At 36.7% G+C, this 72089-nt stretch overlaps 1 long non-coding RNA gene across 1 annotated transcript; it reads left to right on the forward strand.

Moving 5' to 3' along the window:
* Positions 1–4626: 4626 nt before the first annotated feature.
* On the forward strand, positions 4627–38069 carry LOC129058538 (uncharacterized). The gene is made up of 6 exons (XR_010139164.1): positions 4627–4744; positions 23224–23302; positions 24694–24744; positions 31001–31090; positions 34415–34525; positions 37840–38069. It is a non-coding gene; the product is annotated as an uncharacterized LOC129058538 (long non-coding RNA).
* The last annotated feature ends 34020 nt before the right edge of the window (positions 38070–72089 follow it).

The raw sequence follows: 72089 nt of genomic DNA on the forward strand, positions 1-72089 counted from the left end.
AAATCTTCTGCTGACTTCCCGATTTTGAAGACCCATTAAGATTCTTTCAAAATGAGAAACCTTTCTGAAAAGTTCCTTGACATTGATCAGATTTGAAAAACTACATCTTCAGTGGAAACAGGCTTTGCTAATAAGAATACTACCTATTTTCTGTCTACAACATAGACAAATACTAAGAAAAAAATTATGATCAGGGTTTGCATTTCACTTCTAAGCCAGGACTTTATTACATGTGCATAAGAATTTAACAAGTGGTGCGTCAAGACATGAATGTGCCTAAATGAAACCAAAATTGCAAATCTCATCATTAATTTGGAGAGACTTCTGCTTCATAGAAGGTAGAGCGGTTCATGGTATAGAGTGCCTTGAAAACAAGTGTAGTCTCTCTATTGTGAATGAACAAGATAGTACAGAGACTTATTATCTGAGGCCCTGAGCACCTTCAACTCAGAAGGGGTGTATAGTCTTCTTATGTTGATATCACAATTGGTCAGGGCCCAAAGGGAAGGCAGGGTAAATGATTACCATCCTCTATCCTCTGGGAAAATGCTACACATCAAGTCAATATCTCTATCTTACTAGTCAGCAAATAGATCAACAAACCAAGTTTTTATTTGGCCCAGATAATTAGAGTAAAAGCAAGACAAGAAAATTAGGTTGTGGTTCAAGTTATAAAACTCTGTTATTTTTTAATCACATATCTTAACAAGAGCATTTTGAATTTATATTAGGCAATTATTGCATTGCTGTAAAGAAATACCTGAGACTGGGTAATTTACAAGAAAAGAGATTTAATTGGTTAATGATTCTGCAGGCTGTGCAAGAAGCACAGTGGCATCTGCTTCAGAAGAGGCCTCAGGATGCTTCCAATCATGGCAGAAGGTGAAGGGGGAGCAGGCACATTACACAGCAAAAGCAGGAGCAAGTGAGGGGGGTGAGGTGTCACACTTTTAAACAGCCAGATCTTGTGAGAAGTCACTCACTATGGCGAGGACAGCATCAAGGGAATGATGTTAAACCATTCATGAAAAATCTATCCCCATGATTCAACTACCTCCCATCAGGATCCATCTCCAACATTGAGGATTGCACTTCAACATGAAATTTGGTTGTGGCAAATATCTAAACCATATTATTCCACCCCTGGGCACCCCCCCACCAAATCTCATGTCCTTCTCATATTCAAAATACAATCATCCCTGCCTAATCATCCCCACAAAGTCTTAACTCATTCCAGCATTAATTCAAAAGTCTCCAGTCCAAGTCCAAAGTCTCTTCTGAGACTCATCTCCTACCTATGAGCCTGTAAAATCAAAGCAAGTTATTTATTTCCAAGATCCAATGGAAGTATAGGCATTAGGTAAACACCGCCATTCCAAAAGGCAGGAATCAGCCAAAGGAAATGGGCTACAGGTCTCATGCAAGTTCAAAACCCAGCAGGGCAGTCATTAAATTTTGAAGCTCCAAAATGATCTCCTTTGACTCCATGTCCCATATCCAGAGAACACTGCTGTGAGGGGTAAACTCCCAAGGCCTTGAGCAGCTCCACCTCTGTGTTTTTGCAGTGCTCATGCCCCATAGCTGCTCTCACAGGTTGGGCTTGCATGCTTGTGACTTTTCCATGTGCAGGTTATAAGCTGCCAGTGGCTTTACCTTTCTGGAGTGTGGAGGTTAGTGGTCCCTTTCTCACAGCTCCACTAAGAAGAGCCCTTGCAGAGACTGTGTGGGGGCTGCTACCCCACATCCCCCCTCCCACACAGCCCTAGTAGAGTTTCTCTGCCAGGGATCCATCTCTGCAGCACCCTTCTGCCTGGACATCCAGGCTTTTCCATACATCCTCTGAAATCTAGGCAGAGGCTCCCAAGCCTCAACTCTTGCATTCTGTGCACCCACAGGCTTAAAACCACATGAAAGACACCAAGGCTTATGGCTTGCACCCTCTGGAACTGCAGCCCAAGTTGTACCCAGGTCCCTTTAAGCTAGGCTGGAGCGAGAGAGGCCGGATGGAGAGCAGTGTTCCAAGGATGCACAGGGCAATGGTATCCTGGGTATGGCCCATGAAATAATTCTTTCCTCCTAGGCCTCCTGGCCTGTGTGGGAAGGGCTTCCCTGAAGGTCTCTGAAATGCCTTTGAGGCCTTTTTCCTACTGTCTTGGCTATCAGCCCTTGCCTTCTCTTTAGTTACACGAATTTATCTAGCAAATGGCTGCTCAGCACCCTGCCTAACTTCTCCGAAAAATGGGCTTTTAATTTCTACCACATGGCCAGCCTGCAAATTTTCTAGACATTTATGCTCTGCTTTCCTTTGAAACATAAATTCCAACTTTAAGTCATTTATTTGCTCCTATGTCTGAGCGTAGGTTGCTAGAAGCAGCCAGCCCACATCTTGAATGCTTTATTGCTTATAAATGTCTTTCACCAGATACCCTAAATTATCACTCTGAGGCTCAAACCTCCACAGATTCCTACAGTAGGGGCACAATGCAACCAAACTCTGCTAAGACATATGTGTGACCTTTGCTCCAGTTCTCAAAAAGTTTTGTTCACAACCATTCAACCAGTTTCCCTTATATTCCTGTCTTCTTCTCAGCCCTCCAAACTCTTCCAACCTCTGCCTGTTGCTGAGTTCCAAAGCTGCCTCGACATTTTCAGGTACCTTTATAGGAATGCCCCACTCCTTGACACCAATTTTCTGTATTAGGCAGTTCTTGCATTGCTATAAAGAAATACTTGAGACTAGATATTTTATAAGAGACTTAATAAGCTCATGGTTCTGCAGTCTGTACAGAAAGCATAGCAGCAGCTGCTTCTGAGGAGACCTCAGGAAGCTTCCAATTGTGGTGGAAGGCAAAGAGGGAGCAGGCATACATAACAAAAGCAGGAGAAAAGTACAGGGTGAGGTGCCACACACTTTTAAACAGCCAGATCTTGTGAGAAGTCACTCATTATGGCAAGGATATCATCAAGGGGAGAGTGCTAAACCATTTATGAGAAATCCACTGCCATGATCCGGTCACCTCCCACAAGGCTCCACCACCAACATTGGGGATTACATTTCAACATGAGATTTTGGCTGAGCAAATATCCAAACTATACCAGAATCACAAAAATTGCCCCTATGAGATATTGATCAGAAATTAAAACCATGAAACTTCGTCTGTATCAGCTTCCTAGCCTCCACTGATATGAAGCTTCTGATTTCATGTTTTGAGAAAGAATGTTCTTGAATTTTAATTACTGTTATTTATTGTTTAGTCCAAAGTTTTTGTAGATGTAGGTCTGAGCAACAAGAAGAGGTTGTTTTTATTCTTGTCTTCCTTCTGTTCTTTTCTTTCCTCATTCTTTCTTCCTTCCTTCCACCAAGACCATAAGAACTCTTAAGTAATGATTACCTCAACTGAATTTTTTTCATTCGCCATGAGAAAATCTGTACTTGAAATCATATACATTTATATGTAATTTAATTATCAAGTTGGATTTACTTTAGGCTTCCTGTTTTTTGTTTAAGAAGATAAGTTTGTTTTAGAGTATTTCACGCAGGAAAATTATGAAACTACAAAATTCTTCACTAAATAAAATCAAAGTCATCTGACGAGTCTCTTGGGCCATCTGTGTTTGTCCGGAAAGTTTAGTTTACTGAGCATCTTCTCTTTGACAATGTACTAAGAGCTGAGCAATAAATTCTGCTGTATTCACTCATCACAGCAAAGGTATACATTTATTCCAGAGTTACAAATGCCATCATACTTCTTTCTGGTCCATGTTACCTCTAATCTTAACATAAGTATACTTTTATATTTATTATTTTAATCTCTCTAACAGTCTTAAATCTCTTTAATAATTTTTAATCTCTTTAGCAATTACACTATCTAAAGCAATAATGAGAGTCTCTTCCTGAAAGAACACGAAAAACAAACTTCTTTAACTTTTCTCTTCTCAAATAATGAAGGCTCATAATGAAGGCTGTAGTGCATGTGCACAGGAGTTCAAAAAGATGTCATAACATGTGAGAAGATGAGGTCAAAAAGATGGACGTGTTAAAAGGAAACTTTTGTGAATGAGAGATTAGACTTTTCAACTTTAATAGAGATGGCTGATCTAAGACTGATGGGTACAGAAATAGACATTAGCTCAATCGAAGAAAGAGCATTCTCACAATTAAAGCAATAAATAAAAGGGAATGTGACTTCTCATGAAGTGTTTGTCTCTGGAGTTATCAGGGAGAGACCAGGTAACCACTTAATGAGTACATTCAACTGAAAGAACAGGGAATAGGATTGATTTAAATTGCTGTTTACCAAAGTGTGAGACTTTTAGGCGGTAGTTGTTAAGTAAGTGGCATCTCTTGCTTGTTACCAGGAGTGGATGTTTGAGCACTTCTGCCCACTGTATCTTGTTATCAGAGTCACCAAGGAAGACACAACTTAGTCAAACACTGAATGGAACAACATTTTATTCACATAGAGAAGCGACAGAGCAAGATTGGCTTCAGGAGTGTGCACCGGTCCCTATGGCCAGTGGATCCCTTCTGGCAGCCAATGCAAGGCAATTAGTCAGCACTCCTCTTGTGTCACAATAGAGGACCTTGTTCCGTCTACACGGGGAACAGATATAGCAGTTGGGTTGGCCAGATGCTGCACGGTGCACATGCTTAAGCAGAACAGAGAAGTGAAGACTGAGTCTGAAATGGGAAAGACATCCCCACACAAGTCCAGCACAGGCTGTTAGAACTCTATATCTCTTGGTAAGGAAGTGCTCCAGGTCCAGGGCACATCCTTAGGGGGACAACAGGGAGTTGAAAGATTGTATGTGTGAGACTGCCTTTCCCCAAACTAGCATGTTACCTTAACTAAACAGGAAAGTTTGCCTTCAGTCTTCCTAAATCCCATTAAGAGAAAGACTGAGTTCAGAACTAGTAGAACTTTAACACTTAGTAATCTTCTCTTTAACCAGGTGAAGGAAGGCCCCAGGCCTGGAATGTTTAATGGGAACAGTCATTCAGTGGAACTTACATTGTTTTTTTATATTCATATTCATTTTTATTATTACCTTTTATTTATGACAAATGAGTCTGGATTTTTTTCACTTAAGATAATAAGACAAAGTTTACTCTTTAAGTAAATGTGTAAAATGTGATTTCACTTTAAAATACAGTAGTTGTCCCTTATCTGCTGTTTCACTTTGCAGGGTTTCTGTTACCTGGGGTTCACTGTGATCCAAAAATATTAAATGGAAAATTCCTGAAATAAAATTCCTTCATAAGTTGAAATTGTGTGCTATTCTGAGTAGCGTGATGAAATCTCATGCTGGCCAGTGTTAGCCCACCCAGGATGTGAACGCTCCCTTTGTCCATGGTATCCACACTATAGACGCTACCCATCTCTTGGATCACAGGAAGGTTAAGTACAGTAAAATAAGATATTTTGAGACACACAGAGAGAAAGAGACCACATTTACATAACTTTTATTATATTGTTATAATTACTTTATTATTATTAGTTATTGTTAATCTCTTACTGTGCCTATTTTATAAATTAAAATTTATTATAAGTATGTATTTATAGAAAAAGCATAGTATCTACAGAATTCAGTACTACCTGAGTTTCAGGCATCCACTGAGGGTCTTGGAACATATCCCAGGATAAGAGAAAACTACTGTATTAAGTAAATTAGAGTATAGGTAGCAATGTTTATGTCAAAAATTGTAAAGTAATATGCAAATAGTGAAGTTTGGAAAATGCTAAATGAGCTTATAAATGAAGTAACTTAATTCTGAAATTTTGTGGCACAAATTGCATTTCATTTTACTATTAGGTATTAGGGAGGGTGAAAAATATTGCTATTGGTCTTAACCCTTAAACATTTAACTTAGTGATATGGTTTCACTGTGTCCCCACCAAAATCTCATCTTGAGTTTCCATGTGTTGTGGGAGGGACCTGGTGGGAGAAAATTGAATTATGGGGGCAAGTCTTTCCCATGCTATTTTTGGGATAGTGAATAAGTCTCACGAGATATAATGGTTTTAAAAAGAGGAGTTTCTCTGCACAAGCTCTCTCTCTTTGCCTATTGCCATCCATATAAGATGTGACTTACTCTTCCTTGCCTTCCACCACAATTGTGAGGCTTCCCCAGCCACATGAAACTGTAAATCCAATCAAGTCCTTTCTCCCGTATAAATTACCCAGTCTCAGGTATGTCTTTATCATCAATGTGAAAACAGAGTAATACGGCCGGGCGTGGTGGCTCACACCTGTAATCCCAGGACTTTGGGAGGCCGAGGCAAGTGGATCATGAAGTCAAGAGATCGAGACCATCCTGGCCAACATGATGAAACTCCATTTCTACTAAAAATACAAAAATTAGCTGGGTGTCGTGGTGTGCACCTGTAGTCCCAGCTACTTAGGAGGATGAGGCAGGAGAATCACTTGAACCCGGGAGGTGGAGGTTGCAGTGAACTGAGATCGTGCCACTGTGCTCCAGCCTGGCAGCAGAGCAAGACTCTGTCTCAAAAAAAAAAAAAAAGAAAAAAAAAAAAGAAGAAAGAAAAGAAAACAGACGAATACACTAAACCTATACCAGTAGAGTGGGGGTGCTGCTGAAAAGATACCCAAAAATGTGGAAGTGATTTGGAACTGCGTAAAAGGCAGAGGTTGGAACAGTTTGGAGGGCTCAGAAGAAGACAGAAATATTTGGGAAAATTTGGAACTTTCTAGAGACTCATAGAATGGCTTTGACAAAAATGCTAATAGTGGTATGAACAATAAGGTTCAGGCTGAGGTGGTCTCAGATGGAGATGAGGAACTTGTTGGGAACTGGAGCAAAGGTGACTCTTGTTATATTTTAGCAAAAATACTGGCAGAATTTTGCCACTGCCCTAGAGATTTTTGGAATTTGAACTTGAGAGAGATGATTTAGGATATCTGGTAGAAGGAATTTCTAAGCATCAAGGCATTCAATAAGTGACTTGGGTGCTTTTAAAGGCATTCAGTTTTAAAAGGGAAACAGAGCATAAAAGTTCAAAAATTTTGCAGCCTGGCAATGTGATAGAAGAGAAAATCCTATTTTCTGAGAAGAAATTCAAGCTGGATACAGAAATTTGCATAAGTAATGAGGAGCCAAATGTTAATCCCCAAGACAAAGGGGACAATGTCTCCAGGACATGTCAGAGGTCTTCACTCGTGACAGCCCCTCCCATCACAGGCATGGAGGCCTAGGAGAAAATGGTTTTCTGGGCCAGGCCCAGGGTCCCTGCGCTGTGTGCAGTCTAGGGTCTTGATGCCCTGTGTACCAGCCACTCCAGCTATGACTAAAAGGGGCTTGGGCTGTTGCTTCAGAGGGTGGAAACTTCAAGCTCTTACAGCTTCCACATGGTATTGAGCCTGAGGGTACACAGAAGTCAAGAATTGAGGTTTGGGAACCACCTCCTAGATTTCAGAAGATGTATGGAAACACCTGGATGTCCAGGCAGAAGTTTGATGCAGGGGCAGTGTGGAAAACCTCTGCTAGGGCAGTGTGGAAGGGAAATGTGGGGTCAGAAGCACTATACAGAGTCCCTACTGGGGCACAGCCTAGTTGAGCTGTGAGAAGAGGGCCACCATCCTCCAGACCCCAGAATGGTAGATGTACTGATAGTGTCTACTGTTCTCCTGGAAAAGCTGCATATACTCAATGCCAGCCTGTGAAAACAGCCGGGAGGGAGGCTGTATCCTGCAAAGCTGCAGTGGGATGGAGCTGCCCAAGACCATGGGAACCCACTTCTTGCATCAGCATGATCTGGATGTGAGACATACAGTCAAAGGAGATAATTTTGGAGCTGTAGTATGACTTCCCTGCAGGATTTAGGACTTGCATGGGGCCTGTAGCCTCTTTGTTTTGGCCAATTTCTCCCATTGGGACGGGCTATATTTACCCAATGCCTGTACCTGCATTGTATCTAAGATGTAACTAACTTGCTTTTGATTTTATAGGCTCATAGGCAGAAGTGACTTGCCTTGTTTTGGATGAGACATTGGACTGTGGACTTTTGAGTTAATTCTGAAATGAGTTGAGACTCTGAGGGATTCTTGGGAAGGCATAATTGATTTTGAAATGTGAAGATATGAGATTCAGGAGGGACCAGGGGTGGAGTGATATGGTTTGGCTGTGTTCCTACCAAAATTTCATTTTGAATTCCCACGTGTTGTGGGAGGGACCTGGCGGGAGGTAATTGAATCATGGTGGCAAATCTTTCTCATGCTGTTCCCATGATAGTGAATAAGTCTCATGAGATCTGATGGCTTTTAAAAGAGGAGTTCCCCTGCACAAGCTCTCTCTCTTTGCCTGCTGCCATCCATGTAAGACGTAACTTGCTCTTCCTTGCCTTCCACCATGATTGTGAGGCTTCCCCAGCCACATGGAACTCAAGCCCAATTAAACCCTTTCTTGTATAAATTACCCAGTCTTGGGTATGTCTTTATTAGCAATGTGAAAACAGATTGATACATTTAGATATACATAGAACACAATTCTATTAGCAACAAAATAGTTGTGAAAAATCGTTTATAAGCTAGCTTCAACTATACAGACAAAATGTGCAAAATATTTATATTTTGAATGAGGGAGTGATATTTTCTACACCTGGTTCCATTTGTAGCCTTTCATTAAAAGTAACCATTTGTGCTTATTACAGAAATGATAAGACTTAAAACTTGGTAGAAATATACCATCTGTAAATATAATCATATTAATTATATTTGACAAATTAGTCAAACGATACCTTGAAGAAGTTGAAATAAGCTAGCTAAATAAAAAATATTGTGTAGACCCAACATTTGTCAGAGTTCTTCAGAGAAGCAGAATCAAGTGTTTGTGTGTGTGTGTGTGTGTGTGTGTATGTTTGTGTGTATGTGTGTACTAAAAGTTTTTTTTCTTTAAGAAATTGTGTAATGCCATTATGGGAGCTAGCAAATCTGAAATTCACAGGCCAGATAATAAGGCTAGAAACTCAGACAGTGGTTTTGTAATGTGAAATAGTGTGAAATTTGTAGGGCAGGCCAGCAGGCTAGAAACTCTGAGAATTTAAATGTTACAATCTTGAAGCAGAATTCCTTTTTCTCTAGGACATCTCAGTTTTCGTTCTTAAGGTCTTCAAACAGGTCAGACGAGGCATCCTGTTTTAATTAAAGACAACTAATTATATATGTTAACCACATACACAGAATACCTTCACAACAAAATCTAAACTAGTGTTTGACTAAGCAACTAGGTACCACAGCCTAGCCTACTTGACACATAAGATTTAAGCAATATGGAGTCTAAGGATGGCATTGCCATTTGTTTTTTTGAAAGGAGAAGAGTTTGGAGCTGGGGAAAACACTAACTTCCAACTACTCTTTTCAACTTGCAGGTTTATATAACCTTGAAACAATTACTTACCACCCTTAAAAACCTGTTTACTCATCTGAAAATGAGAATATACTACTGTCTATTTTACATGGTTGATGAAAGAGTAGATGGAAGAATTCTTATATAATGTGCATAGCCCTTAGTAAATGCTCAATAATAGTGAAAATAAAGAAATATGTAGACATTACTTTCAACTTGACAAGAGCTATTTTGACATCTATGCAATCAACATTACTCTGAATTGAAGAAAAATGTGTTCTGAAATTTATTAGTATTTCTCCCATAAGCAAAAGCCTGGGTTACTAACAAAGTACTAGTCCAGTTTCTAATTTAGTAAAATATTATTTCAATCCACTACTGGAATACATTTGCTTACTGTAACATACAATGTATCAACTCAACTGCAGAATTTTAAAACTCTTGTATTACTTGGAGTGAGTTATATTGTGAATTTTCTATTTATTTCTCTTATTTTATCTACATCTAACCTAGTTTATAATCCACTCAGGTTTGAGAGTTATTTTTTCATATTATATGTGAAATATATATAATGTATATTTTATTAATTAAGGAAAGAGTTCATAATAATTTTGAATTGATATTTTCAATCTTTAAAATATTTATCCATATAGTTTGAAATCACTCAATTTTTAAAAAGAGGGTTTTTTGATAAAAACGCTAAAATAAAAATCATATTGGTTAAAAATTCAGGCAATATGTAACAATCCAAAAAAGTTAGAGAAAGGCAAAAACTAAATTTCACCACAAGACAGCTTATTAACATTTGTCTACATCATTTTAGATCTTGCTTATGCAAATATGCAAATAAATCTTTTTGTATATTGCAGTTCTTATGGAGAAATGAATGAATAAATGAATGGGTGGTGGAGAGAGAGTAATAAAGATAACATAAATAAGTGATGAGAGAGAAACACAAAGAGATAATCAGATAAAAATGGGATCATTCTACAATGATTTTGAAAGTTTCATGGTAAATTTAGTTTAACTTAAATTTAACAATTAAGATATTGTAGAGAGGATGAAGTAATTGCTAATTGTAAATGTTCTTTACCACAAGAGAAAATGTTCTTAAAGTAACCCTCTAAAGTTAATAAAGATGTGATTTAAAACAGCAAGAGGTAGTCTTATTTTCACTAATACTACATGATTCATGATTGGACCTTTCCTGTTTACCAGTGAGACACATTGCTGATTTCGGCAAGAAACATGAAAATACTGAAGATCAGACATTGAGATGCTTACCTGTGTCTCAGGTCCATGCTTTGTTCTGCCTGGCACATAAGAGGTGTTGTAAGAATTTCTTAGCATTAATCAGTGAATGAACTTCTGGAGAGTGGAGGGAGGAAACTATTGTAAGCTCTACATAGTTTTGTTAAACAGAACTTTTTACACTTCAACTGGCCTCTAGAGCTTACTTACCTGAAGAGGAATATTGTTATCATTACTTGCTAACATGATATGGTAGGCAAATGAACTTAGAATCTAGGATTTTTATCTTCTTTGTGCTATTTTATACACATTTGACCTTGGGTCAATCAACTTGTCAGGTGAAAATGTCCCCAGCTTCAAAATCAGGATTATTGGGAGGACTAAATTATATAATTGACTCTAGATCAATGTCTGGAATATAAAAATATTCAATAACTCATTTTAAGAGACTGGTAAGGATAATATAAACAAGCATATATCTTTATTTTTTAATCTGTGAAATTCTTTAAGATAAAGTTCTATTATATCTGAAACTGTAAGCTCCATTCTCAGTGGAGTTTGAATTATGAACTAGGTGAGCATCATGAATAATGCCAACTGAAATTGATTCATTTCTCTCTCCATATCGAGGATCCAAACAGTTAGGCAAAACCTTGGGATCCTACAACTAGTAAAGTAATTATGTTTTAGAGTAGCTTAATACAAGGAATTCATTATTTGAACATTGTGTGGAACAGTTATAGACAAATTCCTTCTGGCTATACTGGCATCTTTCAAATATATTGGGAAATGTCAGCAATTTGCATGTTAGAAATATCTTCTTTGATTTAGAATTTCAAGTAGTTTGGTTATGAAATTACACTCCCCACGTTCTGCAGAGACTTGGCATGAATGGTTTTGAATATGATTTACAGATAATCTAGGCAAAGCTTATATTTTCTGATCAAAGAAGCTGTGGATATGTAAACACAAGGCACATGTGAATGTAAGTAGAAGGTGTCAAGAGATTCTGTTTGCCCTGGAAGCATAGTTTCTAAGTATCATCACTATGCTCTATCAAACCTCCCTATAAATCCAAAGGAGTCCAGTGCTTGTTGTCACAAGAGGAGAGAGGACTAAGTAGTGCAATGGGTCACAAGATAGAAGAAGAAAGAAACTGAAAGTTACTAAGTAGCTAGGGTATATCAGGGCTTGGCTCTCCACCTTCATGATCTTGAGTAATCTTCATCAAAATACTATAAATTCCTCTAGAATGCACACAAGGAAAGAGAGCCTTTGAAAAATTAATAACTTTCCCAGAAACAAGAAACAAGTTGTTCCTGTGCTTGAATTAGCACTCAAGTCTTTTGACTCATAATCCTAATTTTGCCTGAAATGTAAATTGTGTATATTTCATTAATGCAGAAAAAATTTCATAATCATTCTGAATTTATTTTGTCTTTAAAACATTTATTATGTAGTGTAGACCCATTACATTAAAACATTTTAATTGCTTTTTTCAAAACAATAAAATAAGAAATTATAATCATTTAAAATTGAGACAATACATAAAAATGTTCTTCCTACTATACTGTTCTGACTCTTAAAAAATGCTTCTAAAATGTTCTTTGCCTATCTCTTATGATAAACAATTAAGAAAATAAGCAACCAAATGTATTTTACCATAGTCAATAATTTATGAAATCAGAATTCAATTTTGAATATAGCTGATTGTAAAGTTCATTTTATGCTACTTATCTGCCCTTCCTTTTAGAGTTAAATACTGTATATTAACCCCATAAAACTAAGGAATGTATTCCTGGGTTCTTCTTTGTTATATTCTTCTTCGTTTTATCTCCAGTACCTAGTTCAGTGTTCGACATGCAGTTGTTGTTCAGGCAAATGTATATTAAATTGAGGTAAACCATTGAAGATATGGTGTCCATGAATCCCATCTGGGAATTCTGGGATTTCTCCCTCTCCCTCTCTCTCTCTGTCTCTCTCTCTTGCTCTCTAATTCCATTGTATTCTATCCCATTGCCTACCTTCCCACAAGCTCTAATTGGTTAAGAATATGGAGAGCAGAAGGAGTGATATTTAGGCTGTCCCCAGAATCCAAACCCAAATGAAACAATGAGCAACAGGAAGAAGGAGCCTATCGTAAAAACAGAAACTTGAATACTTGTAATGCTGGAATTGAGAATGCACCTTAGAGCAATGGCTGTAGTTGGCCTTGCTAACTTTTCTTTATCTTCAAATCCAGAATGCTGGGGTTCCTCTCTAGGGAAGTAGGTCTGAAGGCTCTTGAAAGATTTTCACTGCCTCAATTAGTGGGAAAAGAGATGAGATTATCTGATGCAGTAGGCTTGAAAAGACAAATAAGCAATCCCCTTAATTTAAACTAAGTGTGGTGAACAGGTTTTTAAGTGTAAAAATTTGGACTTCTGGGTAGGCCAACACAATGAAAGACAGAAAGAAAGAGATAAGATGACAGCAGCTGGAAAAGACAGTCTAGAAACATATCTCTGTCAAAATAGCCTAAAAACAGTGAAATAATATTCTTAGGGGAGGTGATGCCTGAGACAGGATTCAAGATGATTCAGAAATGAGTAATTAAATAGCAATCAATTTAGATGATTAGTATAGAATTAGCTGGTAAAAAGAAAATTTATGTATTACATTGTATTATTTAGAAGTTTTTTTCCATAATAAGTTATTGATATGGTTTTGCTCTGTGTCCCCATCCAAATCTCATGTTGAATTCTGATCCTGAGTGTTGGAGGTAGGGCCTGGTGGGAGGTGATTGGATCATGGGGGTGGTTTCTAATGGTTTAGCACCATCCCCTTAGTGCTATCTCATGAAGAAGTTGTCACAGGATCTGGTGGTTTAAAAGTGAGAAGCATTTCCCCCTTCATTCTCTCTCTCTCTTCCTCCTGCTCCACCTTGTGAAAATGTGCCAGCTTCCTCTTCACCTTTCAGCATGATTGTAAGTTTCCTGAAGCTTCCCCCAGCCATGCTTCCTGTACAGCCTGCAGAACCATGAGCTAATTAAAGTTCTTTTATTTATAAGTTACCCAGTTTTAGGTAGTTCTTTATAGCAAAGTGAGAATGAAATAATACAGAAAATTAGTACTAGAGAAGTGGGGCATTGCTACAAAAATATCTGAAAATATGAAAGCAACTTTGGAACTGGGTAATGGGCAGAGGTTGGAACAGTTTGGAGGGTTCAGAGGAAGACAGGAAGATGAGAGAAGGTTTGGAACTTCATAGAGACTTGTTAAATGGTTTCGACCAAAATGCAGATAGTGATGTGGACAATGAAGTTCAGGATGAGGTGGTCTCAGATGGAGATGAGGAACTTATTGGGAACTGGAGTAAAGGCCACTCTTGCTACGCATTAGCAAAGAGACTGGCAGCATTTTGCCCCTGCCATAGAGACCTGTGGAACTTTGAACACGAGAGAGATGATTTGGGGTATCTGGTGGAAGAAATGTCTAATCAGCAAAACATTAAAGATGTGACCTTGCTGCTTCTAACAGCATCCACTCGTATGAATGAATGAAGATTAACTGAAACTGGAACTTATATTTAAAAGGGAAGCAGAGCATAAAAGTTAGGAAAATTTGCAGGCTGACCATGTGGTAGAAAAAAAAATTCCATTGTCTGGAGAGAAATTCATGCAGCTGCAGAAATTTGGATAAGTAAAGAGGAGCCAAATGTTAATAGCCAAGACTAACAGAAAAATGCCTCTAAGGTATTTCAGACCTATGCAGCAGCCCCTCCCATGACATGCCCAGAGATCTAAGAGGGAAAGGTTGTTTTGTGGGTTAGGCCTAGAGATCTGTTGCTCTGTGCAGCCTTGGGACATGGCACCCTGCATCCCAGCCACTCAAGCCTGAACCATAGCTAAAATACACAAAAGTACAGCTTGGCCCATTTCTTTAGAGGGTACAAGCCCAAGTCTTGGTGGCTTCCACATGGTGCTGGGCCTGTGGGTCCAAAGAAGGCAAGAGTTGAGGCTTGAAAGCCTCCACCTAGATTTCAGAGGATGTATGGGACTGCCTGCATGTCTAGGCAGAAGTCTGCTTCAGGAGTGGAGCCCTCATGGAGAACCTCTACTAGGGCAGTGTGGAGGGAAAATGTGGGGTTGAAGCTGCCACACAGAGTCCCCACTGGGTCACTTCCTAGTGGAGCTGGGAAAACAGGGCCACCATCCTCCACACCCTGGAATGGTAGATCCACCAACAACTTGCACTGTGTGCCTGGAAAATCTGCAGGCACTCCACACCAGCCTATGAAAGCAGCTGCAGGGGCTGTACCCTGCAGGGCCACAGAAGCAGAGCAGCCCAAGGCCTTGGAAGCACGCCCCTTGCATCAATGTGGCCAGGATGTGAAGCATGGAGTCAAAGAAGATTATTTTGGAACTTTAAGATTTAATGACTACCCTGCTAGTTTTGGGACTTGCATGGGTCCTATAGATCCTTTGTTTTGGCAGATTTCTCTCTCTTGGAATGAGTCTATTAATCTAATCCCTGTACGTCATTCATATCTTGAAAGTAACTAGCTTGTTTTTTTATTTTACAGGCTCATAGGCAGAAAGAACTTGTCTTGTCTCAGATGAGACTTTGGACTTGGACTTTTCAGTTAATGCTGGAATGAGTTAAGACTTTGGGGGATTGTTGGGAAGGCATGATTGTGTTTTGAAATGTGAGAAGGGCATGAGATTTGGGAGGGGCCAGGGATGGAATGATACAGATTGGCTCTGTATCCTCATTCAAGTATCATGTTGGATTGTGATCCTGAGTGTTGGAGATGGGGCCTGATGAGAGGTGATTGGATTATGGGGGTGGTTTCTAATGGTTTAGCACCATCCCCTTAGTGCTGTCCTTTGAGTAAGCTATCATGAGATCTGATTGTTTAAAAGTGTGTAGCACTTCCTCCTCACTCTCTCTTTCTCCTATTCCACCATGTGAAGTTGCACTGGCTTCTCCTTCACCTGCCACCATGATTGTAAATTTCCTGAGGCCTCCCCAAGGCATGCTTCCTGTACAGGCTGGGGAACCATGAGCCAATTAAACCTCTTTTATTTGTAAGTTACCCAGTCTCAGGTAGTTCTTTATAGCAATGTGACAGTGAAATAATGCACTACTTTATTGTTCAATTATATTTCTGTTCTGGTATTTTAACAGATTTATTTTATGCCTAAGACTTAACATATCATTGGTAAATAAAGTCTAAGGTCCTCCAACCAGAATTTCTCTCTCCCTTATTTCTCTGTGCCCAAGGTGCTGAGTTGGAGTCTGTAATGACACTACTCTGTGTGAGAATCCTGGAAAGAAGGACAAAGATTTTGAAAAGGATAGTAATAAGAATAGTGATTGAAAAAAGGGACTGATTTGAGAGATTTCAAAGAAAGAATTAAGAAGACATGATGCGGGGGGCAATGGAATTTGGGGGGATGTGAATAGGTGTAGAGAGGGAGAAGAAATATTCCATAATAATGGCCAGGTTTGGCTTGAAAAGACTATTTTAAAGGAGCTAAACTATTAGCTCCCCTAAAACAAAGTCACCTAAACTATAATATTTGGCACAAACCTTGTCAAACAAAAGTGCTCAATTGGTTAAACTGTTTTAAATAGGGTATACTAGTGCCAATGATGAACACGTGATTAAAAGCATGTTTTAGTGAGAGGTCATAAATTCAGTTTTGCATATGACAAATTTGAAGTTCTTAGGAGAACACTAAGTGAGGATGTCCCATTGTGTTTGGAAAATGTAAGTTTAGGGCAGATGGGAAATGCAGTTTGCATATGTAGACATGGTGATAATGAACATATAAATGGTTACAGAAAGCAATACAGTAGAAGGAGTACATATAACCTGAAAAGAGAAGAAATTACTGGATAGATGACATAGGAAAATCGATGTTTACTGAAGCAATAGGTACCCATAATGAAGACAGAAGATAAATAGGCAGAGATGTAGGAGAAGGATAGGGCAATGTGTTTTTTTGTGGAATTCGTGAGGGAATAGAAGTACTTCATAAAGAGGAGAGGACTCATCTATGCAAGGGCTTTTGAAAGTTTTAAGACAAAAAGTGAAAATGGCAATAGGATTTAGACACAGTTACTTGGTGAGAGAGATTTCAGTGAGGTATAGAGAGACAAAGTCAAATTTCAAGCCTAGATTTGCTAAGGAAGTGGGAAAATGCAGGTGGCTATGAAAGGAAACTACAGAATATCATTTGGTGGGAGGGGCTATGATGTCAGGGCAACTCTGCTGGTGAGTTGGTTGCTTGGTTAAAACAGAGCAGACCTAAACGTGTTTAAATGCTGATAAATGCAGTCAGGATTGAAAAAGAAGTTGAAAACAAAGTTGAAAAAACATGAAAAACAGAATAGGCCTGCCTCTGAGGAAGTGGGAATAAACAGAATTTCTTAAATAAAAAACCCAAGTTCTAACCCTATGTCAAAGAGGAGAAAAAACTTCCTTTACTTAAAAAAAAAAAAAAAGTATAGATTCATGGTCCTGTGGCTATATTTACAAAGTTGGTGTCAGAATTTGAAGGCTTTGCTTTCTACTTATTTGTGAAATGAGAGATGAAGACACTTTGATGGTAAATAGGTAAGATGTAGGAACTGAAATTTGTTGATAAAGTAAATGCATCAAGTCATTAGGAAGTATATATGCTTGTAATGTTGTTCCATACTATCTTGTAATGTTGTTCTAGAAGCTTTATCTGAATTACTTAATTTTAGCCTCAAATAATTCCATGAAATAGGTACTTTATTATTTTCCTTTTACAGGTGATAAAACTGAGAAGACTTGAGAGAGCTTTAATTAGCCACTGTAGAGAATGGAACAAATAACTAAGAAGGCACCTAGAGTAGGCAGGGCAGTACTGAGGAGTCAGTTGCACTGACGATGATAAAATACTACTAATATCATCTTCACAGCTGTGTCATATTCTCCAGTAGCATTCAGGGTTCCAGAGCAAGGTCCAGAGAAATCTGGAAACTAGACCATGCCCAGGGTTTACCCAATTGAGTTTAACAGAATCCCAATGAGGCTAAAGCAACAGGCAAAGGTAATGATGAGCCCTGGAGAGGACGTTGGGTGGGGAGAGAGAAAAAACAGATGGGGAGCAGTAGAGAGAAACCACAGCAGTCAAGGGCTGGATGTCTTTGGGAGATTGTGTATGCTATGGGGAGCTACCAAATGACAGAGTTGGAAGAATAAAACACTGTGGACAGATGGTGAGTTGTCTGAATCATGGCTTAGAGATGGTTCTACTTGATGGTTTGATCATAGCAGTGAGGTGTGAGTGGGGATTAAAAGTAAAGAGAAGGTGACATTTATGTTAGTCGAGGAACTGAGAAGCTTGTGCAGGAAAGCACCATGAGTTTATAAAGAAGATGGCACAGCTTTGAATAAAGAGGAAAACAGATTTTAAACTTCAGAAAAAAAAAAAAAAAAAAGAAAGCCCCAGAAGTTGTCTATTGCTGTCTGACAACTAAGTTAGGATGTCCCATCGTGTTTGGAAATAAGGTGACAAATAAGGGCTGAAAATAATCTAGCATGAGTCTAAAGGGGACATTGAAGAGTTAAGAAGATGCCACTTGTACCATCCAACCCTAAGAATGTCTAGTGTAGTGTAACAAACAGTAAATACCCAATTCCAAGGGCTACAAAGGAAAAAGAGTACTCCAGAGAAACCCAGCATTAGGTCAGTACAAAACAGGGTTTTGAGTCTGGGAGTTAGTTCTCAGGGAAGGTCAGTTAAGAGGACACCATGGAGAAGATGGGGAGTGTAGGAGAATAGGTCATAAGAAAGAAAACAGCTCCATGAAAATGAGTGTGGGAAAATGAGATGCCCCAAAGAACTGTCATTAGCTGGCCTACCATAACTGGGAATGTAAGGGTGGCAGATTTTGCAGACAAATTTTCGAACTAAAATTGATCCAAGAGGAAAACGGCTCAGGTCACCAAAAGGAGAATAGATAAACTGTCGGATATTTACACAATGAAATACAACTTCAGCAATAAAAGAATCTACACATGCAATGACATGGAGAGGTCTAAAAAGCAGTATGCTAAGAGGCTAGGCATTAAAGGTTGTTTACTTATAAATCTGTGATATTAAAAATAAAATAAAGTAAAACCCTATTTAAATAAAGTAAATAAATACAGTAAAATAAAGTAAAACTATAGTTACAGAAAGCAGATCCACAACTGAGTCTTCATGTGGTGGGTAGGTCTGACTGTGAGGGGACAGAAGAAATTTTCTGTGAGGATAGGGATGTGGGTTGCATGTGTTTTAGCATCTGTCAAAATTGAATGAACTACATATCTAAGACCCATGCATCTCAAATAGATACCAAATATATATCAATTTTAAAAATAGCTCTGGCCGAGTGCAGTAGCTCACGTCTGTAATCCCAGCACTTTGGGAGGCTGAGGCGGGCAGATCATCTGAGGTCAGGAGTTCAAGACCAGCCTGGCCAACATGGCGAAACTCCATCTTTACTAACAATGCAAAAATTAGCTGGGTGTGGTGGCGGGCACCTGCAATCCCAGCTACTTGGGAGGTTGAGGCAGGAGAATCATTTGAACTCGGGAGGCGGAGGTTGCAGTGAGCTGAAATTGCACCATTGCATTCCAGCCTGGGCAACAGAATGAAACTCTGTCTCAAAATAAATAAATAAATGAATAGCTCCGAAGCCCTTTAATAATCTATTTTGATCTAGGTTATTTTGCTTCTAATGACTTGTTACCTCAGTGATATGTTGAAAATTGGTGTGTTGGGGGTTGACTGCTGACAACTGCCCCCAAAATTGGAAACACCGATACCCTACAGTGGTTGCATAGATCTCTGAGATTTATGGATGTGATTGTTTGTTTGGTGGGTTTATATAGTAGATGCTCAACAAAAGTGAGTTGCAATAAGTTGACTCTTCTTCAGTCACAAGAAAACAAGTGCTTTGTGTGATACTCTTAGGACAAATATCTAATATTAACTCACTGGCAATCCTTGGATTATGCTGGTAAGAGAGTCAAGAGGGTTTGCTTGAAATACTGATATGTGCTACTATCATTGTTTTTTAGATCTGTGGCATTTTGAGGTTGACAAGATTAGCATCTTTGCTCTCCCTTCTCTGTAATTTATGTGTTCTGACAAGAAGATTGCATGCCAAGAGTTACAATTAGGTCTGAGTTTATGATCAGTTATTTCTTTTGTTATAGTATTTACTTTCTTAAACAGCCAACAAGTACATTTTTGCCCTAATAAAGAAAATATAATTTTGCATTTGCAACTAAACATAATTTATTGAAGTTGTGTTTCTAGGAAAAAATGGCTGCATTCCTAGTTGACAAAATTGACCATATTGGGAAGCATAAACACTTTTATATTGGTAGCTACATTACCTCACTGTTTTACTTATTTTACTGGAGAAAAAGGAAAATCCTGTCTGTCAGTTAAAGGAAGCTAAGTAAGAAAAAGTTATTTTAAAAGTAATAAAAATATATATGATAAGAAAAAATAGAGGTTGAGAGGCATCCAGGAATTTCAGAGCTTTCTTAAGGTACATTAAAGCATGGTGGAAAGCAAGCTAGACTCTAGGTGGAGTTCTGTCACCTACTCTACCCGTGCTTTTGGAAAACACACAAACTCTACATACTTCACAGGATGCTGTCAGCACCAAACAAGATAACATATCTAAAAGTGTCCTGTGTACTCCCCAAATTGTTGTTAATTTAGTTATTTAGATAGCATGGAAACAAGTAGATAAATCAAGCACCAAAAGAATTCTGTTTTATTTATTTGTTTTTCTGATCAGGTTCTGTACTATGATCCAATACATCATTTAACCTCCAACTGTTCTTGTTCACTTTAGAATATGATAAGTACTTTAGTTCAAAACCAAATCATTTTTCTTTAAATATAATAACTCAAATATTTTGTAACTTAAAAAGCTTGGACTGGAATATTTATGTAGACTTTAATTCTAGCCGTTGGTGCTGACATCCAAAATGAAGGTAAGCATGTCATCAGTTTGGTTCCTCATTTATACCATAGCTAGCAAATGGCTGACTATGTAATAGAGATTTGAAGCTTAATGGCATAAATTAATGGGTAAATGAATGAACAACTGAATGAATGGCACGCAGAAGTTATAGCACGTGGAGGCAATGAATACATTAGGCAATTATTAGGAATCATCAGGTTGTTTGAATTGGCCACCTCCTATTTCATTATCTGGCCACCTCCTACTCATTTTGAAGGCCCAATACAAAAATATCTTCCACTAGAAAGCTTCACCTACCCCAGGTAGAAAGGACTCACTTACTCAGAACTGTGTCTACCCCACTGTAAGAACACCTATCCCATTGCGTGACAATTAGCACCAGCAGTCAGCCCTGATAACCCTAGTCTTCCTGGGGCGGGGGCTGTGCTTTGCGAACACACAGACCCTGGGACAATGCTTGATACAGAAGGACTTAATGAAAACTTAAAGAGTCAGTTTAATAGAAGAGTGCTTTACGTTTTATTTGAATTCCTTTTTAAAGAGAAAAAGAGAACCTGTCAATCAAGTCATAAGCTCAGTAGACTTGGCAAGGAGAAATAGTTAAACAGACAGTCTTAGGATAGCTGAAAAGCTGCCTCGACCTTTTTTATTTTCCTCCTACATTTCAAACATTTGGGGCTGCAATCACTCAAAAACTTAGTACAAACATCTTCATTTTTATAACAGGAAAAGCCTGTTTGTGTTTTCATTCTGTAATTCTTGACTTACATTAAGATTATAAAGAGAGCCCATTCAATGGCTCTCCCTTTTCTTCCCAAAGCTACAAAGACTCCCAATTACCTTTTGGTCATTTTCCCGAGGACGTGCAGACTAGTTTAAAAGAAAGTGAGCCCCTCCTCTTTCCCTTAGAATATAAATTTTTTGAGGGCAGTGTTTTCTTGTCTGTTTTGTTCACTGTTCTTCCTCAGCACTTAGAATTATGCCTGGCGCAGAGCAGATACTGTTGTTTGAATGAATAAATATTTGATAAAAGCTGAAAGTTTTCTCATTTGAAAAAAATCTTTGTGTTCCATTCTAAGTATTAAAATGATACCTAAATGGAACTGCAGAAAATTAATTAACAGAAATCCTAAAAAGATATGTATTAAATTTCTTGTCATATGTTTCATTGATTCTTCTTATGATCATTTAAACTTGAAAATCCTATCAAGCAGTTTGAGTTGTCCTAAATAAACTCAAGAAAATAAAGACAGTGTCTTCAGCTTTATTAGTTTTACAATCCGTGTGCAACTTGATTAAATTTGTTTAAAGAACTTTTTATTGAACGGGAAGGTTTAAGCGTATTTCTTAATACTTCTATTGTGTAGCTTAAGTGTTTTTATTTTTTCTTGTAAACATATAAAATGCAAATACGCAGTGAATCCACAAATGATCTGTCCTCTCAGTTTACTTAGCCTTTCCACCAATTGTGTTTCCTCTAGCATACATTCAAAGCAAGGTTGATCAATACAAAAGTCATGAACCTAGCTACATGGCTCCTGCAGTTTATGGAAATGAATTCCAGGTGAAACTTTACAACCTGTTGTTATAATTGGAGATATTAAATATAGGATCATCTGTCCTGTTGTTGCTATACATTGCACAGAACTGCTAAGTTAATACATTGCAAAAATAACTGCAATGGCAAATTTAAATTTTCTAACCATTTGGAATATTCCAAATATACCAAAAGTTATCTAGGGAAAAAAGTAATGTATATTCATATACCCACTACATAGCTTCAGTTTGCCATATTTGCTTCACATTTTTCTTAAAGGACTTGATATTTACAGATACAGCTGAAGCTTTCTGTGAACTGCACAATCAATCACATTTCTCCCCCCCTCAACATCCCTTCCTGGAGGCCTACTCTCCTGAATTTTGTGTGTATTGTTCTTATGTATATTTTCATTCTTTTACAAAGTGATTTCTCTCTGAAGGATATAAAACAACATTTTGCCTGTTTCTTTAAGCTTTATATATATATATACCATATTTACATTATGCTCAGCACAGAATAAGGACCCAGTAAATGTTACTCTATTTGATATGCCACATGCTTTATTTCCTCTTAACATTGCATCTGAGACTTAGCCAAGTTGATACACGTAGTTCCAAATAATTTGCTTCAGCTGTGTTCTTGGGCTCTATTGTGTGAGTATGCCACAAAGCCAATCAAATATTTCCTATCTGAAAGTGCCCTTTTCTTTTTCCCTTTTCTTTCCTTTTTTTTAGGGAGAGGGAGACAGGGTCTCACTGTGTCATCCAGGCTGGAGTGCAGTGATACTATCACAGCTCACTGCAGTTTCAAACTCCCAGGCTTAAGCGATTCTCCCACTTCAGCCTCCCAGGTAGCTGAGAATACAGTTGACACCATGCCTGGCTATTTTTTTTTTTTTTTTTTTTTTTTTTGTAGAGATTAAGTCTCACTAGGTTGCCCAGGCTGGTTTCAAACTCTGGAGCTCAAATGATCCTCCTGCCTCAGCCTCCTGAGTAGCTGGAATTACAGGTGTGAGCCATTGTACCCAGCTTGAAAGTGCCCTTTTATTTCTTTCCTGCAGTGACCCCTGACACCCAGCCATCACCTAGAGGCTGTTCCTCTACTGCCACCCCCTGCAGCCTGCCTACTGGTTTTATAAGGTACTGGGTTGGTGTAAAGTGATGTTTTTCTCTTGTAATAGGAGAAAATTGTTGGTTCTACTTAATAGACATAATGTTAGAGATCTTAAAGTGATTAAGTATGCAGACTATGTAAATCAAATAAGTAAGTATATGAAAGAACAAGTAAAAGAAAGACCTTCTAATAAGTGTATTTGTATTATATTATTTTTAATACAAATAATGCCATAATTAAGTCTATTTATATTTCCTTGCTCACATACCAGTGAGTTTTTCTTGAATCACAGTTAATAGAATGGCTAGGTTGAAAATATGCATATTTTTACTTACTAGATACTAAAAAATTGCTCCGCAAATTGGTTTTAGTAATCTATTCAGACAATAGGGTCTAAGAATTTCCCTTTCTAAGTATATTTGCCAACACATGTTATTTGAAGAATTTAAAATGTTTTAGCAGTCTGATAGGTGTGAAACATTATCTCAATGTTTTTACATAAATTTCAACAATTTCTAGAAATGTTGAGCATCTTATTAATTTCTTGATTGGTCAGTCCAATCTGGTCTCTTCTGGACATTGGCTGCTTAAATCTTTTGTCTACGTTTCTACTAGTTATTGTCATTTTCTGTGTTAATCTGTAGGAATTCTTTATAAATTTGAAATACTGATCCTAGGTTGTTTATATATGTTGCAAATATCTACCCCCAATCAGTAACTTCACTACCTTTGTTCATAGTATTTTTGGTTGAACAGGACCTTTTTTTTGTTTGTTTTAGAGATAGACTGTCTCTCTGTCACCCAGGCAAAGTGCAGTGATGTGATTATAGCTCACTGCAGCCTTAAACTCCCGGGCTCAAGCAATCTTTCCCTTTTCAGACTTTTGAGTAGCCAGGACTACAGATGTGTTCTACAATTCCTGGTGAATTTCTAAATTTTTGGTAGAGACAGGGTCTCAGTAGAACATGACATTTTAAAATATTAATGTAGACCAATTTATTAACTCTTTTATTCAAGTTCTGTAATTTTATATTTCATTTAAAAAACCATTCTCTATTCTGAGTTTATAAAAAAAGTTATTTTATTTTTTAGAAATTAATGTTTGCTTTATATAATTAGATATTAACCTACATGTAACTGATTTTTGTGTACTCGAAATGTACAGAATTATTTATATGTTCTAGATGCATAGCAAAAGGCCTCCAAGTTATTTATTTACCCATCTATTTTTTATTCACTGATTTCTAATGCCATCTCTACTATGCATCCCATTTACATTTGCATGCAGACAGGCAAGGTACTTTTTTCCTGGATTAAAAAATCTAGATCAAAGAGATAGTAGGTTATTTTAGTCGGCTCAGGCTGCTATAACAAAATACTACGGGCAGCTTAAACAACAGACATTTATTTCTCACAGTTCTGGAAGCTTTGAAGTCCAAGATGAAGGTGGCAGCAGCTTGAGTGTCTGGTGAGTGTCTGCTTCCTGGATTGCAGATGGCTACCTCTGGCTGTGGCTGTGTCCTCACATGACTTTTCTAGGGTGTGCTCATGGAGAGAAAAAGCAAGCTCCTCCTCTTCTAGTAAGGACACGAATCTCATTATGAAGACACCTCTCTCATGACCTCATCTAAACCTAATTATTCCCTACAGGACTCACCTCTAAGTCGCATCACATTAGGGTTTAGGGCTCCACCATATGAATGGTGGGGAGAGACACAAATATTCAATCCATAATATGGATATTTAATAAATGTTCTTTGACTCGTCAAAAGGTAATTTGAACTGATTCCCTGCAGCAGCCTATCATTCAAAACTCTTTTAGTTCTTCTCTTCCCTCAATGGATATATTGCTGACCTTAGTTATACAGGAGTCACATCACTGTGCATTTAGCTTACAATATTCCAAATATAGACCTCTGGGGAATCAAAAAGAGAAGAAGAGAAACAATATTAGTGTCTTGAGTGACTGTCTCTTCCCTTTCCTGAAATGAATAACCTGAAGGGTCATGAACAGTGAACGGGGGCATGAATTTGCTGTGCCTACAGTGGATATGTTTCTGGGAGCTTCTGTCAGTGTGAGCGTCTTGCAGGGTGTTAAGTCTAGTTTAGAAATACAGTAGTCCATTCTTATGGTGGTTTTGCTTTTTCATGGTGTCAATTACCTGTGGTCAACTGCAGTCCAAAAATATTAACATGTTTTGAGAAAGAGAGAAACAGAGAGAGACCACATTCACATAACTTGTATTACAGTAGATTGTTCTAATTTTTCTACTTTATTATTGTTGTTGTTTATCTCTCACTGTGCCTAATTTGGAAATTCATCATAGGTATGCATGCATGAGAAAAAAACATGGTACAGTATATATACAGTCTGGTAAAATGTACGGTTTCAGGCATCCATTGGGGGTCTCGGAATGTATCCCTCCAAGAATATGAGGGTACTACTGTAGTATCTTAATTTTTTTATTTTTATTTTTATTTTTTTGAGACAGAGTTTCACTCTTGTTGCCCATACTGGAGTGCAATGGCATGATCTCTGCTGACTGCAACCTCCACCTCCCAGGTTCAAGTGATTCTCCTGTCTCAGCCTCCCAAGTAGCTGGGATCACAGGCATGTGCCACTACACCCAGCTAATTTTGTATTTTTAGTGGAGATGAGATTTCACCTTGTTGGCCAGGCTGGCTCGAACTCCTGACCTCAGGTGATCCGCCCACCTTGGCCTCCCAAAGTGCTGGGATTACAGGCATGGGCCACCATGCCTGGCCTACTCTACTATTTTTCAATACTATTTTGCTACATAAGATTGCATACACAAATCTATTTACAATGCACTTTATGTCCAGCTTAATGGATTTCTAAGGGCAATTTTACTAGACATGGTTTTCACCATAACTACTGACTTTAAACCCTAATTTCTGAGTCAAACATGGCTCCACTGTAATCAATGTGTCAATGGACCACCAAAATACTGCTTTATCTTGAATAAGAGGTACAGATAAAAATAAAACAGCTTTTAGCATTTCCTCATAAGCAGTGGTGAATGGGGAGATGCAGGGGTCTGCCATTAGATCAGCATGTCTTGGTTCCCAAGGTAAACATAGGCAATACCAGGACACTACAAATCTGGAAGCACTGTTTACCAGCTACATCTGGGCAATAGCTTGGTCTTTTCCTCCTGGATGAAAATATGACCTGTTGACACTGTATTCATTTCAAGAACCTTGAAGTACCTGCAATGGACTGAGTGTTCGTGCACCTCCCACATTCATATATTAAAAAACTAACCCCCGATGTAATAATACTCCCACTGTCTCTGGCAGGTAATTAGGTCATTTGGGTAGGGGTAGAGCCCTCATGATGGAATTAGTACCCTTTTAAGGAGAGACACACAAAGCTTGCCTCCTCTCCCTCTCTCTACCATGTGAAGATACACTCTGTAAACAGGAAAGGGATTTTTACCAAGAACATGACCAAGTTGGCACCCTGATCTTGGGCTTTCAGCTGCCAGAACTGTGAAAAATAAATTGCATTGTTAAAGCCACCCAGTCTTTAGTATTGTGTTATGGCAGCCCAAACTGACTAAGGTAGTCTCAAACATTATAAAGTCACAGAAAGGGACACACTAAATTTAAAAGAGTTTGACTCTACCAAGAAGTGAGTTTCTCAAAGCTGGAGAGAACTGCTTTGCACAGACAATGGCACTACTGAGTGAATAATCCCTTTAGAAACGGGTGACCAATCAAATCTATTCCAGTATTGGCTGCAGCTGTCAATTCTCTGTGTGACCAACTCACTTTTGATATAATTTTGTTTATTAGCTTATTGTATCAGAAACTTAATCTAACTCAGCCAAGTGTGTGGTCTTATCCAGACAATCTATACCCTACCTGAAACACATCATTGGATTCTCTCTCCAATGGCAAGTATAATCAGAATAACTTTACTGACAATTTATTATACCATAATGGTTTGTCTACTTGAGGAACTGAAAAGAGAACTCATTCTTTAAAGCATAAGAAAAATGTCCTTGCAGACTTAATCATAAGATGTTAGCTCTCATAGACATCTCAGAGACTACCAAGTCCTACAAAAATGGATAAAGATCTGAAAAACAGAGACACTGAGCAGTCCAAGGTCATCCTACTAAGAGGCAGAGCTGGTCTTGAACACAGATTTTCGAAATCTTTGTGCCGCTGTTGGACCCACAAAGCCAAATGCCAATAAGCAAACCAGAACCTATCAATCTAGCTATTTTCTTCTTAAACAATTTACTACCTCAGGACATGGAAACCTAAATCTTTATGTTCCTAAGAGTTCATATTGAAGGACACAAGAACAATGATGTGAACTGTGATTATCCATACAACTCACTTATAATTTTTTTAAATGGACAATGGCCCTGATTTTAGTCCACTAACTGTATTTTCCCAGAGTTATTTACTGTCTCAGAGAGTACCAGGTGTTATATGGACACACAGGTCTCAATAACATGCAAGTAGGATGTGCAATTTTTCTTGAAGATTATTAAAATAATAGTGACAACACCAGCACATGTAACAATATAACGGCTAACACATATTGAGTGCTTACATTTAGTATTAAAGTTATATCTAAGTACTTAATATGCATACATTTATTTAATTCTCACAATAAACCTGTGTGGTAGGTATTATTTACCTCTGAGGAAACTGAAAAATAGAGGAGTTATATACCTTGTGGAGAAAGGATTTGAATCCAGGAATCCTTCCTTAGAATTCACACCCTTAGCCATTCTTTATGAGATAGTCCTATGCAAAAATAGGGAGAAGGAATACAGACCTCTTCCTTACCTTTCTGAATGTAGAATTTTACTTCAGTAAAGAGGCAATTTGCTAACCAGATTGCTGGTACCATGAAAGAGTTAATGATGCTTCTCAGGTGGAAATTTCGTGAGCGGGAGTAATTCACACTCTGGAAAAACGTGGTCCAATATGTTAACATGATGAGCAAGTAAGTTCTATCTATTGAGGTGTCGAGGTTGACATATTACTTAGCATATTCTCTACACCCTGCGGATAGCAGCATCTGTATAATGTAGTCAAAATAAATAAGGCTTTGAGTATATGGGAAAGATAATCACATATCGCTTTACACATAAACATAAACTTGTCTGCTGTACCTGCTTGTCACAATTCGAGTTCTAAAAGAAGATGAGTCATTTCCAAAGAGCATCTGCCTCAGCCACTAGCTTTATTGTTTCAAATACAGCTGTTTCCCTCTCAGATGTCAGAAGTGCCACCACAGCTAACAGGACACCCTTCGGGGGGGGAAACAATATATGCTTAAGTTCTCAAAGACTCCCATGAGTATAAGAAGAAGGTCCAACTAGTTCATAAAGAGGTGTAAGATTGTTTCCATTGTCATTAAAGATGTCTATTCTAAAATGCAATAATTGTTCCTATTTTGGTATTTAGTCAATACCTTGTTGAAGCCAATACAAATAGATACAGAGTCTTAGAGCTATGTCTCAGAAACTTTTCATTCCTGGGAATCAGTAGTTAAGAAATGATTCCCAATACAGGAAACGATTCATGCTGAAGGCCACATGACATGTAGTTGTGTGAAAGCAGAAACTTCTTTGCTGAACAAAAATGGAAAAGCTATTAAATAAATATGGTGCATCTATGTGAAGGAATACCATGCAATAACTAAATGTCACACTTTAAAAGTGAAAATCAGGGACTAGAAAACTATAAATATAATATTATATGATTTTGGCAAATTTTTGTAGTATTTTCTTAGCTTTTTAAAAATTTATGTTTTATTTATAATTGGCACATAATTATTATACATGTTTCTGGGCTGTAGTATGATGTTTCAGGGAATGTATACATTGTATAATGACCAAATCAGGATAGTCATTAAATCCATCACTTTAAACATTCATCCTTTCTTTGTGGTGATAACATTAAAAATCTTCTCTTCTAGCTATTTTGAAATATACATTACATTGCTATTTGCTATAGTCACCCTACTCTGTAATTAAACATCAGGACTTATTCTTTCTATCCAACCCTAATTTTGTACAGTTGACCAACCTCTTCAGGTCCTCCCTCCCATGTACTCACCTCAGCCCCTGGTAACCACTGTTCTACTCTCTATTTCGATTAAATAAACTTTTCTGGATTCTACATATGACTGAGATCACGCAGTATTTGTCTTTCTATGCCTGGCTTATGTCACTTAACGTAGTGTTCTCCAGGTGTATCCATGTTGTTGCAAATTATAGAATTTCATTCTGTTTTATGCCTGAATAGCATTCCATTGTGTGTGTGTGTGTGTGTGTGTGTGTGTGTGTTTGTGAGAGAGAGAGAGAGAGAGATCAGATTCTGTTTTATGGCTGAGTAGCATTCTATTGTGTGTGTGTCTGATATATCTATATCTATATCTCTATGTATATGTATCACATTTTCTTTATCCATTCATCTGTAGATCGGCATTTACTTTAATCCATATTTTGGATATTGTAAATAATGTGCAATAAATATGAAGTGCAGATATCTCTTTGACATACTGATTTCATTTCCTTTGAATATATACCCAGTACTGAGATTGTTGATCATATGACAGTTCTATTTTTCTGAAAATCTTTGGGAGGCCGAGGCGGGTGGATCACGAGGTCAGGAGATCAAGACCATCCTGGCTAACACGGTGAAACCCTGTCTCTGCTAAAAATACAAAAAAATTAGCCGGGAGTGGTGGCGGGTGCCTTTAGTCCCAGCTACTCCAGAGACTGAGGCAGGAGAATGACGTGAACCCAGGAGGCGGAGCTTGCAGTGAGCCCAGATAGCGCCACTGCACTCCAACCTGGGCGACAGAGACTCCGTCTCAAAAAAAAAAAAAAAAAACAAATCTTCATATTGTTTTCTATAATGGCTGTACTAATTTACGTTCCCACCAACAGTGCATAAGAGTTCCCTTTTCTCCACATCCTTGCCAGCATTTGTTATTTTTTTGTCTTTTCGATAATAACCACTCTAACAAGCGTGGAGTGATATCTTCTCTTGTTTGATTTGCATTTCCCTGATGATTAGTGAGGTTTTGCATTTTAAAATATATCTGTTGGCTATTTGTGTGTCTGGTTTTGATAGTTGCCAGTTTTGGCCTTTTGCCTGTTTTTAATCAAATTATTATTATTTTTGGTACTCATTTGTCTGAGTTTCTTATATAGTCTGGATTTTAACCCCTTGTCATTGCATACTTTGAAAATACTTTCATCCATTTTGTAGGTTCCGTCTCCATTCTGTTGATTGTTTCTTTTGCTGTGCAGAATCTTTTTAGTTTGATGTAATCTCGTTTCTAATTTTTGCTTTTTGTTGCCTGTGTTTTGAGGTCTTACTAAAAAAATCCTTGCCCAGTTCAATTTCATGAAGTGCTTCCCTTATGTTTTCTTCTAGTTTCATAGTTTCAGGTCTTTCATGTAGGTCTTTAATTCATTTAGAATTTATCTTTGTATATGGTGGTAGGTAGGGATCTAGTTTCATTAGTTTGCATGTGGATATCCAATTTTTCCAGCACTATTTATTAAAGAGACTGTCCTGTTCCCAATGTGTGTTCTTGGCACCTTTATAAAAAATCAGTTAGCTGTGCATGCATGAATTTATTTCTGAATTCTATATCCTGTTCCATTGGTTCAGGTGTCTGTTTTTGTGCCATGTAACATGCTGTCCTGTTTACTTTGTAGAATATTTTGATGTCAAGTAGCATAATGCCTCCAGCTTTGGTCATTCTGCTCAAGACTGCTTTGCCTATCCGGGGTCTTTTGCATTTTCAAGTAAGTACTAAGATCTTAAAATTTTTTGTAGTCTACATTCTCACTTTCTCCCTTCTTTCCTTTTATCCTTCTTCTGTTTTCTTCCCCATTTCCTCCCTCAAACATCAGAAAGATATATTGGAGGAAGTTTGGTTAGAAAAAAAAAAAGGGTGAAAGTAGTTTTCTGTAAAGGAATTGGTTATTATTGTTTCACCTTAAAAATGTAAAAAGTGAGAATTAAAGATGTTAAACAGCTTTGCCCAAGGAATACAGAACTACTGAGCCTGGTTGGTGCCATGCCATGCTTCTTCCTGCCTACCCACTGAATTTAATCCTCCGATTCCTCAATTGTAAAAGGATGATCTTTCTGATCTCTTCAAATGCTGATATAACCAAGTCCAGTCTGATAGGTTTGTATGATTTTCATATTCTCATCAGGAAAAAGGGTGTCAAGTAAGTTAGTAAGGTAATTGAATTATGTTAATAGAACTATCGGGTCTTTAATGTGTATGTATGTGAAAACAAGTTTGAATTGAAATGAATTCTTTTAAATAAATGAGCAGATCTAAAAATACTTCCTTCAGTCATTTATCTATTCACTTGCCATGTATTTATTGAGCACCTTTGGTGTTTCAGACCTTGTGCTTGATACTAGGGATAGAAAAATCAGTAACATAGGTCTTACTCTCAAGAAGTTCACTGTCAAGTGAAGTCTCTCTCTCTCTCTTCTCACACACACACACACACACACACATTAAAGCTACATACATGCTGTGGTAATTATAGTGATAGTTATGTGCCCAGGTGTCAGAGAGGCAAACAAAATATTAACACAGCTATCTAGCCCGTGAAGAATTTTTGGAGGCAAGAAGAGAATGTCTTAGTGAAATTACAGAGTATGAATAGTTATCTAAAAAGGGATAAAAAAGAATATTCCAAAGACAAAAACACTGAGTTTAAATTGAAGAGTGGCAAGACATGACTTTGGCCAGCTGAAGTAGACAACAGAGAAATGTGTTCACCTGTGAAAAAATTCAGACTTGAATCACTGGAGAGAATTGACAAAATCTCAAAGCAAATGCTTCTATGTATCTCCACCTTTTATTGTCTTATTTATTTTTTTTCTTTTTTTCTTTTCTTTTTTTTTTTTTTTTTGAGTGGGAGTCTCTCTCTTTTGCCCAGGCCAGAGTGCAGTGGCGCTCTCTTGGCTCACTGCAAGCTCTGTCTCCCGGGTTCACGCCATTCTCCTGCCTCATCCTCCCTAGTAGCTGGGACTACAGGCGCCCGCCACCGCTCCCGGCTAATTTTTTATATTTTTAGTAGTGTTAGCCAGGATGGTCTGGATTTCCTGACCTCGTGATCCGCCCGCCTCAGCCTCCCAAAGTGCTGGGATTACAGGCGTGAGCCACCGTGCCCAGCCTACACCTTTTATTTTCAACAGCTGCTGGAGAGAATGGCTTTATAAGAGATAGTCTTTAGTGGGCCAAGCCATAATGCAATAGACCAGTTCATGTAAAAGACACGGAGAATCTAAATTAGGGTGGTAGCAGCAGGGATAGAACAGAAAGTATAAATCCAAAAACTAATTAGATTAATCTACATTAATCTAAAGGTATGGGCATTTCCAATATATACACATCCACAGCTTTGCATACAATTTTAGAGAGTTCAAATATCTCAGAGCTCATCTTGAGAGTCCATTAATCCTCAATGAAGGCTCCTTTGTCTGCAGTAAGTAAAACTGTGATGAATGCCTATGGAAATTAGTTGAAATTAATTTTCAGCTGAAATTATTAAACTAGCATTGCTTTTAAGCACTTAATAGTTAAGATGGCCTACTCCTCAAACTAACTGAGTAAAATTTTATTTTAGATATGATTTCTTAGGAAATAAAAGTATTCTGCTTTTCCTACAAAAAGAAAAAAAAGAGATATTCATTATTTTGTCTTCCCAAGGTACATAAAAGCTTGGCATTCCTAAGGCACAAAACAAAACACGTAACTGATGCATGAAAAAGCTAAATGAATTTACACTAGGTCATCTATGTAGCATATCTTTAATACCTTGTTAAGTGAGGACTTGCTAAGTCCAAAACTATAACTGTAGAATACTTATGTAATTGAGTAAGTGGACAGAGATATTTCAAACTTTAAATCATAGGTGTCAACTCTATGAAATGCACTTTTTAAATATCACACACAATATAACTATTATATATTTTACTATGACACAATTTAAAGTTATATTGATCAAATTTTGCATTCTTAAATAGCAAAGATATAGTATTGAAATAAAGAAAATATGTGGATGACCGTATCATTTAGCAGATGTGTGGTTCAGATTTTCAGCATATTGGATGCCAATAAACAGTGACAGTGAAACCACCAAATGACAGCATGTGGTTACTTCAGTTTTGATTATTTGGCCTTTGACTATTTCCTCCTTGACTCTATCCACATGACCAAACTATGGATAGGGGAAGGAGTGAGTTACTATAATTAACAAAAGAGGCTAAAATTATTAGCACAGTGACAGAGAAAAATAAGGAAAATGAAAATTGGTAATTTATAAATTGGGTATTTCATGAATAACCCAAATTTGCTCTATAAAACTTTTAATTTAATTACACAAAATGGTAAGAACCTAAAAATCTCTTTAAAAATTACTCAGTAAGTAAAATTATAATAAGTCATGTTCTATTTATTGACTTTGGTGAGGGTTACATGAGAATGTTCATTTTGAGATTATTTATTGAACTACATGCACTTTTCTATACTTATATTAGCTTCCTTAAAGACCTTTAAAATCTGAATACATAATGAAAAGTAAATAGGGTTACAAGGGCTTTGCAAGGTATAGATCTTATTTGAAGAAGAAAACTTTGGAAGAGTTTATATCTACCTAAAGCAATAACTCAAGTTCAAAAATTTATTCTTTGAAGTGCAATTACAAAAAGAAGTTGTCTGGATGGGTGTATGACAAACAATTGCTATTTGGGGAACTTAATAGATGTGACTTTACTGTGATCAATGGAATAGTCAGTGCTTTCTAATAGAACTTTCTGTGATGTTGGAAATTTCCTTTATCTTCATTGTTCAATATAGTAGCCACTAGCCACATGCAGCTACTGAGCATTTGAAATATGGCTCCCGTGATTAAGAAATTGAGTTTTAAATTTAATGTAATTTAAATTTATTTACATTGAGAGGTTCTATGTGGCTAATGGCTACTGAATTGGACAGCTAGAGTAAGCAAACTGAAATCAAATGTTTACCTTTAATTTTCAAGTTAATGAAGTTGTACCTATTGAAAAAATAAAATAAAATTCCACTTTTTGGTTTCCAGGGTCCCCAGTTTGAAATGTCTTGTTACTGCTGACAAGACCTGCATGACTGACAATTTGCTCCCTAAGAGATAAAAACTGACATTGCTTTGAAGTTCAAAATGACATTGCCAGTGAGTTTTACTTTAAAATGGAACAATTGCTTTCTAGTTAAGGGATTTCTCAAAAGGTCTAAAAATTTGCTGTCATGAAAATACATGTTCTGCCACTATCTTTTTTTTTTTCTTTTTCTTTTTCTAAGCAGTAACAGGCTACAACTGCTAGAAAGTTATTTAATTTTTCTTGAAAATATTGGGATACTAATTGCAATGTTTCTATGTAAAGCTCCATGAAGCTAGAAATTTGCATGTTAATAGCTAGCTGAATGCAAAATGCAATTCTTCTAAATGCCTTCCATAATACTGTTTGATTTTGTTTCCCTACTCTGACCTACATAATTATATAGTAGTATGTAGTCGTTAGGAGAGTGTATTGTAATGCCTACTTAACTTTCTGTCTTCTTCATCAAACTGTAAACACATGAGGGCAGGAGCTGTATCTTATTTACTGTACACAGAGTTTATTAATATTCATAGGTTAGAATGAATGAAATAAATCACAAAGATCATTATGTCAACAAATATAGAAAAGTGAAAAATGAAGGGCAGGTATTAATCTCATTTAAATTCACTTGATTACATACACAAGAACCAACATGCTCCTCTCTTGTGCCCATGGCACATGTCATTTTAGAGACCTCTTAATTTATACTGTAGAAAAATGTGATTATTTATAAGAACTCAAAAGGGAGGGCTAGAAAACAAGAGAGAGCTAATAGATTGCAAGCCCAAGGCAAAAATGTAAGAGCTGGAGATTAGAGTTACAAGAGGAACACTTAGTATGCTTGTGTGTATAAATACTTTCATAGTACAGCAGGTGTCTACCAGACTTTTCTAAGGGAGCCAGATAGTGAGTATTTAAGGCTCTGTGGGCCATAAGGTCTCCATTACGTATTCTTCTCTTTTCTTTTTTTTTTTTTCCAAAAAAAACCCTATAAAAATGTAAAAAATATTGCTACATCACAAATTATTAAAACAGAAGTAGGCTGTGATCTTGATGATCTTGATTTGGCTCACAGACCATAGTGTCCCTACTCCTGACATAGAAGATTGACATTATTGTTGTGAAAATTTTAGTGATTTGCTTTTTTTGGCCTCAAAGAAGAAAATTGGCATGTGATGTTTTGCATTTAAAATTCTACATTCACAAAAAAACAAAACAAAACAACAGCCAATGGCCAATTCAACTTTGAAGTCAATTTGGAAATGATGTTTTGGAAAATGTTGATTTAGAATTCAGATACTCCCACAACTGTGACTCCACACGTTCCATGGTTAAACAGGAAAAAGAAAGAAGAAAAGGAAAACGGTCAAGAAAAATTAATCAGAACAATATTGAACCTAGTTACAGACGTGTTTGCAAGTGGCACAGGCAAGGAGTAATAAATGATCTCATTAATAAAGCCAGACATTTAATAACAACAGTAACCCACATTCTATAGAATGCGAAAATATCTCAAAATGCAAGTTCTGTACAGAAAAGGATATCTTCCTATATGCACAAGGAGCCTCATTAAAGTGGAAGAATCCTTTTTTGTAAAGTCTCATCACTATTGCTAGCTATGAAAGATATTGTACCCCATGTCCAAATTTTATTTTTACTTTTCATGTAGTTACTCTCCACATCATAAAAGGAAATACTTAAAAGGGAGACAATGTGCCTGTTCTTTGTTCTGCCTATAAAATCAGTACATAGGCCGGGCATGGTGGCTCATGCCTGTAATCCCAGCACTTTGGGATGCCAAGGCAGGCAGATCATTTGAGGTGTGGAGTTCGAGACCAGCCTGGCCAACATGGTGAAACCCCACCTCTACTAAAAATACAAAAAAATTGACTGAGCATGATGGCATGCGCCTGTAATCCCAGCTACTCGGGAGGCTGAAGCAGGAGAATTGCTTGAACCCAGGAGGCGGAGGTTGCAGTGAGCTGAGATCATGCCACTGCACTCCAGCCTGGGCAACAGAGTGAGCCTCCATCTCAAAAAATAACAAAAACAAAAACAAAATCAGTACATTATTCTCCAAATAATATGTGATTAATAGATTTTGTTTTAAATGAACATGTTATACCTTCTAAATGTAACAAAAGATAATTCTTTTCTTTTTCTGGCTTATCGAGTGAATTATCCATTTACATGTTCATTGTAAAGGCATCTTAAAGGTTTAACATCAACTTACTAGAAAGCACTTAAACAGAATATACTCATCATTTCAATACCTCCAACCATATACAGTATTTGTATATTTTAAGTACAGAATAGACAGTCTCCTAGAGAACCTAGGTTTCAAAAAACACAGTAAAGTGGTTTCAAAATAACTCCTTAATTTTGAGAGAGGTAAATGTCTAGGGGAAAAACTGTTACCCACTGAATAAAAAATAAAGTAGCTAATAAGAAATCCATCCTTTTTAAATTTTTTTTCCTCTTAGCTCAAATTGCTAAAGTGGTTAAGGTAGTACATAATTCTTCTTTTTGAAGAATTTTGTCCAGTTTGACAAGTAAATAAATGTTTAACTCTCTTTCTTCTTTCATTGCTGCAGAAACAAGAAAAAATAGAAAATAACTGCAGCACGTTTATGACATTCATTTCTTTCTCCACATGAAACATACAATGAGAACACTTTATAGATGAATTGTGTCTTTGATTGAATAGAGAATGGTGGACTAGCTTTGGTTTTATGGAATTGGATAATTTGTCATAGTTTCTGCCCCTGGAAAAATGAGAACCCAAAGGAAAACAAGTGGAAAAAACTTTAAAAAATAGTGATATAATACACAGTGATATTTTTGGTTCATAGAATACTTTAAAGTACATAATTTACAAAGCAAATTACTAAATTATAAGAAATGCTGTCATCATCAATAAACATTCACAGAGCTTCAGGTTTTAACACAAAGCATTCCTCTTATTTCAGGTGGTATTATTTATGAAAAAATTACTTGGAGATTGCTCCACGGTTATCACATTCTTTTCTAACCACCAACTCCCTATTATTATTTACTATTATTAGTTATTATAAATACACATGAATACACAATGAAAGCATGCTTTATGTATAGCATATAAATATATTTGAACTTTACTTTCCCCAAATACTATCTATCCTGCAATATGGCAACACCAATAAAAGAGTATCTAAATATTAATTGCTCCTATCACAATAGTGGAAACTAGAAGAGATAAGTTTTCCCAAATCTGAGTAGAAAACCATGGTTAGCTGATATCCATTTGTCCATTTACGGAATTATACCAATAAAATCCAGCTGATAATTTTTAGTTTGCTTATTATGTAGTGGCAAAACGTAATGTCTTTTTCTCATCCATTGCAAGGGTCACAGCTGACGCCCCTATAACAAAAAACAGATGAACAAGAAAAATGCATAATGTGTTTATTTAACAAAGTTTTAAGAGACATGGGAGCCTTCAGAAATGCAGACCTAAACCCAGGGAAAATTTTGAATTTGTATGCTTCTGAAGAAAGAAGTGAATAGTTGTGGAGAAATGTGATTCGACAAAAAGAGTATGATCTAATGACAATAAACTGAAGAGAATTTAGCAAAGCCTGTCTCTTCAGATTCTTCTCGACCTTTCTGTGTAGCATACCTTTCCCTCATATAAGGAAGAACAACTGTCAGAAAAGGGTCTTCTGACCTATTTTCTGGTAAAATAGGTCAGAGTGACCCTTTTAGGTTTTATGGCTTGCTGTGAGGTAAAAGAATTCTAATTTCTATGGGCCGCCTTGGGAGAGAGGAGAGCTGGAGAAAGGAGAGTGAGAGAAGGTCAGAGGGACCTTCATTCTGAGGCCCTTCCAATACCCTTCAGTTCAAAGTACTCTGCATGCCAAGACATCATATATTGGGATATAATGTTGTGAGTCCTAGCAGTTAATAATATAATATTTTTCAAAAGATCTAGAGAAGGAAAGAATTTATTTCAGAATGCTACTAACCAGTTTTTTAAGTCAAATTTGAAAATGATGCCAAAAAATTATACTGATTTTTTTTCTTCAGATAATTGTGAAATTCTACTGTGACTTCTCTTTAAAGATGAAAAAATAAAATAAAAAACATGAGCTGGGCATGATGGTGTGCCTGTAATCCTAGCTACTTGGGAGGCTAAGGCAACGTAGGAGGATCACTTGAGCCCAGGAGTTCCCAGACTAACCTGGGAAACATAGTGAGGCCCTAGCTCAGAAACAAAACAAAACAAAACAAAAACTTCTAAAATGCGTAAATTTGCTTTCAATATCAGTATCAGTTCAGTTGGAGGGGAAATTCTAAAAAATCTCATAAATATTGGTACAAGAGCCTTTCTACTTCCTTCTCTTCGAAAAATTAGTAAACTGTTAGGTTACAAAAACTGAAAAGTCTGGGTTTGATCAACACAGGTCTCTGTTGATCAATCAATAACAGATTGAAGTTATTCTTGAAGAGTTGTGCCTGTCATACATTGTCTTATTCCAACATCTCCTGAAGTTATCATTTGGAAAATTATTAAAAAGAACATAGTTTCTCTCAGTTCAGTTGATATTTTAAGATGATGTATTATTATTATTTAATTTTTATTTATTATTATTGAAATTTATTATTTAATTTTTTTGTCTCTGTCTTATATGCTAATTTAAATTCATCAAGCCTACACCAATCTTAAAGGAAAAGCTGATATTAAGCAATTTCTTCAGCACTCTTTGGATATAACTCTTTGTCTAGCTTAAAAACCTACAATTAACCCTGGGCCATTTCACTGCTGTGAAGATTAAAATTACTTTTGGATATATTCATTAAGTATTTTCCATATTTAGGTTATAGAGTCTCAATCTTTTTTTTTTAATTTAAAAACCTTCTTTAAGTATATTTTTGTTCTAATTGTCAAACTAACCACTTATGCCCTAAATAACATCAATGAAAAAGAATTACCTCAAAAAATTTGTAATTCAGGTGAGCAATAATTGACCTATGGCCATTTGCTGGAAACCAGGCAAGATACAATTCAGCCTTTCTTTCCAAAAGGCATAAGAACATACTAAATAGCAAATATCATAGACCAGACATCCATCCTATTTTGACATTAATACCAAGGAGTTTATTTTACAATAAACCTTACATCAGTTGCCTTCCATGTTATTTGTCTCAAAATATTAGGCTATCTAAGCTACTTTTCTTCTGAAAGAGCTCTGAGACCTCCAGGGAAACAAAGTACACTTTAATCTCCTCTCCTCTTCACTATCCACACACTTTCCTGAAATCTAAGATTGGTGCTCAAACTAAGAGAGAAGAGAGTGAAAAAACTTCTTATTACTCCCTTTTCCCAAATCTTTTAAACGTAAAATCTGTGTTACATTACTTAGTCAACTTATAACACCCTCACTTTGCAGGATAGGTAAAAGAAAAAAGTAGCAAAATTTTTTGAAATAGAATCATAAACTAAACATTGCCTGGTTCAATCTTTGATTTAAGAGAACTTCTCTATGAAATACTTCTTATGGAGTCAAGACTCTCTAGAAACTCCCATACAATTATTTAACTTTTTTTCCATGGGAAGCAAATGGGATTGACCAAATATTATTTTTTCCCCCTTAAAGAAGAAGCACATGATTTTATCTGGGTGCACTTTCCCAGAAGATAGTTCTTACATATAGTACCAAAATAAAAGAACATGTAATTTTTAGAGACATCCTTTGAAAACTGTCTTTTATTAGAAATAATGTTAGTTTCATTTATGCCTCCTAAAGTGCCAAATATGGTAAGACAGTTGTAATTCTTTATCACCCTGGATCCTGGAAAAATTAGAAATGGTGTCCAATTACTTCATTTTTGACTTTGTTATGGCCCCTAGAAAACATACAAAGACTGCTCTGCAAGGCAAAGACATGCCTATGTGTCTTCTCACCAGTCATCAGAACAATGTAGGTCTTAAAGCTAAAGTGGATAATACTTGTAGACTTGTAGGAATCTCACCCTCAAGTAGAGAACTTATAGAAGTGAGAAAATTGCCATTTATTGCTTTGTAGTTTTTGTTTGTTTGTTTGTTTTTGGAGACAGTGTCTTGCTCTGTCACTTAGGCTGGAGTGCAGTGGCACAATCAGAGCTCACTGCAGCCTCAACCTCCCTGGGTCAAGTGATCCTCCCATCTGAGCCTCCCAAGTAATTGGGATTACAGGCATGTGCCGCATGTTCAGGTAATTTTTTAAAACTTTTTGTGGAGATGGGGTCTCACTATGCTGCCAGGCTGTCCTGGGACTCCTAAACTGAAGCCATCCTCCCACTTCAGCCTCCCAAAGTGCTGTGATTACAGGCATGAGCCACCACACCCGGCTGTTTTTTGCTTATTCGAAAGGAATATAAAGTCAATACAACATGTTGTCTAATACAAGGAGCAGAGGAGGCAGCCCCACATTTCCAGAAAATAAAACTAAAATTTTCTCTTTTACAGATAAAGAAACACAAAGGAGAAACCCATAGTCCCCAGAACTCCTCAAGTCTAGTTATCTATAGTCTCTCAATGACAAAGGAAATATTTTATTTAAAAATTGCCCAAAATATACCAAAAATGTCAATTTATTCTGGAAAAAGCAGGTTTAAGCAAGAAAGCATTTTACATCTGAGAAGTTTTGTGTAACATTTAAGTTTGCATTATTATAATGTCAGAACAAAATTGGTGATCATTAATCTATCTCGTAAGTCTACTTATGTTTGTGATACTCATAGAGATCATAACTACCTTAGACATATGATTAAATCTATGATTTTTTGTTTAGATTCTCATCTTGCATTGAAAGTTCTGTTCATGCCTATTATTTCTCTAAAATAATCTCTTCAAAAGTTGATTTATAACATATTAAAATAACTGTTACAGTTTTACAGGGTTGGTCTAAAATCAAAATATTATTATAAAATAAATGGACAATTAATTTTTGTAAAATAATTGTTCTTATTTAATGTTCAGGATGTAATATTCTAAATGTTATTAACTTACAGAACTAAATAATGCTGGAGGAGTTCAGCAAATGCTAGCCCAAAATACGCTGCTTTTGTATGCTGATTATTTCAAACTGAGGGGACCTGGGGAACAGTAAATTAAGGGAGAAGCTTCCTCTGAACTTCCTTTATCTGTCTAAAAGCAGATCTTCTGAAAGGACCTCAACTATCATGAATCTCCTTCCCGGGAGTCTCATTAACCAGGGAAGATTAAACTTGTATCACAGGAGAGAACACTGGAGGTTGACACCATGCCCAGACAGACTTTGCCGTAGTGTAGTACTTATTCTTCTGAGGGCCTGTTCATCTTTCCCCCAAATCATTTACACTTCCCTAAGTTCGCCTACATCCCCCGCTTACCCCTCTCTAATGAAGAGTGTGTAGGATGCAGAAAGGGGTTGATCCCTTTTCTCGCCATCATGATGGTCATGGCCAACATCCCTATAACTAAGATTAAAAGGAGAAAAGCATAAAAATTTTATTTGATCATAGCTTTATGTGATGTAGGAGCCTTCAGAATGAAGATCGAAATACACAGGGAAAACCATACATTTTTATGTTTAGGTTCAGTGAAGTTTAAAGAGCTCTGTAGAAAATTGTGATTGGAGAAAAAAGATATGACCTAATGTTAATACACTGAGAGGGAAAACCCAATAAGGCTTATCTGTTGATATTTTTTTTTTTGGCCTCTCTGTGCAGTATTCTTTTCTCCTGGGTATGGGGTAGGAACCCTCTGGAATGAGGGTCTTAATTTCTTTATGACCACTTGTTACACAAAATGGTGGGGGGAAGATTAGATTATTATTTTAGGTTTTATGTCTGGCTTTGAGGAAAGGGGGTTCTGGTTTCTATGGCTTGCCTGGGAGAGAATGAGGGGCAAGAGGCAGGGGAGCAAAAAAGTTCAGAGAGACACTTTGCTTCTGAGGCTGTTTCTTAAGCCTTCACTTTGGAATATTATTTTCTGAACCCCAACAAGAGTATATAAGCTTCTAGATCTCCCTGGGTTTTGGGGTGTTCACTTTTCTTTTGTGTGATGTCCCCATGTATATAATAAATTTGTACAGACAGTCCTCAACATACTATAGTTCAACTGACAATTTCTTGATTTTATGATGGGTTTATCAGGGCTTAAGATGCATTTTCAACTGATGATAAGTTCATCAAGATGTGAACCAATCATAAGGTGAAGAGCATCTGTATACCTTTCTCCTGTTAATCTGCCTACTCTCAATTTCATAAACTCAATTATTGAACCCTCAGAGAATAGAGGAAAAATGTACCCTCCCCTACAATGCTCTACTATCAATTAATGTCACATGAGCAGGAAAAGTGTTTGCCCAAATACTGGTCTGGGAATGATATTAGATCATTACCTTTTTTGAGTTATGAATCATAATTTTCTAAATATTTAAACAGCACTTTTGCCAAAGATGCCATGTTTATGTTTTCCTTGTCAATGAAGTCTGTTTTCTTCTTCCTTGACAAGATAAAACAGGAACCACTCCAATTTATGAGTCAGAAGCTAATCATTTTTAAAAGATAGTTTTAGAATATAGCTTTAGGTAGGGTTTCTCTAAAAAATAATGAGTTGCAGTCTCTCAGAATCTTAGCCACTAAAGTATTCACTTCTGAGAATAGAGACAAAATGTGAATTTGCTTGGAAACACTCATTGATGTCTTTCATTATTGATGAGGTGATTCTGTTGTTCAGCAGTGTTTGGAATTTTAATAAAAGGCTTGCAGAACCTCAAAGATTGATAGTTAAAACAGCTAAGAAATTCCCCCCTACCCCTGGAAGATGTAATGTTCCTGGTGCTGAGGTACAATCTGAGTCATTTGACCTTTTTTTTTGACTGAGTTTTGCTCTTGTTGCCCAGTCTGGAGGGCAATGACACGATCTCAGCCCACCACAACATCTGCCTCCTGGGTTCAAGCGATTCTCCTGCCTCAGCTTCCAGGTCATTTGACTTTTGAATTTATAGTTGTATTGGTAGAATTGAGTCTAGCTGATTCATATGAAAGTCTAACATTTTTCAGGGAAATTGCCATTATATGAAATAAATGTGTCAAAGTCACATTATATAAACACAGGATTTAGAAGACATAAGTTAACAGCAATCCATTCAATAAAGGCATGGGGTTTCATTTGATCATGAGAGCAGTATGAGTCACTGGTGAGATATGTATTAAGAGATAATTTTCAAATAAAGGTCAAATCATGATTCTTATACACATGTAAAAATAAACAAGTCTTAAAGATTTTATTTTACTCATACGATATTAGGAAACCAGGGAGATGTTGTAACAGATTCAAAGGAAAAGTCAAAAAAGCAAAAATTACATAGAATAAAAAAAGTTTGGATGGGAAATGTTACAAATGGCAATAGAAGTGGTTTTCCATAGGAAGGAGAAAATTAATTAAAATCACTATTAAACAGGAAATAATTTATGTATCTATCAGTTACCTGTTTACAAAGAGTTACAAAATGGCTTAAATACAATAAACGGAGCTAGACTCTAAGAGCCAGGAGGGCTAACACAAAGAGGATGCGTAGTTTTCTGTTGAATACAATGTTTTTCTACATATGACTACTAAATAAACAACCATAACCTGAGACTGATCTAATAGAAATAAAGTCCCAAGTTTAAGGGAGACTATATTCAATCTGCACTGAATGTAAGTAAAAACGTATCTAAAATATTATGTGAATTCTAAGTATGAATTTTTAAAAACAGTACTATTCATTCTTACCCCAGCCCCAAGACCTTCTGTCTCACCCTTCCTTTTTCCCATTTCTGATAAGAACAATAGGGTCTACCTGGTTATTCAAATCCTAAAACTAGGAAGCATCTAGTCCTCTCTTTCAATCATCACCGATCCCAACTGTAACACAAGAAATCCATCATCAAGTACTGGCAATTGAATAATTTATTCTAATTTGGTCTATTTTCAGTCTTCACTATTCCAACACAAATTTAAATTATGATCGCTCTCTTTTTTTCTCTCTCTCTACTGAATAACTCCTCACAAATTCCCAACCTCCACTTTTGCCTCCTTGTAATCTGTTCTCCATAAAGCAGCCAATGAAATCTATCAAAAACTGTATATTAGATCAAATTCTTCCATACTTAACGCCATTATATATCACTGGGCTTTAGAATAAAATCTAAATCCCTCACTAGACCCCATAATGCCTGTTCTGTCTCTGTCTCTGTCTCACATGCTGATTCTTCTCATTTAATCCTGTGTTCTACTTAGTCTATGCTTACTGAATTCCCTTATCTTTTGAATATACTACCCTGGGTCTTACCTTTGCCCTGCTTTTTCCTTTACTTAGCCCCTTTTTGTCCCAGATTTTTGAATGTTTGACTTCTTTTTCATCATTCAAAGGCCATTTCCTCCAGGAGAACTTCTTGCCTCATTCAATGTAATATTATGTAACACTCCAGAACATTCTTTTTTTTTTTTAAGTCTCCTGAGTAACTTACTGCTGAGTAAAATTTAAAATTATTTAATTTCTTGGTTATCACCTATCTTCCCTGCCCTACTATGCAAATTACCTAAGATCAGTGATCTTCTATTTCCTGCTTATGGCTGAGTATAAGAACACAGAAAATATTCTAATACTATTGGCAATTGTCAATGTTAGTTGAATTAATTAGCCAATTATTCCATTTTTTTTCTCAAGGAGTTAGGTAAACTATATTTTCTTTTTCTGAGGAGGTAAAAATTATAGGATTTATGATAAATTCAGACCTACTGAAGGAAGCTTAATTTAAAGAAAAGAGGATTCAGGTCTACAGGTACTGCTAGTTTTAGAGGTAGTTGGGAAGAATAAGTAGACTTGTTTACTTAGGTTTTCCAGCATCTGATTCAAGAAAGGTTAGCAGGGACTTATTTTAAAGGGGTCAGATTAAAGTCTACACCAGGAGAGTTCTCTAGGCTAACATGGATAGTAAGAGAAGATATTCCACATGACAATGAAGCCTGGAATCACTGACTACAGGTTAGGCTAAATAAACATCTCTCGTGTATATCTAATAGAGAAGCCTCAGCTTTCCAGTTTGTAATGAGGAGGTAACAGTTTTGTATTCCTTCCCTTAAAAGACAAAAATTAAAGCAAATTTAGTCTAAAAATCTTAATTGTTTTTTATCTGCAATTCTGGAATCAGTCAGGCAACACCTCATCCTATAAAACAGAATGAGTGAACTGAGCAGAGAAGATTAGCTTTATAGGCAGAAAGGGGCTGAAGAAAGCAGCAACTGAGAACAAAAAGCGGATTAGTAATTTCAAAGTCACTTCCCTTATAAAGGTTAAAGCAGAGGAGACTCCCTTATCATGCTGGCTAAAAACTGACCTGTTTGATATTTTGCTTATTATTTCTTCCTCTCTTGATTTTTTGGAAGGTCAGATAAACAACTTAGTTTCAGTTGGTGACTTGGAAGTTTAGCATGAGTAATTCCATTTTGGTTTGGTCTGTTGGGCCTAGTCTAAGAACCTTGTCCAAATCAATGGCCTCCTTCAAATTTTATTTAACTCCGCTTATATTTTATTTGGTTGTGCAGATCCTAGGAGATTAGTTACAAGAATACATTTTGAAAAAAGGAATCTTGTGCCAATATGAGGCATCATTGTCATTAAAACTGCTATGTAATCTCAAGATCTCCATTTCATCATTTAAACAATCTGTCTCAAAATGCCTCTCTCCTTGCTTTGTGAGGTACAGATGCATGCAAAGAATTTTATTTTGCTGCTTATGGTAGCAATATAGGTTGCATTAGAAATGAGCATAATGGAAGGATTCTGTTCATGTGGTTTAACCCTGCAAGGGGATTCACAAATGTGCAGAAAACCTATACAGTGTAAATTTGTGCCAGAAAATGTATATGAGCCATTTACAGTATTAAGGTAAGTCTACTTTACAAATATTCACAGAGTGCTCAATTATTTTCAAGTTGTGTCTCCAGCCAAAACTCCATCTAATTTACCAGTATGATGCTCATGTTTACTGAAAAGCCTTCTTCATTTGCCTCATCTTTCCTGCTTAACTGACGGCTTCCCACTAAGCCTAACCATTACCACTAAGCATATGCTTGTTTAGGCAACATCAAACCTTCCTAGCTCATTTTTCAGATTCTCCCTTGCCATAAATCCATATATTTCTTCGTTTCTATTAATAATAATACCTGACTGTGTATAAAAATAGTTACTATTGACTGAATGATTGCCAGGTGTCAAGCACTGTGATGAAAGCTCAACATGCATTAATAATAATAGCTCACGTTTGTGACAGGCACCATCCTAAGTGCTTTGCAGACATTAACTCATTTACATCTCAAGAAAACTTTGTGAAGCAGGTACAATCTTCCCCAATTTACAAATGAGAAAATTGAGGCAGGTAAGGGAAAAATTAATGTTTCCTCTACATTTTATAGTGTTTAGATGGGATAGATTGCAAAAGAAAGATTGACAAGAGAAAAAGAAACAGAAATTTAGTAATGTATATACTTCCTGTAGATAGAAGAGATACCCAAAGAAATGAGTAAATCTCAAGGTGACTTTGAATTCAGGTTTAAATACTACTGTCCACTGAAATAAAAAAGGTGTGGGAAGGGCCGATTATAGAGAGATGCCCATAAAATGCAGAGTAAACAAAGGTAAAGTTTGTTATGCAGACTTAAGTTGATGCTTTCCCATTGATAAGAGTCTTTGGCAATGCAGAATCATCTCTGTTTTCCTGGTACAGAGAGAGGGAGATATCCTTACAAATGGAGATTCGTTTTAAAGATATAAGTGGATATAACGCTGATCTGCTGTAGACAGATAATATTACAGAACAAAACAGCATTCACAGAACTAGACAGTATTGAAGCTCAGTTAAAAGCTGTTAAAAATCTTAGCACAATGCTGAAAACTAGGTATTATCTTCAAAATAAAGACATTGAGATTAGAGCCCAAAATGCTTAAGTGACTTGCCCTATTTGCATAGTCCAAGACTGGGAGAAAGCAAGGACCTGAAGTAATCCTTTCCAAAGTCATGTTCTGGGCTCTTGCACATACCTCATGGGCTTTAAATTGCGCTAGAATTTAAATGAGGGCTAGAGTCAGCAAGTGTTTCCCAACAAACAAATAGTACCAAACAGTAGAGTGTTTTAATTCCAGCTCATCATTCATTTTAATCACTATATTCTCAGGGGCAAGTATGCAGTAAACTGGGAACAACACACACTAGTTCCATTAGTCATTACAAGACTGGAAGGAGCTGGAAGCTCCTTCTCACTCCCTGGAAGATAGTTTCCTGCTCCTCTTCTAGTGAATATTAGGATCTAAGCTGAATGTCTTGCCTTGCCTCTGCACTCTTGCTCTGAGATTCGTTCTGTAAAAAAGCTTCGGAAGTTTTCTAGAAATGAGGGTCATGGCCCTCCAGGGTGCCTAAGGAACAGGAAAGTCACCAATTCATTTACTACATTGTTTGTCTTTCCTTTTTCTCAAAGCTAATAAAAATGAAAAGTCCTCGGAAATACGAGAAATGAATATCTAAAATAATTTGAGTCATATTGGCATGGGGTTATTCCCTTGACCTTGAACCCATTTGTGGGCAGGAACTGGAGTGGTTTGTTTCACTCATCCTGCAGTCCATGGACAGCTAAGTGTTAACAGCTCAGTGAAGGGTCAGGGTGGCAGCCTCCAGCACCTGCGCTTTTTGACACCTGAGTTCTTGTTCAGTATCCAGGAAGAATCAGGTCACACAAACTGTTAGAAGGGTAGTGTTTGAAAGGAGGATTTTATTGGGTGATAAAAGTGGCTCTCAGTGGGATGGGGAATTGGAAAGGGGATGGTGCAGGAAGAAAGTCATCTTTCGCTGAAGCCACACTGTCTGAAGTTAGACACAACTATTGCTAGTCTCCAATGCTCAGCCTCATGTATCTCCAATGTTCAGCAGCCCGTATTCCCAATGCTCAGCAGCTTGCGTCCCCAACCGCTTGAATCAGCCACTTGTGTTGCTCTTTTCTTCTTTTTTCTCTGCCAGTTTGTCTGGTTTTTATGGGCACAGGATAGGGGGCAGGACGGGACAAAAAACAGTCATTTGGGAGGAAAAATGGGGTCAGCTGCTTTCACTTAGAGCCAAGGTTCCAGGCTTGGGGTTGGAGTTTAGCCAGGAGCCCAGCCATTGTGTATCAATATCATCATAAAAAAAATATGATGCAAGACCCATTTGGGTTTTTTTTCATCAATAAAAAGGTAGTAAATACTGAGGTAATTATACTTTTTTTTGTTCTATAGATATTTTATGATTTCTGTCTAATGATATCCCTTTTTTTAAAAAAAATTACTCCCCCAACCACCTTTTAAAAAGATGATTGTTAACATGCCCATGTTGTACACATCACAGCTGATGCTGTATTGGACCATATCTGTCTCAGGGCTCGGTCTGTGTCAGGGCTCAGGACATGATAATCCAACATATGACACCTTGGGCAATTGAGAAAGCCACAGAAGCCAGAAGTTCACTGTGACTTTCCCCTGGCTTTCTGGTGTGAAGCGTGGTCATAAAGGAATTACCTGACCTCCCTCACCCAAACGTAGATTATAAGACCCTCATTCCAGAGGCTTCCTGCTCCATACCTAGAGGAGATTAAGCGCTGTTCAGAAGGGCCAAGAAGAATCTGAACAAACAAGATTTGCTGAGTTCCTCCCAGTTTACTACCATTAAATCATACCCCTTTCTTTGTTCAATCACATTTCTGAATGATTGTCCATTCTTCATTGACCCTAAGCATAAAAATACAGTTTTGCCTGGGTCCCTGGGTCTTCATTTCTGAAGGGTCCCATGCCATCTAAAACTTTGTTAAATAAATTTGTTATGCTTTTCTATTGTTAATCAGTCTTGTCTTATAGGGGTGTCATCCATGACACTTGCAATGGGTAAGGAAAAGATATTAATTTTTCTCCCATTCACCTGCTTAGACAAGACCAAGGAACTTGAATCCAAACATTGGCAGAATTCTATGTTTTGTGGAGCCTGACCCCAAAATCAGCTTCACCAATTATGCCTTGTTCTGGGAACCTGGAAGGGTGTATTTGAGAGATTAGACAGTTTGAAAAGGAAACAAAAACTCAAAACCTTACTGAGTATAAAGAAAATAATTCATCTCAAACTTTTCACTTCCCTTATGGCAAAGATTCTCAACTTTGGTACTACTGACATTTAGGGCCAGATAATTATTTTATTATTATTATTTTTTTTTAATGTGGAGGTTGTTGTGTGCGTTGTAGGACGTTTCCCAGCATTTCTGGACTCTGCTCTCTACATGCCAGTAGCACCCATGTCCCTGTGCTGACAATAAAAAATGTTTCAAGACATTGTCAAATGTCTCTGGGGGGCCAAAATCACCCCCATCTGAAAAATAACAACCCCATGAATCTTAAAGTAGTAGATAAACATACACATAAATCAAAAAAAGAAGATTGAACAATCTGTCATTCTAGTAAAACCAGAATAAGTTGGTGTTAAAAATCAAGGTTTCTTTCTCTATAAACTGAAATGATTAAGAAACAGGAAGAGCAAGAGAACAAGACAAAGAGGGAATATGAATGAGTGATGGATGCTCAGCAGCCCTAATCTCAAGTTCCTCAGTCTTATTAGTCATGTCCTCCCAAATAAAGGAGCTGTTCTAAGAGAAGCATGCTCTTTTTTCTCCCACAGAGACAAGATTCCTATTTTACATATAAGATTAAAATATCAGTTAGAGAAAAATTGTATGATGTAGAAAGGGGACAAAGATAATCTAGAAAAGATGAAATGTACAAATGGGCAAGCTGAATAATGAAGACATAGAAAATAAGGGAAAGGAGACAACTTTAATTGGTTGGAATAAGAAACAGGGTGGCTGGTGACAGAGAAACAATGACTGAGAGAGAGAAATGTTTATCTCTAGGCTTAGGCTTACAGTTCCAATCAAAGTTTATATGTCAATAATAACAATAACAAAACCATTTTTTCCTTGGAATAATTCTATTCAATTCTTCATCCTTGCAATCAAATAGATCAGATGCAAACATTGCTACTGCTATCATTTGTATTAAGAGAAAACTGACTTGTCAATAGTGTCAGCCCAAATATGAACCCATGTCATGTTTTTAAAACTCTGTTTAAATAGCCTTGATGTCTCCCTAGAGATTTTTAAAGCATTGACAGAGAGAGAGAACACACAAACATTACCTTTTGCATCCTTCTGATATCTACCAAGACCTTAAACTTCTACAAGACCAGAAGATAACTGTTTTTCCTCTGCTTTTTCCCCTTTTAGCTATATGTATTTATAGTAAGTTCAGCCAACTGTTTTTTTCTGTTATATTTTTTGAAATCTGCTTTTCTCTGCATAGACTGAATCTACTTTCTGCACCTTTGAAAGACTATTGTCTTAGACACCTTTCGCTTCCACACAGTACTTTGAAAAAAATTTTCTAAATTTTAACTATACTCGAGATTTATAATTGTAAAAAATAAAAATACAACAACAACAAACAGGTGTATTAAAGTTTATATTCTTAGAATAATTACCACTTATCACCATGGAAAATCCCACTGATATGACAAACTAAACTATGTTCAATTCCTCTGGTCCCCTGAAAATTACGCAATGTATAGACTGAGTCTCCCTAATCTGATGTTCAGAAGTTTGAAACTTTTTGACTGTCAACATGATGTCACAAATGGAAAATTCCACATCTGGCCTCATGTGATGATGGGTTACAGTCAAATCACAGATGAACAATACACAGTTTTTTCAGTCTCTAAAGGAGAGAAGACCCTCCCAGGCCCCTTCAGCTGTGATGTATCTTTTTCACAGGTACCCATATCCCCCCAAGCAAGCACATCCAGAGTGTAATAAAATGGCATGTGTCCAGACCAGTCTCACCAACAGCAAGCTCTTCACGATGCCCCATGGCTACTAAAGCATTATATAAAATGACCTCCAGGTTATGTGTATAAAGTGTAAACAAAACATAAATAAATGTTGTATTTAGACTTGAGTCTCACCCCCAAGATATCTCATTATGTAAACAAATATTCCAAAATCTGAAAAATTCAAAATCCAAGACACTTCTTGCTCCAGTCATTTTGGAAAAGGGATGCTCAACCTGTACCATTCTCATTATATATATATGTACATTGTTTCATTCACCTTTCATGACTTTACTACAATTGTTAGGCACAATTTACTACAATTTACTACAATTGTTTTTAAAAGAAAGTCTCTTCATAGTTTGCCATCACACTCCTTCAACAATGAATCATCTAAAGTGAACATTCCTCATGTTTTAAATCACTACTGTAAATTGGTAGTAAATGAAGCTGGAATTTGAGTCTCAGAATTGTATTTAAAGACTTGTTGAACATTAAATATATATAACCTAATCCATCTCTCATTACAGATGGAACAAATAAATCCCAGAAAACATTGCTCAAGGGCAAATGATAAGTAGTTCGGAGAGTTAAACTTAGATAAGCTTAGCTCATTTTGCTCTAAATATTGTTCACTCGTCTATGTCTCTATCATTATAACACACTATCTCTATGTCTTTCTGTATTCAGTCATATGCAGCCACCAACATAATTAAAGAGTATATCAAAATGATTTAATTTTTCTATCTTCAGGCAAGTTCACATCAAACTTCATTCGGCATGTAAACTATCATAAGGGGAAAAGGAGAAGCTAATACTTAGCTCTTACTCTGTGATAAGCATTGGACTAAACATTTTATATGTAACTATCTCATTTAATTACCAAAATAATGCAACTTATGGGTCAGAGTTAAATGCTGTCTTGTTTAGGGTTCATCTGTAGAGACTAGATTTTTTTTTCTGTTATAAATACCTAAATAAGAAAAGCTTATCATCATAGAAAAGTAAAGGAATAGACTCCAGACTCAGGCTGGGGCCATACCTGGGCTGTACAGGTAACTTCTGTGTCTGGTGTGGGAAGGGAATTGCTCGGCCATTGATCCACCTGTGCCAGGATCTCCGTGAGTAAAATGGAACTCCAAATTCCAAATCTGAGACTCCAAGGAGTACATGTGATCTGCAAAACTAAAATCACATCCAGAACTGTAGCTGCAAGTGAGCCAGGAAATGCACTGTAGAGGCTGGGAAGGCTCAAAAGTAACAAAGGCATGCATGGAATCATCAGAAAGAGTGTTATAAAGTCGATACAAATGACCCTCCACAATTATTACCTCATTTAAATCGAGAAATTGTGGGAAAGAATGTTCAAGTGACCAGAATTAAGTCACATAGCTTGTGTGAGGTGAAATGGGTATTCAAATGTAGATTTATATGACTCAAATATCCAGTCTTTTCTCTACAACAAAATGTTTCTCTTGATTCCTTTGATTGGCCCATCCAAACCACAGAAATTTTCCTGATTTCTTTACCCACCATCTTCCAGGCTTAAATTTCAGCTTTTTCTGCCTTAGTTCCTTGAAATACATTGTGCAAGTGTTCATTCATAGTTCATTCTATGCATCAACTATTCACGGGAAAACTGTGCCCTCATCCTGATTATAAGGCATGAGATAACACACCATGCTGTCATTTTATCATTTGCATAATTAGATGAAGTAGTGACATATTAAATGCTTAGTCCAATGCTTGGCACAGAGTAAGAACAATCTCAAAGCAGCACACAAATATGAGTTTGTAAGAAAGGTTATGTTCAAAAACAGTTAAAGAATCAATGGCTATTTTAAGATACTTGAAATATCTGGACTATTTAATGGGCATATACCTCTTTTTGGGAAAAAATCTGAAAAAAGTTAATCAAATAATAAAAACAAAATATTTAAGATAATGTTTCTAGTTATCATATGTTCCATTTAAGAAAGCAAGACCTATGTCTTTAAAATTCAATGTTTCTTAAGGTTTCTGTGTTAAAGAATGTTTTTTCTCTCTGGACCATAGCAGATGACAATATTTGGAAAATACAGTAAAATTACTATGAAAATATCAAGTTGTTATAAAAATTCCTAATGCTGCCCCTTGGTTTGTGTACTGATTAGTCACAGGTAACAGACAGCTCTCAGACCAAAAGCTCTCTACAAATCAAATTTTGACTAGAACTGTTTTAAATTATGCTGTTAGTCATTTTTCTATATTTTAGAAATTTTTTAAAGCTGCAAATTTTTTTTATTTTTCTTCCTTTAGGAGTAAAACTTTAAAAGCGTATAATAATATTACTTTAAAAGTAAAACAATAAAAGCTAATTTGAAGACAATATTAGATTGAAATTCAGAGTAGGAGGAAAAGGGTTCCCTAAAATAAAATTGTAATTTGGGAAAAGTAAGATGTTTCTCTTCTGAGTTAATGCCATGTTAATAAAAGTCTAACTTCTGGCAATAACTTGAAATTACATTCATTTATTTCATTCATTATTTTTTGCTTTTACTAAAATGAATTTGGTAGGAAGTTAGGTTTTGAATACCTGCCATCAACACTAAAATCAACAGTAATTAAATTTGTTATTAGTGTTTTTTAAGAGTGTGCTAATGTTATTCATTAAACACTGGATGGATTGGTTTTTAGCCCAGTTTCAATGGCGGTTGCATTTTATTTTTGTGGATGTTGCCTGGTGTGTTGGCAAATGACATATTCTGTCCTCCTAGAATACTCATGGAAATGAGGTGTGTCTACTCAGAGGCAAGCTGGGTGACCAAAATCTGGCACTTAATGAAATCAACAAAGAGTCTGTTTGTCAAGGGTGACTTTATGTTTACGTAAATGATTCTCACCTCCATAAGGATGATGAGGTGTTTTACCATCAGTGATTTTACACTTGGAAGAGGTGATTAAACACCTCTGGTCTGCTGCTCCCGTTAAGGAAGAATATTTTTACATTCATTCTTGCAACAAAGCTGAAGTTTATGCTACATTCGGGAGTCAGTGGCAATGAGATGATGTTTCATTTGCTGTTCTACCATTCATTGCTGGATTTGGAATTTTTAGTTAAAATAAACATAGTTAAATTTTTTGAATGACTTCTTGGTTACCACTTAGTGTGTTTGTTCTGCTTTATTCTCAGGGAAGCTCACACTGTTTATGCCTCCAGAAATTTTAACAACTTATCCTTGAATAAAGATTAGTCAAAAACCTTTTGTACCTCCTCCAAAGAGTGGCTATAAGACAAGGGCAGGCCTTGGAGCTCATATTATTAAGTATTAAACTCTCTTGGATAATTAAGGTTTATATCTCAGTATGACAGGGACAAAGCTGATAAAAGGACCCAATTTCTCTGGGTAAGCTCTGTGAATGTAGTTTTAGAGTATACAAGAATTATCAATGATTATGCTTTCAGGTGACAAAACTAAATCCAAGTCTCATTCTTAAAAGCCTATTGGGCTGATGGAAAATTACAACATTTGTCATTATTGGATGTATTGTGTTCCAGAGTTCCTTCCTAATTTAGGACAATTACAGAGAAAGGGCTTCATACTGTAATCTGGTGTGACTACCATTGACATACTCATTATACAAGCCAATCACGGAACGGCTATTTGCTTTTATGCTATGAAGCCTAAAGACTGAGCCTGAAAGCCTTTAAAAGTCTACCTACAAGGCTGGGTGTGGTGGCTCACGCCTGTAATCCCAGCACTTCAGGAGGCCGAGACAGGTGGATCATGAGGTCAAGAGATCAAGACCAGTCTGGCCAGTATGGTGAAACCCCGTTTCTACTAAAAATACAAAAATTATCTGGGTGTGGTGACATGCGCCTGTAGTCTCAGCTCCTCGGGAGGTGGAGGCAGGAGAATCGCTTGAACCCAGGAGGCGGAGGTTGCAGTGAGCCAAGATTGCACCACTGTACTCCAGCCTGGCAACGGAGCGAGACTCCTTCTCAAAAAAAAAAAAAAAAAAGTCTACCTCCAAACAACTCATCCCCTCCAAAATCCTTTCACCTCTTCATAAATATCGGTGCTCAACTTGGACTTGGCTTCGTTGGGGCCGAAGAAAGACTTCCCTTTGACCTCTGAAGGTTTATCTAAAATCACTGACAAAAAGCAGATTCATAGGAGAAAAGATATACAAAATTTGTGAATGCGTACATGGGAGCCTTCAAAATGAAGACCCAAAGATACAAGAATAATTGTTCTTTTTTTTATGCTTAGGTTCAACAAGTATGGCCAGCTGTGTAGAAATATGATTGGACAAAAAGGATATAATCTATTCTAATAGACTAAATGTCTATTAGAGGCATCTCCATCTGGATTCTTCTTGGCCTCTCTGAGCATGCATTTCTTCCTTCTGGGTGTTGGGCCAGACTCTTTCTGGACTGGAAGAATCTTATAACCTACAGGCCAACAACATAGGTCAGATAATTTCCTTATGGCCAATGTTTTTGCACAGAAAGTCAAGAGAGTTAGTGTAGTAATTTTTAAGTTTTATGGCTGGCTTTTGGGAAAGGTGTTTCTGGTTTCTGTGACCCACCCTTGGGGAAGAGGGAGTCTAGTTTCTATGGCTAGCCTAGGAAGAGAATGGGACTAAGAGACAGGAGGACAGGAGAGGGTCAGAGAAAAACTTTTGCTTCTGAGGCTTTCATATTGGGGAGGATATTGCTTTCTGAATCTCAACAGTATCATCTTTTCAGAATATTCAGTCTTTAAAAAACAAAATTCAGGAGGGGAAAATACCTTACAGAAAACTCCTCAGTTGGCATTGAAATACAAACTTGCCCTGAGGCAAAAGAGCATAAGAGGTGCCTCTATACTTTTGTGAAATGTAAGGGAGAATTTAGAAATGCGGACAAGAAAGAAAGAAGAGATATTTCTATAAGTTATTCTTTAAACATGTTTGCATGAGTTATATATATTGTGATTTCTAAGGAGACCACTAACTTACATGATACCTTCTTGTAAGTTTAATGCAAAAGTTTACCTTTGAATATAGAGGTTACCAAAAGGGGCAACCTCTGGGTTGAAAAATAATAAAAGGTGTTCCTTTCTTATGGATGACACAACCCCATCCAAAAGCTTATGGATCAGTGATCAAAAGTGGGATGGATTTCATCTCCCAGTTGTGCTTGCTTGTCCAAACCTTCAACGTTCCCTTTTTACTTTTAGTAGTAATTGTCTTCATCAATTACATAATTATCATCACCATCATCACCACATTATCACCACTATCATCACCATCATCACCATCATCACTATCATCCTCATCATCGATGATATCTGAGTACTTACTGTGTGTCAGGCATTGTCATAAGTGCTATACCTAAATCATTTTTACCAAACCCTCAAGATGAGTTCCCAGTGAGAATTAATTGAGATATTACTAATCTGTTCCAGGCAGTACTCTAAGCTCATTTAAATTATAATGATCTCATTTAGGCTCCCAACTCTATCAGGTAGGTACTGTTATTATAACTAGATGAAGAAGTGAGACACAGAAAGATTAAATCAGGTGATAAAATTGGTCAGCAGACCTAGATATTATAAATGTGCCATCTCAAACACTCAGGAACTACTATAGGGTAAAGAGGACATCAATTTTTTGAGACAACTATTTTAAAGTTATTCTATACAAAGCTGTATGAATGTGCAAAGTAGGCAATTCATCTATGCAAAAAGATATTTTATCCCAGAGCAGTGAACAATTACCCCTCTTAACATATGAGATATTTTAACAGTTTTATTCTAATAGCCATTAAAACTGACTCATCATATCCACGATTCCACCGGATTTAATTATACAAAGTTATTCTTATAAAAACATTTAGAAGACAATGAGGCAATTGCAGTGAATGATGTAATATTAGAAGTTACACGTGGGTTTGTCAAAAAGTATAATGGTGCTACACTCTCCCTGAAGCTCAGTAAACCCTGCTCTTGGTGTTGATAGGCAGAACTCTTGGATATGTGAAAATATAATGAAAGACAAAGGACACATGATGGCCTTTAAAGGAGGCCAGGATTCAGACAGAACACTACACATTAACTTGATTTTCAAGGAAAAGGAAGATCACTTTGGTCAAAACAAAGTTAGAGAATCATAAAAGCAAGTTGCAATTAAGGTTGGGGGTCATATTGCGTCACCTTCACCCCAACAAAGTGAGTTATAAAGGTGGAAATATTGGCAGGGGCCAAATTATGAGAGGCTTTGAATGTAAATTTCATACTTGTATAGTTTACAAAGACTCACCGCAAATGTCATTTTTTTTGTTTCAGTGTTATATGTAAAACGGATACACGTTCCTTGTGAAAACTTCAATCAATAACTAAATGCACAAAAAATTAAAAAATTTTTTTCTATCTACTTCTAAGATATAATTCTTTTAAATTTAGGGGCACAGCCTTCCACTTTTTCTGTACATACACAGGCACAATTTTGTGAAAAATTGTGAATCTACTCCAAAATCCTTCTACAGCTTGCTTTTTAATGTAACAACTCATCTTGGGCACTTTTGTATGTTATGGGAAAAAAAAAAAAGAAAATGCCCTATTGTCAGATGGTAAAGGAGAGTAAGAAAGGCAGTTATATGACAAAGGACCAAGACCTTATAAACGCACCAGGACTCTTCAAGAATCTGATACACAGGGACAATAATTGCTGCATTGAGGGGAAAGACTGTCACTCCAAGGCAACAGTTTTTAGTTACCTAAGATATCAAGATGCCATGGAATCTTCTTTTAACATGATTTGAACCACTAGGTTTCAGGCAGGCAGACAAAGGAGCCCTTACCAATAAAACTTGCACTCAAATTTTCTTTCAAATTGAGCAAATTGAGATGAGCTGAAAGGAAACCATTTCATTGATCTAAGCGTATCAATAATTCACAGGTCAAGATCAAAAACAATCTGCCCAGGTTGATCTGTAAATCAAAGCTGTAACACACAGCATTCTATTGTTCTCCATCAGCATGTTTATACATTGCAGTGCAATTGTTATTCTGTGTGTTCAATAATCAAATCAACTGATATAGGATTTGGTTGCAGTTTCTAAGAACAAAAACTCATGTGCAGTTCTAAATTATTTAGTGCAGTTTTAAAATGCAAAATGGTCATTTTTCTTCCTCCAAAAAAAGAAAAGCCTCAAACCGAATGTACAATATCTTGTTGAGAAATAAATGGATGATATTAAGATTACAAACTAACGATTAAAAATACAAAAGCAGATAGAAACTTTGCTCCTGGTAGTTATAAAAGGAGTGATGAGGAGATAGGGTATAGAGTGCTTCAGAATTTACAGCTCATCACCATTTGTTGGAAACAAGAAATCAATAGGATGTATGACCCTGATGAAGATGGGAAATATTTTTGAGTCATTATCTTCACCCTCTCTCACAAATGAATGGGAAACAAGCAAATAAGTGTGGGTTTGTGTGTTTTCCAATGACTTACCAGTTTAATAAAACAGAAATAACCCATTTATCCTTTTTATGGGTCCCAAAATATGGATGTTCATAGATGAAATTGTAGCACATTAAACATCACCTATTCATTCACTATTTTAATTTATTGTAATTGCATGTTTCTAATAGCACATTTGTTTTATCATTTTTCAGACTGCTGTTCCTTTTAGTTGTACTTTCTCGCTAGCAGAATTCACTGTGGAAAAATATTAACTATTTTTCAATTATTTCCAATTTTATTGTGTGAAAAATCTCCATGAGTGTTTTTGGAGTAGAAATTGGTTTAAACACAGCATGTCTTATCATATCCAATTACTCTTCCTTATCTCCCACTATCTCTTAAGTCAGGAAATTACCAGCAATGAAGTGATAAATGCTGCACCCACAAAGTTTCTCCCCAAAACTGCTGTTAAATTACCCAGTGGAGCAGATCATGTGGTGCGTGTAGTCATATTTTTTGGAGACAAGTGTTAGAATAGTCTCAGAACAGAAGAAATGGGTTTGTGTTTTCTAGAATAATTATCCATGTGAGATTAGAATAGTCTACTCATTAAAGACAATTTTAGTGTAACTAAAGTTTATGACCTTTCAAGCATGTTTGAGGTACCATAGGACAATGTTGATTGTTGGTGGTCAAGGTGAAAAACCAACTAACAATTGTCATTTTCTGTCTTTAGAGATTTCTAAGACAAATAATTCCTTTGGAAGCATGTTTTGAGTTTCTACCACATGCCAGGAGCTCTGCTAGTAGTTGAAAATGCAGCAGAAACACAAGAGAAAATTTTTCTGCTCTCTTGGAACTTACAGTAAAAACAAAACACCAAACAGTCCCTGCCCCTGCTGTCCATCCATTTCCTCTTTATTCTATGAAAAGGCCAATATATATAAAAAGTCCAAAGGGCACTCAAAAAACTCTCTACTCTATAGTAGCAATTAGACCCAAGCAGAAATGTAAACCTAGGGAAGGCATTTAAAAATAATTTACTTAAGAGACTTTCACTTATGGACAAATGGAGCAGACATATTTTCCTTATTTCTCTTGCTAACTACCACTAAAAACCCTGGACGATATATGTAAAACAAAAATAAGAAGACTCGGAAAGGCAGACTAACTGGTGACCTAGGGACGTGGGAAAAGCTATGGTAGTGACGTTCCTGGTGCCAAAGAAGGCAACAACTCAAAAATACAACAGGTACAGACAAAACAAAACAAAACAATATCCATCAGAAGCCTGTCGATCTTGTCAAAGGACCAATAAAAAAGAAGACCGGAAACTTTTAGACAATAAGTGTTTTATTTCAGCCAACATTACAGAAAGAACAATGTTTCTGTCCACACCCACATTAGCAAGGGATAAGTAGAGAGCCAGATTGCACCTTCAGGAGGCTCTTAGGTGCCGTAATACCCCTTCAAGGGAGATCAGAAAAGGTCAAGTAGGGTGGCTGGTCAGTAAACAGCAAATGTCTCATGAGGTCAGTGCAGAACAAATAGGGAGTCTGGATCTTTACGCCCTCTCCCTGCATTGTGGTAGTATCAGAAGAGCACTAGAGGAGACTGCAGGCTTTCACGGTCATCCAGCAGTAACAAGCCAACCTCCACCACAAGGTCAGTGGAGACCATAACGCACCCCAACTCCAATCTCCACTCAGCAGTGAGGAGGAGCACCCTTCTCAGATGTCAACAGAGGTTGAGCGGGAAACCTTGACTCGTTCTTCCATAGGACAGTAATGAAACAGTGCCCTTTTTCCTTTTCCCCAAGGGAGCAGTGTCAAAAAGAAAGAAAGGAAAGAAAACACAGTTAAAGCTGAAGGTATACATAAGATCCAGAAACTCAGAACATAATACAAAAATATCCAGGCTAAAAAATTACTTATTACAGCAAGAAAAAGAAATATCTAAAATTAAATTTAAAAAGACAATTGATAGATGGAAACATCAAGGTGACAGAGATGATAGAATTATCTGGCAGAGATTTAAAGAAACCATGACAAAAATGCTTCAACAAACATACACAAACACACCTGAAACTATTGAATAAATAGAAAGTCTCAGTAAAGAAACAGAAAATCTACACAGAGAAAAAGATGACATTAAGAAGAGCCAGAGGCCAGGCACAGTGGCTCAGGCCTGTAATCCCAGCACTTTGGGATGCCGAGACGGGTGGATCACAAGGTCGGGAGATTCAAGACCATCCTGGCTAACAAGATGAAATCCCGTTTCTACTTAAAAAAAAAAAAAAAAAAAAAAAAAATTAGCCAGAAGTGATGGTGGCACACACCTGTAGTGACAGCTACTCAGGAGGCTGAGGCAGCAGAATCACTTGAACCCGGGAGGTGGAAATTGCAGTTTGCCAAGATCACACCACTGCACTCCAGCCTGGGTGACAGAGTGAGACTCTGTCCACCCTGCTCCCTCAAAAATAAAAGAAGAGCCAGATGGAAATATTAGAACTGAGAATGCAATACTTGAAAAAAAGTCTCAGTAGATGGCCTCAATAGCAGAATGTAGGGGATAGAGGAAAGAATCAGCCACTCTCACTTGTGATACCAAATAATAGTTCTGGGGTCCCCAGGACTACCTTTACATTTAATAATTTGCTGAAAAACTCACAGACCCTGCTGACAGTTGTTATACTCACGGTTGTGGTTTATTACAGTAAAAAGGATACAGATTAAAATCAGCTAACAGGAGAGATGCAAGGGGTAGAGGCTAGAAGACTTCCAAACCTGTGGTTTCCAGTTGTCCTCTCCTAATGAAATAATGGATAGTGTAAACTCCTCCCATGAATAATTTATGGCAATATATATGAAGCATTACCATCCAGGAAAACTCACCTGAGCCTTGGTTTCTAGCATTTTTATTAGGTCACATAAACCTGGACGGCTGCTCACACAGCTAATCTCAGACTTCAGCAGTCAAGCTTGATACCCTGTGGCCCCAAACTCCCACTCTAAATCATATTATTAGACTGTCTGGTGTGGCCCAAAGTCCTCACTCTAGATTACATTGTTATACAATTTGGTGTGATCTAAGGACCCCAGATAAGCAAAGATACTCTTATCAGGCATGACATTCCTAGAGCTCACCTCCCAAAATCTTAGATCAAAGGCCAGACCTCTCTTTGGGCAAGGTTAATTTTTTTATGACACAAATACCTACAGAAACCACTGAAATACTAAGGAAACAGAAATAGCAGGAAACAGAAAACAGAGAAATTAAAAAAAGAAAAAAAAAAGCATAATAGGCTGGGCATGGTGGCACATGCCTGTAATCCCAGCACCTTGGGAGGCTGAGGTGGGTGGATCACCTGAGGTCAGGAATTTGAGACCAGCCTGACCAACACGGAGAAACTCCATCTCTACTAAAAATACAAAATAAGCCCGGTGTGGTGGTGCGGGCCTGTAGTCCCAGCTACTCAGGAGGCTGAGGCAGAAGAATCTCTTGAACACAGGAGGCGAAGGTTGCAGTGAGCCGAGATCATGCCACTGCACTCCAGCCTGGGCAACAGAGCGAGAGTCTGTCTTAAAATAATAATAATAATAATAATAATAATAATAATAATAATAATAATAATAAAAAACAAGGAACAAAAAATAAATGATGAAATTTATCTCTAACATAAATAATTACATTAAATAAAAATGGTTTAAATATAACAATTAAAAGAGTTTTTGGAACACTACTTATAACACTAAATGCATACGTTATAAAAGAGAGAAAGTTTTATATCAATAATCTAATCAACTCAGAAACCTAGAATAACCAAACAGAAGGAAGGACATGAGAAAGCTCAAAACACAATTTAATTAAATTTTAAACAGAAAAACAATAGAGGAATTCAATAAACAAAGAGCTGTTTTTTGAAAAGATTAATAAAATTAACAAATGTCTAACATTTCTAACAAAATAAGATAAAAAAAGTCACAAATTATCAAAATCAGTAACAAAACAGAAGATAATCACTACAGAACACAGAGATAATAAAAAGATTTGGACAGAGAACTAATAAACAACTTTACATTCATAAATTTGACAACTTAGATGAAAAGGACCATTTTCTCAAAAGACTCAAACTACTATAACTTACTCAATACAAACTAGATAATTTGAATAGTCTTACAACTATTAAGGGAATTGAATCTGTAATTTACAAACTGTCCCCCTAAATGTTCAACCAAACAATTAAAGCATAATTAACGCCAATTATTCACAATCTCTTCCAGAGAATATAAGAGGGAGACATTTCCCAAGTTATTTTATGAAGCTCAAACTACTCTGATAGCAAAATGAGACAAAAGGTACCAAACAAACTACAGACCAATATATTTTATGAATTGCAATGCAAAAGTCTACAACCCAGAAACAGATTTATTCAAATATGCCCAACTAATATTTGATCAAGGTTTAAAAACAATTAAATGCAGGAAAGATAGCTTTTACAACAAATGGTGCAGGTTCACTTGGATATTCACAGATAATCAATCAATAAATCAATCAATTAATAAAATAATCTCTTTCCAAGTCTCATACCTTGTACCAAAAGGAAAACAAAATGACATTATGTTAAGTGAAATAAGCCAATCTTTTGTATTAAAAGACAAATTAAAAGAGAAAGTGTATAATTCCATAAATATGAGGTATCTAAAGTTGACAAAATTCTAGAAACAGAAAGTAGAATGACAGTTACCAGGAGCTGGGCAGAGGGACAGAAAAGGATTTGTTTAATGGGTATAGAATTTCTGATTTTCAAGAAGAAAAAGTTCTGATGATCTGTTTCACAATAATGTAAAAAAGTTCTGATGATCTGTTTCACAGTAATGTAAATATGCTTAACACCATTGCACTACACACTTAAAAACGATTAAGATAGCAAATTTTATGTTGCCTTATTTATCACAATAAATTTGAATGCAAACCAAAATATATCACAAACTTAAATGTAAAACACAAAACTATAAAACATTTAGGACAAAATGCAGAAGCAAATTTTCATGACATAGAGCTAGGCAAAGAGTTCTTGGATGTATTATCAAAAGCATGACCCTTAAGCGAAAAAATTGATAAATTGGACCTCATCAAAATTAAAATACTTTGCACAGTAAGAATCCCTTTCAGAGATAAAAAGACAAGTTGCAGAATGGGAGACAATATTCAAGAGCCACATATTCAACAAACGACTGATATTTAGGATATATAAATAACCCTTGAAACCTAATAGTAAAAACCAAACAAACTAATATAGCATGGGCAAAAGACAGGAAGAGACATTTCACTGAAGAAGATATACAGATAGAAAATAAACACACAAAAAAGTATTCAATGTTATGAGTCATCAGAGAAATGCAAATTGAAACCACAGTGAGATATCACTATACATCTATGCAAATGACTACAATAACAATAGTGACTGCACCAAATGATAGTGAGGATGCAGGGAAACTGGATCTCTCACACATTGCTGGTAAGAATGTAAAACGGAATGGTCACTCTCAAAAGTTGGACAGTTTATTTAAAAAGTACATATGCATCTACCATATGACTCAGCAATTGCATTTCTAAGCATTCAGCTTAGAGAAATAAAGACTTATGTTCACACAAATATCTGTATATGAAGAGATACAGCAGCTTTTTTTCATAATAGTAAAAAACTGGAAACAGCCCAGATGTCCTTCAATATGCAGACAGTTAAACTATGGTAAATCCATGCTGTGGAATACTACTCAGTCATATGAATTATGCTGAGTGTCAATCCTGAAAGGTTACATATTGTATGTTTCCATTTCAATAACATTCTTGAAATGACCAAATTATACAAATAGGGAACAGATGAGTGACTCCCAGGATTTAAAGAGAGTGTGCAGATGGAAGCAAAGTGGATGTGGCTGTGAGAAGGCAAGAAGAGAGGTCCTTGTGGTGATGGAAATGCCTCATTTGATTGTGTTAATGTCAGTATCCTGTTGTTACATTTACTATAATTGGGAAAATGTTACTATTGGGGAAAACTGGGTAAAAGGTACATATGATCTCTTTGTATTATTTCATGCTGTTGCTTGTTAATCTACAATAATCTCAAGATAAAATGTTTAAGTACAAAAATAAGCAACTTACATGCAGAAGTCTTATTTTTAAACATGAAGGAAGCGAGGCAAGAGTCATTCATGGATGCTAAATTTACTGGGAAATTTTAAGGAGAAGCAGGACATCTTTATGGTTCTCAGAGTATGTTTTCACAGATTATTAATTGCAAGGTAGGAAAAAAGCACATATTGGAGAAATCAGGAAACACTTTCTTGACTGGAGGATCAAAATTGTGATCAATACTGTCTCAGATGGATGCTATGTGGCTCTAGATGTGATGGATGTGATTCACTGAGAAGGACTCAGTATCCATATGCATTATCCTAGCAAATAATGCGAAAACTCAATCTAATCATGAGGAGGAAACACTAGTCAAGCAAAAAACAAGAAATTTTACATTACAAGTATGGCTGGTACTGTTAAAAACTGTTATTAGAAAACAAAGGCCATGGAATTGTTTCAGGCAAAGGGAATCTAAAGAGACATAGCGAAATCCTGTGTAATACCTAAATCCCATCCAGCTCCTGAAGGACTAGGGTGGTATGATTCTATAAAAGGTATTATTGTAACTGAAGAAAATGAAATATGGCTATAGATTAGATAAAATGAGTAAATCTCATATTTACGTAAATCTGTAAAGTTTATCATTGTACAATGATGTGATAATGTAAGAGAATATCTGTATTCCTAGGAAATGCACATTGAGCCACAACTACATATCTGAACTTAGCTGAAATAGTTTAAAAAATTAGCTGTATGTATATATGTATATGTATTAGAGAGAGAGAGGAGAGGGAGAGGAGAATGAGAGGGAGAGAGAGAACAGAAGATAAAGCCATGTACTAAAATGTTCACAACGGCAAAATCTGGATAACTGTACATGATTTTTCTTCATACTATTTTTCTTATTTGGCAAATGTTGCAAATTTGAAACTATTTTGAAATAGGAAAAAGTCTAAAACTGAAGACAAAATATTGCTCATGTTCAATCCTGTTTCAAGGTGAAACAACAAAATATTTCTGTATGAGTGAGGCTTCATTCAACTGCAGGTAACAGCAAAAGCTCAAATGAGCTTATACAATAAATAGAAATGATGAGAAACAGGAGTAATTTCAGGCATTTTTGGATTGAGGGATTTCAAAGTTCTATGTGTCATAGAACTTCACCTTGGATTAAGCACCCAGGATTATGGGCAGTGTGGTGTGGTGCTCTATATGTCCAGGTTTGAATCATGTGGCTACCTATGACAGCAACTGGGGAGAGGGAGGCAGAGTTGTGGGTGTCGATCACACAAAAACCACATGACTAAGAGGTGGAAGAGTTGTTCCCAAAAGAAAATAAGGAGTTCTGTTATTATGTAAGAACAGCCAAACAATAAAACCTCAAAAACACCATGACCAAAATTCAAAGAACTTTGGATCAAACTCCATGATCCCCTACTTCTTAACACTTTTCCTTACAGCAGCATCTTTTTTTGAGCCTGAGGAAGAGCCTTTGTATTACAAGGCTGCCCACAGCAAGAGCTCAAGGTATACTTACATGTTCCATAAAGACCCTCTCTGTGAACACAGTAGCCTGGGGTCTGTAGGGGTTGGCACTGCAGGAGTTGAGAAGTAGGCAGACCATTAACTCCACAGGCAGAAGTAATTGAACAGTTCTTCCTAGTGAAATTCATGACATTCATGAATCCACAAGCAGTCTGAGATTTTCCCTTTTAAATTGGCAATCTATAAAACTTAAGCTTCTGGATAAGACTGGCAGGTAGTTTATTTCAATTGAAAGTTGTATTGATTTTAACATCTACCTGTGTTACATTTATCATACAATAAATGTACAATATGTTAATATTTAATAAGCATTCAAAATATGTTGAAATTGTCAAATATTTATGGATAAATATTCATAGACAACAAGAACAATAGAACACATAACTAGGTAACATTATTTTCTAGGAGATGGCAATGTAATTGTCTTACATAGGACTTTTGGTTAATTTATCTTTCATCACAATAGTGCAAGGATTTAAACTGATGTAAATTTTGTTTTTTCTGAACTTAATGTGAATATAATACCATTATTGGAAAAAAATGATTAAAAAAATAATTATACATAGTTTTTTTGGCAGCAGGCCAAAGACTTTGTTCTAAATTGTATAGTCAAATAATTTTTTAAAGGAAGAACCACCAACTCTAACCAGCAATGCAATAATGTGTTTCTTTTTCTCCATAAAATGGCACCAAAAAAAACCCCAAGAACTGCAATCAAACATCAGAGTAATATGGTGATAGTTAGTGGCTTTATAAACATAATTGTCACAATACAAGATAATTTTTGGGTCACTACACATCTAGAATAACGGAAACAAAACTATTTTCATCTGTAACTGAATTCTCTTTTTGTCCCAAGTATTTCAGATGAAACTCTCCAAAACAGCAGGTTATATGTCATAAATAAATACATAAGTAGAAATAAAAATTAAAAAAAAACAAAGTAAAAACTTATTGGTTAAAAACAAGTGAGAGTAAATTCTCCCGTCTTACAAATGGGGCCACAGTTTTTTTTTTTTTTTTTTTTTTTTTTGCCTGTAACCACATTATTAAAGTATACAGGTCTGCCTTCATTTATCCATATTCGCAAATCCCTGGGACAGTAATTGGGTGTATTTGTGAAACAGAGAATTTGGCAAAAATAAAAACTCTTTGCTAATTTTTTAGTTGATTCCCATATCCTGTATCCTGACACACGTTTTACCTGCAATGTCTTTCTACATCTCTGCAAAGACTACTGAAAGATGCTCACCAATCACTTCTCAGAATGGTGATAAAGGTGAAAAGAGAAGGGTAGAAAACTGTCTGAGAGCTATCAGTTGGTACAGATAGAATGGTGACTCACCTATAAGTGACTGAATAATTTCAATTCAATAAGTATTTATTTTATGAGATTTATCACTTACATGCTATGCTCAAAGCCTCCTAGCTAAACAGTTTATTTGCTCAGGCAAAAGATACTGGGCTACTGTAATGCAGAAATTGAGCACTAACTATAATAGAATGGCTAACGCCCATACCCTGGGATGACTCATGAGGTGGCCTGTCACAAAGAGCTCTCCCCTATGATCAGAACAATGCTAATTTACGTAGCCTAATAAACGGGTTGACTTCCTCTTGGGTATTGATTGTAGAACAGAGAATACTGGGGTAGTCAAGAGCAGGTAGAAGAGAAGAGAGAAGATACTGAGAAACAGAGAAGGGCTAGAAAGACCTCTGCAAGTCCACAGGGAATAATGAAATAAGAACAGGCACGAGTGGGTAAGGAATTGTGGACAAATCGAATGGTATATTCAAAAGACATGGAGCTTGTTTCAGACATTTACAGTAGTTAGAACTTGTATAGGTATGAACTGAAGGATGGAGTTTAGTTTCATTATTTGCTTCTCCTCTCATTCCAGACCTCTAAATCTTGTTACTCTTGTTTTAAGGGCTACTTCTTGGGCCACTTTTATTTTCTATTTATATTCGTTACTTAGCAACTTCATTTTTACTCCAGGCTTTAAGGTTATCTTTATGTTACCACTTTTCAAATAAATGTCTCCGGCTAGCCCTCTGCTCTGAGCTGCAGACTCAAATATTCCCCTGCCTGTTTGAGCTCGCCATCTGTATGTCTCACTAGCACCTCCATAAGCATGTCTGAAATGGAATCTTTGACTCCTATGCCATTTCTGCTCCATCCCAAAAAAGAATACCGCCATCCTCTGGCATCCTTTCTAATGCCAGGAATCTAGGAGACATGCCTCCCTTCTACCTTTTCCTCATGCTCACTCTGACATCCACTGCCAAGCTATAACTGGGATCCATCCACTTTTTTCTATCTCCTCTTTTAGCAATTTAGGTCAAATCACTGGCATAGTCTAGGCCACCGTAATAGCTTCTGAATTTGTCTCTCCGATTTTCTTCTTGTCTCCATACTCCACCCATATGTCCTACAGTATCCCATGCTATATTTTCAGAGATAAGCCCCACTACTACCTACTACTATTAACTTATATGTAGCTCTTAATATAGCTACACATTTTCTACATGTTAACTCATTTAAAGTAAACTAAGTCATATTGTTCCCTTACTTACAACTTTTCTCTCTCGTCTTTTTCTTTCTCTTTCTTTCTTTCTTTCCCTTCCTTCCTGCCTTTCTTTTTTTCTCTTCTTTCTTTCTTTTTTCTTTCTTTCTTCTTTTCTTTCCTTCTTTCTTTCTCTCTCTCTCTCTTTCTTTCTCTCCCTTCCTTCATTCCTTCCTTCCTTTCTCTCCCTTTTTCTTTCTTTCTTTCTTTCTTTTTTTCTTTCTTTCTTTTCTTTCCTTTCTTTCTTTCTTTCTTTCTTTCTTTCTTTCTTTCTTTCTTTCTTTCTTTCTTTCTTTCTGTCTGTCTGTCTTTCTTTCTTTCTGTCTTTCTTTCTCTGTCTCTGTTGCCCAGGCTGGGGAGCAATGGCACAATCTCACCTCACTGCAACCTCCACCTCCTGGGCTCAAGCCAGCCTCCCACCTCAGCCTCCTGAGTAGCTGGGACTACAGGCACATGCCACCAAGCCCAGCTAATTTTTTATATTTTTGATAGAGATCAGGGTTTTTTTCATGTTTCCCAAGCTGGGCTTGAGCTCCTGGCCTTAAGGGATCCTCCTGCCTTGGCCTCCCAAAGTGCTGGGATTACAGGTGTGAGCCACAATGCCTGGCCTTTTTCCATATATTTCTATTGTATTTAGGATAAACATAAAAATAAATAATGCTCCCCTACCCCGAATTCTACATGAGCAAGCCACTGCCTGCTTCTCCAATCTAAACTTGCCTCTCTCCCTTCTTGTGCTTAAGTCATACAAATCTCTCTTAATTTCCAAAATGTATTAAGTTCTTCCAGATGCAGCATCTTTTCGCCCACTGTTCCTTGTGCTAGGAGCCCTCTTGTCTAGATTCTTTTGCCTTACTAGTTCTTTCTGTCCTTTAAGTCACGGTTTCATTGTTACCCCCTTCTACAGACATGCTCTGACAATTCCATATGAAAGATCCCTAAATCATGTAACTGACTTACTCTGAGTCATACAATCAGGCTTACTTATCACATGGCTCAAGTCATAATTAATAACCATTATCATTATTTAAATACATGTTTCTTGTGTGTCTCCCACAATACAATGTATGCTTTGAAAATGAAGAATCTTGTCTATCTTGTTCTACCTTGTACCCTCATGTTCTTAGCACAGTGCTTGCCCACTAGTAGGTGCTTAGTAAATTTTTTTTTTTGAGTGACTAGAGTATATTTAGGAATTAGTCAGGGCCTATGAGCAGCTACAATAAATCACTCCAAAATATCAGTGGTTTAGCAAAATATATTTGTTCCTGGGTCAAATCAGTCCAATGCAAGTCAGTGAGGGTGGCAGAGACTCTTTCATCGTCAACATGTAACTACCAAATTTATTTTAGAGACTCACATCTAGTTGGCTGATAGGAGAGAGAGAGAGAGAGGAAATGGTAAAGGCACACTTTCTCTAAAGTTTTCTAGGCAGAAATTTTTTGCAAATTATCCAGCCAGTCCCCTCCTGGCTATATATAACATATACAACATCACTGTGTGATTTCTTATGTTGCACCCTGTATCCCCATAAGATGTGGATCTTTTTGATGTCAGGGACCTCAATTCCATCCTCTACTTCCACTTAGCACAGAAAAGTATAATGTTTGTATTATAAACTTAATAATTTCTGTTGATCAATTGATCAAAATGAGTATAAGAAGACTGAACACAGCCTGCTGGCAAAGAAAAATTCTGGAATAATCAATATACATAGGTTTAAATTACTTTCTTCAGTAAATTCTACTTGCTATATGGAATTGGGAAAGTAGATTTGCCCGATCTCTTATTTTTCCTGTCAATAGCTTCTTATGTTGTCATTACGTTATAACAAATTAATAGCTTTTAATGGGTTAAAGCATGTTTTAAGTGTTACAGGCTATGCAAATGCTCAGTATCCTTCTAAACTTAATTTACAACCAGGATGCATAAACCCTTTATCTTTAAACAAAAGCATGAAGACTTCATTTTCATATGCTGTTCACTATTTGTATAGAAAGTAGCAAGTGAAGCGTATATAAAGTTGTCTCAGAAAAAAAAAATAAAGAAGTGATATCACCACAATGGCAGAATAGGAAGTCTCAGATGCCACTCCCCATCACAGAAACTTCAACTAGCTCAGATCAGACCATATTTTTGAAAATCCAATACTTGGAAAGAAGCCTGAGACACCTATTGGGTATGCAGAACTGAAGAAAGTCTGAATTAGAAAGGTAAGAAGAAAAGTCTCACTCCAACAGTGCTGCCCCTCCAATTTGGCAAAACATCAGACAGAGAGAATTTTCCTGGGTCCACAATTTATGAAAGGGGGAAAAATAACTGAAGGCAGTCATCTAGCTTCTCTAGCACTTCAAGATACTTCCCAGAAAGCCCACTTCAAACTCACCTCATGGGTAACACCAGGGGAAACAGCAGGAATAGACCACCAGGAGTCAGGTACAAACAAACAAAAAAGGCAAAAGTCACATAGTGACCAGTATGCAGATCTTGTACTTCTGGTCCTGCCAGCTGTGGCATTCGATTGCAGATACCAGCCAACTTTGCAGCCTATCTGCAAAAATGAGCTGGTTGCCTTCAGGAGCAAAATGGGAAGTTCAACCATATTTGGAACAATGTGAGCCTGTAAGGATGTTACAAAAGGCAATTGTATCCTTAGGAAGAGGATTAAAAGACAAAACTATTCATAATGATTATAGCTAAAATAAATTGTGTCAGGGATACACAACACAAAATGATGGAAATTTTAACATCAAAAACATAAAATCTGAAGGAGAGGAAAGTAAAAGTGTAAAGTTGTGGTATTCAATCAAAGTTAAGTTTTTTCAGCTTGAAATGGGCTGCTATAGCTATAAGACATTCTATGTAAGCCTCATGATAACTGCAAGGCAAAAATCTTTATTAGAAGCACAAAACAACAACAAAGAGTTCTGTGCATATTACTACAGAAAACCGTCAAACTTACAAAGGAAGATAGCCAAAGAAGAAGAAACAAAGTATTTAC

Source organism: Pongo abelii, chromosome 2 (assembly GCF_028885655.2).
Source record: "Pongo abelii isolate AG06213 chromosome 2, NHGRI_mPonAbe1-v2.0_pri, whole genome shotgun sequence".
Taxonomy (NCBI): domain Eukaryota; kingdom Metazoa; phylum Chordata; class Mammalia; order Primates; family Hominidae; genus Pongo; species Pongo abelii.